The sequence below is a fragment of the Embiotoca jacksoni genome, unplaced genomic scaffold (genome assembly GCF_022577435.1).
Source record: "Embiotoca jacksoni isolate LCO1_2020_lvr unplaced genomic scaffold, fEmbJac1.0.p SCAF_32, whole genome shotgun sequence".
Classification (NCBI taxonomy): Eukaryota; Metazoa; Chordata; class Actinopteri; family Embiotocidae; genus Embiotoca; species Embiotoca jacksoni.
In genome coordinates this window covers 214649-276725 of record NW_027185384.1, presented here as the reverse complement: position 1 = coordinate 276725, position 62077 = coordinate 214649, and the positions used below count along the sequence as shown (strand labels likewise).

At 44.8% G+C, this 62077-nt stretch overlaps 1 protein-coding gene across 1 annotated transcript; it reads left to right on the top strand.

Annotated features, from left to right (window-relative positions):
- The first annotated feature begins 6362 nt into the window (after positions 1-6362).
- pawr (PRKC, apoptosis, WT1, regulator) lies at positions 6363-59942 on the top strand. Its single transcript, XM_069164832.1, is given in 8 exon segments — positions 6363-7299; positions 40403-40531; positions 47370-47404; positions 51931-52054; positions 55783-55863; positions 55866-55958; positions 59769-59810; positions 59812-59942. Coding segments are annotated over 8 exon segments (1113 nt in total). The 5' UTR covers positions 6363-6735; the 3' UTR covers positions 59857-59942.
- The last annotated feature ends 2135 nt before the right edge of the window (positions 59943-62077 follow it).

Below are 62077 nucleotides of genomic sequence, written 5' to 3'. Positions count from 1 at the left end.
ATCAGATACTGAATTGGCGAAACTGATCTTGAAGCTGCTGGTTGTTTAGATCTTCTGTAGCGTCGTCTGAATTTACACCCTTAATAACAGCAGACGGGAGATAAGAAAAATCTTAGTCACACGTTTTTTTTTTATTCATCATCATAATCATAATAATAACACCTGACTGCTGTCCATCCAATCTACTTTTAACACGTGTTGTTACAAATTGGGCTTTGTGTTTTTTTTTCTTTCTCCTGTTGGAGCTCCGAGCTGCTGCTGCTGCTCTCCTTCACACCACTAGATGGCGCACAGCTTTGCAAGACCGTCAGTCAGGTGCACTTCAGATCCCAGGAAGTCGGTTCACAGAACTCCGAAGCACTTCTGTTCAGAGCCGCCGCATATTTTGTTTCACGTTACGCTTCTTAAATGCAAATCTAATACTCGACGCTCCCAGACGGTAACTACCTCCACGTCAATAACAACACTGGAGTGCGCTCCGTTTCCTCCCTGAGCTTCAAATCCCTCCAGATGTATTCAGCCTCCCTTTAATCCCGCGCCGCTTCGCTGCTCGGGTTTTCTTCACGACTCCACATGACAATATGTTCCACAGTTCGACAACATGAACAGCTGCGAGTTGACGCGACTGCGATGGTGAAACCTCGTCGCTGCACGTCGCGGGTGTGTCCGTGCTGCGCGGGTGTGATGAAGACCTCCGAATCTTCGGCTAAATCTCGCACGGGGATCGGTAAGCCGGGATCTGCTGTAATTGCCCCGAGTAATGCGAAAGTGTTTCCACTGCCTCAGCAATGCGGTTCAGAGAGTCTGGTTCGGGTCTTGTGTCTGTGACATGCTTCATCAACCGTCTCGGCAAAAGAAAAATGTCCTCATCAGGACCGTGACAGAAGAGAATCATCGAGGGGGAAGAAGAAGAAGAAGAAGAGAAAAAAAAAAAGGCAGATTCTTGGCTTTAAAAATGACTCTATGTGATTGTAACAAATGGTTTGAATTAATGCTGCTTTTTCTTGATGTTTTAAGGCGAGAGTGGTGGGAGTGACATCAATCAGTAGGTAATCGGTTCATCCTGTGAGGACCACGAATGCGCATAGATAACTTCAAGATCATCCATCCGATGGTTTCAAAGATAGTTTCACCTCCGATGCAGAAATACGTCGGAGATGTTGGCTCAAGAGGATCATCAGGGTTCATCCTCTGGGGATCAGAAAGGTCACACTTAGAGTTAATGGCCTTTAATATCTTAAAATCTACAATATATTTGCCTTACAGTGTATTTATTCGGTCCGCCATCCTGGACCTTCTACCGCATCCGTCTTATGTACAATTTTTAACTCATCTTTTTCCTATTATTTGTATTTTACAGTTTTGTTGTTGTTGTTGTTGTTTTTACATCACAAATCCTGCACTTTAAATGCCCGCAGTCAGAAGCAGTTCTGTCGGTGCTAGTAAAAGTGTTATTAATAGTGTTATCTATCATCTCTGTTGTTTCTTATTTACCTGCTATCTTTCTGTAATTTTTTTTTTTGTGTTATTTCTTTTTTTTCCTGTTTTATTTCTTATCTTGTGTGGTAGCTCTTTGGCACTGTGAGGAAGGACATTTAGTTCTGCTGATTTCTTGTATGTGGGTGAGACAAACTTGAAACTGAAAAAAACACCGTAGCACCATATTATTCTGATAAAAGGCCTTCAGAGTGCGGGTTTATTCGTGCTTCTAAAAGTTCAGTTTCTATTTCTTTACCTGCTAATCATCCTGCAAAGAGTTCAAGCTTGTTATGAAAACCTGAGATGGATAATCTGTCACAGAGAGTGAGTCACATCCGTTTTTCATGGCTGCATGCTGTATAATTCTTTGCAGACTAAAGCGGCTTTCTGAAGCTCATCGGCGTCATTTTGGAGCGACATCTTTGTACTTTTATCCCGTTCGAACATCTGAAACGAGACGGCGTGCTCCGAGAAATCGCCGGTAAAAACGTGTAATTTGAAATAAAGGGAATAAAACATTGGCGTGTCACAGTCAGAATTTGTTTGAACTCCCGGAGGCCCGAAAAATAAATCTCAGCCGGAGCTTTTACAGACCTTAAAAAAAAAAAAAAAATGAGAAGAGTTTTTCCCTGATTGCTGGACGGTGTCTTTGATTCCTGACAGCAGCTCCGGTGTGAGATGACGTGCGGTACTTTTCTTGGTTAGAAATCATCCTTAACGATGGAATTAAATCTCGGCACGCACACACACACACACACACACACTGAATGAGCTAAATCCATCTCGGCTGCGAGCACGAACAGCAGCAGGGTTAACAAACGATGACGAATCGAGGCGTCCGGATGAAGTGACGGCTCGAGTCTGTCACTGAAACCAAGACGAGCACACTCGGTTAGAAAAATGCGATCCGAGGCATCGAGAAATGACAATATAGAGACGTCTCTCAGTCTCTGACACCGGCTGCGTCCGTGGGAACGCTGAGGGGGGAGATACGGGGGGAGAGTAGGCCGCTAAACGATACTTTGATTAATCCATTAGTCAAATGACGGAGATTTAATGAACTGATTGTTAAAGTCATTAATGAGAGCGAGGCTGTTTCCAGTTTAAAGATGTGGGATTTAATACAGTTTAATAAAAGACTTTTACGTGTAGTTTTTCCACTCCATATGGACCAAACAATTATTCCAGTAAACAACCGACCGGCTCCTACTTGTGATAAGTCGGGTCTCCGGGGAATCTTTTTCTAGTCTTGCTCTGAGTTTTTAGGATGATGTTTTTTGTTTTTTCCTTTCTTCTGTACAGGATCACATAGTCTCTGTACGGTCGCAGCTGAAAGGAGCAGCAGGCCCTCCTTGCTTTAGAAAGATGGATTCAAACGATTTCCCGTCTAAACCTTTGAAGAATTTTGGCCTACCGTGTTCAATGCCCTCCGTTCCTTCCTCCACTGACCATATAAGGAAGGAGAGGTGTCGGCTGTGCTGTGATTGGCTTTGATCTGCCAGGATTTTCCACTTTCTGGCCTCCTTCGACCTTAAATGGTCTTCTGAGCCTCCATCCAGTCACGATGTTGCGCATTTCGTCTGTGAAATGAAAGTTTGTTTCATTTTGTTCTTTTTTTTTTTTTTTTTGGTTTGTTTAGCTGTTTGTGTGGGGTTTTTTTTGTTTGTTTTTTTTGTGTGCAAATAAATAACAAATATTAAAAGAAGTCATCCTCAGCACTCTTCAGGAAACATTTCGCCGTAGTGAACTGGGAATTTTAGCACAAACATAGAAAAAAAAAAATCTGGCGTTGAAGAAGAGCAGCAGAGATGTGAAATGAATAAATACCTGACTGATTACCTCACAACGAAGCACATTGTTTGCTCTGTGTAACTCCAAAGAAAAAGCATGAATTGGGCCTTTTAATGTGAGGAAAGAAATCCTCTCGTAGTTGTGTTAATTTGGTGACATGAAACTCAGCAAAGGAATCTCATTAGTTAATAGACGTCGACTGAAATCATTTTTTTTTAACTGACTTTACTTTGATTCGTTTTTCCCAAAAGAAAACAATTCACATTAATTCAGCGTTTCGAGCAGACTGAAAGACTTTTTTGTTTTTCGCCGCGTGTGCGCCGACTCAGCAGCAGAGTGAAAAGCACGGCACGCTGACCCAGCCAGTTCACCCACCATCATCATCATCACCACCATCATCATCATCATCAACAGATGGCACGGGTGGCCGTTGGAGGCCACAGCCGGGACAGCGGACAAACCTGCGAGCCGGACCGAGGACGGGACCTGAGGAACCTCCGACAACCACGAGGAACAGGGGGACTGATATTCAAAGTGGACGACGGCGCGTTCACGTCGAGGATGATTCATTCAGTGATCTGCGGGAAGCGTGTCCCCCTGAAACTCTTCCGTTTGTCCCCCTGTTAAACCTCCTTCCTGCTGTTGAGCTCTGCTGCTGACTCAGTCCTGATCCCACGCGCAGGAGGGTTAAACCGCAGCGACAGGAAGCTCAACGGTTTCAAATCCAGGATCATCTGGGAGAAAACAAGGAGGGCGACGTGATAAGCGCGCCCCCTCCTCCCCCCCCCCACACACACACACTTAAGCCTATAATTTCTTGCATTTCCTGCCCTGATTACTTGGAGTGACACGCGGCTAATGGTTCAACAAAATCCCGCTGTGGTGTCTCCATCTCTTTGCCTCAGTGCTGCCGCCGTGTGGCCGGCGGCGGTATGCTTTCAAACCCCGTCGCGTTCTCGTCAACGCGATATCTCCGGGAGACGAAACGATTCGAATTCGTCGGTCAAAGGCCACGGCGACCGTAACTCGAGAAGCTCTCGTGCGAACGCTTGCGCTAACGTCACACACAAATGTCCGACGGGATCAAATTAGGACTTGAAAACATTTTATATCCAAAAGGTCAAAGGTCAACCTCGCTTTGACATCATAACCTTCTGCAAAAAAAAAAAAAAACGCTCTTCTGTCTGGGATGGGGAGGCCGCAGACCGCATTTCACATTCAGTCAGGTAATGAACACGTGAAAGCATCATCTCCTCGTCAATTTTTTTTTGGGGGGGGGAACTTGCTCCGGATTTTTCAATTCATCGCAATAATCCGGTTTTGGATTTCTGAGATTGGCTTTAGTTATCGTCGACGGTGCGTTATTAATTACGAGGCAATGCAGCGCTGACTTTTAGAATCCACATTTACTTCTGCTCAGCGGAGGCGATCCGCACAACCCTTAAACCCAGTTTAACATCTGTGTCACCCCAACATCTGGGAGAGGCATTTCTTGAGTACCTCTTTACTGGATAAACACTTTCACGGGAGAATGAGCTCGCGGCGGCTCCTCGCCCCCGAATTACCCTCCTAATAGCTTCTGACTGAAACATTACTGTCAAATAAATGAAAATGTGCAAACGCAAGAGCGGCGCTAATGTTACGTTTAATATAAATTTCAGGCTACTTGGTGATGCTCATTTTTTACAGCGATGCATTTTTTTTTTTTTTTTTTTCTCATTACCACAAACGTGTTGCGGGTTACAAAATGTGGCTATTCATTAGAAAAAAAGGAGCACTTTTAGTACTTTAAATAAAACAAAATGTTCAGAGTCTGAACATTACTTTTTTTTTTTTTTTTTTTTAATGGAGGTAAATGGGATTTCAATAAATGCGAGCACGGCAGCGTTTGTGTTGGCATAGAAAGAAACACTCCTCAGCAGCAGACTGAAATATGCTAAATATGCAGCAGTGTGACCTGAGTCCACAGATCAGGGTTTATTTTTAGGAAGGGCGCCTCACTCCCCCCTTGCTCCACCCAGGTTCCCCCCCCCCCCCCCCCCCCCCCACCTCTCCCTCATTATCTGTATATCTGCCACACGCAAAGATAACAGCTCCCACTCACCGGTGGGATGTGGATGGGTGTCGGGAAAACAAACATTGCGTGTTTGTCATTTTTTTTTGGGGGGGGGGGGGATTATCGTGGCGTGAAATGAGGTTTTCTGACAGTAAGCGCCTATGGCGGGTTTTAAATCACAGCTTGGGGAGAAAACCTGGGCCGGTGCAGTTTAGGTAATGGCAGAAAGGCACGAGGATTGAATATCCCTGGGAGGCCGTGCGGAGTTATTACAACGGGGCTTTGCGTCAAGCGCACAGCCGCGACGCGCACGACGGCGCATTCATTATATTTCCACTAAAGCTGGGATCATAATACGCAGGAGAGCTCCAGAAAGGGTTTAAAATGATAAACTTATGCAGACACGTTGTTGTTGTTGTTTTTAGAAACAGTTATACAGCTGGAAATGTCTAATTTACTATATCTTAATAAAGTGTTTTGCTTGATTTGGAGGTTTCCATCCTATCGGATGGACTTTTCCAAAAATTGTACAAAGTGCTTTACACAAAATAACAAATAATAAAAAAAAAAAACATCTATCTATCTATTGTGAAATTACAGAACTACTGTGATAAAAAAAACACAAGTCTTCAAATGTACGATGATACTATAACGTATTCATTAGTATCTTTATACGAATATCTCAAAAGCGCCGTCAAATATCGCAAACGTCTTTACCGTAAACCACCTGTTGCGAGCCCCTTGCGGGGAAAAACGAAAAGACTATTCCGGAGTCTCCCGGGGTCGGGGTCGGGGTGGGAGGGGGGGGGAAGCGCTCCGTCTCCGCTTCGGCTTCGCTCGGGACTGTTCGTACGTCGTCGGACCAGCCCGACTTGCCAGAGGGCAGCGCGAGCACAGCGGCACCCAAGCAGCTCCCGACGAGCGCCATTCATCCGAGCGCGGCGCGGGCACACCTGGTCCCACCGAGAGCAAGCAGGGTTGGTTTTTTTTGGGCGACCGAAGCGGCTCCACCACAGGTGAGTTTCTACCTGGATTCACCGCTGCGCTCTTCTCTCGTCAACTTTTACGCACTTTTGAGTGTTTTCTTTTTTTGGGGGGGGGGAGAAACAACAACAACCTCGTAGAGATAAAGAGGGATAAGTTGTTTTGGGTTTGAAAAGAAAGCCGTAAAAAGACGTTTGGAAGTTTTGTGTTTTGTCGCGAGGCTGACTTTATTCTCCTTCTACCTGCCAGCAGCTGCCGGTTTAAACCACTCGAGGAATAGCGGTGCCATTAGTGGAGAGCTGAGAATTCACATTAACTTCAACTTTAATTTCCACCAACTTTTGCGTGCGAGAAGGAACTTATCGAGAAAAAAGGAGGAGGGGGGTGGGTGGTGGGGGAGAGAGAGAGAGAGTGAGAGAGATATCATGGCCACCGGCGGATTTAAGCCCAATGCCACGACGGACTTTTTGGAGGAATGGAAGGCGAAGCGAGAGAAAATGAGAGCCAAAATGCTGGGGGACATTGCTGCGGCGACCGGTGCTCCCTTGACTGCCGGCAACGCAAACAGCACCAACCGCCACGCCGCTCCGCCGGGCGCCGAGTTCACCGGCAACCCGGACCGGAGCGCCCCCGCGGCGAGCTGCCACCCCTCCTCCTACTCGGTGGCTCGGTCCTCCTCCGCCTCGGCTCTTAAGAGACCAGAGGAAGAGGCGCAGCACCCGGTCCACCCCGCCGCACCCGCTGCCACCCCGGGGAGCAACCTGAAGAAGGCCCCGCCTCAGGCAGACGGCACCCAGTGCGCCTCTCCCGACTCCGGCTCCGGCCCCATGGCGTGCAACGACAGCGACAAGGAGAGCCCGTCGCCCAGCAAGGGGAAGGAGAAGAAGAGCGCCGGACCCAGCGCCAGAAAGGGCAAAGGACAGATAGAGAAGAGGAAGTTAAGGGAGAAGAGGAGGTCGACAGGTGTTGTCAGCATACCGTCCAACGAGGTGAGTCACTCCCTGCTTATGTTTTAAAGTGACGGCGTGACACCTTTTAGTGCAGGTAAAGCACATTTTTCCAGGGTTTTGGGAGTCGTGGCTCATCAAAGCTGCTGCCACAAACTGGGATAATACGGAGGCCCATGTTGGGAAGGGAGGTGGCTGTCAAAACCTAGTGACAATTTGATTTGTTTTCGCCTACTGTACTTTTGAAAAGGCCAAAAGTTTGTTACTATCCGTTATGAGGTAAATATAGTCCAAATATAAATCTTTGCAAAACATTATCACAACTTTTGACAAAATGCTGCATTTTAGACTTGTTCTCTTTTGTGTTTTTCCAACGCGGTGGGATCACGCTGGCAAAAAAGTGTTCTGGCTTGAAAATATTGTTTTCGGTGCTCGCTGGAGCGCCATAAATATTTCTAAATCAAAAGAACACAGAAGAGAACAGCACTTGTTTTCCAAAAGCCTCCAAATTCCTCCCGTACACGTGTCTGGTTTAATCGACCCTCTGCAGAGAGAGAAATGAAAGCAGCTCTCGGATGGTGTGTGTGTGTGTGTGTGTGTGTGTGTGTGTGTGTTTCATTGTTATTGAATTTAAATCACCTCACACTCCTGCTCGATTCCTGTGGTTCGGACTCATGCAGGAACTCTGCAGCCAACACCTGAGGGCAGCCACTGTAATTACTTACACTTAAAAAAAAAAAAAAAAAAGCACCCAAATTATTCAAACTCGGTGGGAATGCACGCTTTTGTTTTGTTCTTCGCGTGATTGGCGGTGCGGTGCCTTCAGGACCGGCCCGTGACGACCCCCCCCCCCCCGAATCCCCTTCGTTCTCTTGCTCTGACAGCCGCCCGGGTCTCGGTGCCCTCGGGGCAGCATAACTTGGGAGTTTGACCAGTCCGTCAGTGGGCGCTCCACATCCTGTTATTAGGCGTTTGAAAACTGGTCGCAAGCCAGGCGGTAATGTTGGGCTTCGGCTCCGTGGGCCGTGCCAGAGACGTTAGATCGAGCCCATGGGCAGCTGATTATGTGGCGAAGTCGGGTGAACGGGCTGTTGTTTGAGGGGGGGGTGGTGGTAATCTGATGAGTTGTGGTGGTTGAGCTGAGTTGTGTGAGTGGGGCAGGCAGGAAGAACTGGAAGTCTCTGATCTCAACTGGAGCCCAGTGGTCTGACCACAGTTTGCACAACCGTCTCTTATCTGTGTATTTCAAAGACTTGGATGAACTTATTACCTAGTTTTCACAAACCGAGGCCGAAGGTTTCGACCGCCGTACGTTTCTGATTGTTCTCTTGTCACGTTTAGTTTCCTTGAAGTTGTGTAATTGTAAGTAAAACTCCTGCTCTTGTCTTCTTTCACTGGTGGTCACATTGAAAATCTGGTAACTGCAGGCAGCCGGATATCAGCCCGATTTTTTTTTTTTTTGTCTTCAGCTACTGACGTGACCCGATCGGTAAAGAAACAACGAGCTGAATTCGGTGGCAAACTTGCACCCGAATAATATGAGATTCGCGTATTTATTTAACGTAATAGTGACGTCGAATATTACCCGTGAAACACCTCTCACCGCGTGGACTCGTCACCGACGCTTTTAATGGGGTTACTCCAGAGGTCAGCGAGGTCAAACGTTCACCAGTTAATATGATCTTCTGCGGTTTTGTTTGGCAGCTACGTCACAGTTATGCAAATCCCTAAATGGAAAAAAATGAACGTCTTTGTTCATGCCCATAATACTGAAAACCGTGTTGGAGGAATGTGTGGTATTCTGCGTCAAGCTCTCCACGTTAGAAAGGTTTTGTTTTTTTTGGGCATTTGTTGTGTGGTTTTGTAAGACGGTTCACATGCAGTACTTTTTTCCTCTTTTGTTCCCGTAGTTGAAATCTCAGAACAAAGACCTGCATCTTCCGCTGAATCCATGTAAGAGCCTTAGGTCCGCAGCTAATAAGTGCTTTTTTTTTTGGATTGATTAATCATTCATGAAATCATTATAATAATACCAGAAAAAGGTGGAAAATGTCTTTCTTGTTTTCACTGGCCAGCATTCCTGAAGCTCTAAATCACGTCTTAATGGCCTCGACTATAATCAACCCCCAGTTTCTTGAAGCTCTCTTGATAAAGTCTCTTTTTGTAACATCCACAAAGTGAATGTGTTTTTCAGAACAACTTTCGAACAAGACATTTTAGAAATCAAAGTGTCTGCTTAAAGCCCCCTTGTGTAATATAAATTTCATTAAACGGCCGAGAGCTGAAAGTATTTGACGTTTTTTTTTCCTCATAAGTGACGAATTGATTATCAAAGCTCTTAACTTCTGTTGATTGACGATTAACAATCCAAGCATTAATCTCGGCACCTTTCTACCCGTGGAAAAGAATTTAGCGCCACAAAAAAACAACAACGTTTTCACACTTTTTTGAATTAATTTGATGTTTATTAGTCCTCTTGTTCCCGACACATTTTTATCTCGAACCGAAGATGTGCCGAACTCCGAGATGCTTTATTGTTTTGGCGCCACGTGAAACCAGCCGACTGCAACGGTTTTCTGATCCCACTTAAATGATGAAGGCTTCATCGTGTCGGCCTGATATCCTGCAGGATCACACAGAAATATAAAAAAAACAAAAAAACGGTGGCGCAGCAGGTATATTCCTTTTGTTAGACGTTTCCCTTTCTCCTCCTGTTGCATGAAAAAAAAAAAAAAATAATCAAACTATGCAAATGAGGACTCCCTCACAAGATCCCTTTGTGATGTGAATATGAGTGGACAGGTGCGAATGGAGATGCCTGGGATTATCTCCCCGCTCGTTCTGTGCGGGAATAATAGCTGTTGAGCGGTGTTTCAGAGCATCCAGGGAACCCAATCTTCTGCCCGTCGAGGCTGTAATGGCCCGATAAAAGCTCCCCGCTTCGCCGGAGAAAAGACCCGTCTGCACAGCACCGATCGGCACCACCTCCTGCAATCCTGGAAAAGGTGTCGTCTTTCTCTCCAACCTGGGAGGCCATCGGTTTTTTTTTTTTTTTTTTTTTTTTTAATGCTGACCTTTGACCCGCTCACGACACGCTTTTTGCAACAGAGGAATGTGGAAATGAGAGAGTCTGCGCGCGTCTCGAGTTTCCTCTCATCTGAAAATGTTTTGGGTCGCGATGTCGGCGTGTCGTGTCGCTCGCCGCGCTGCCTTTTATGAACTCTTGAGTTACGAGGTTGCGGTCAGACACTCCGGTGTGAACTTTTGTTTTTTTTTCCCTCAATCCGCCCCCACGCGGAGGCTGCAGAGGTCAACAGGTTCAACATGCAATACTGTGGGGAGTGCTCGGGAAGTTAACACTAGGAGGGTGGAGGGGTGGGGGGGGTGGGGGCATGAGTCTTGTTAAGCGACTGAAATACCGGCATCATTTTAATGAGTGTCGCTTTCCTAGTTTTAAATAGACTTTTAGACTTTAAGGTGCACAAAAATGTTTTTTTTTTGTACCTTTTTTGATCAACAGTGCATTTCTGTAAATGTTCGGCATGAAAATGTTGGCGATCGAAGTGGGAGTGAACCGACAGAAGAAACGAAGTGGGCGGGAGGTTGTTTGTTAAAAGGCTTTTCAATTCACAGCCGTACAAAAGTATGCGAGCATGTAAATGTGCGTGGGGTGGAGTGCGTTTCGCTCGCTGTTAAATCCTTCTCCAAACAAGGCCACATCATCACGGTAAATACCACAGGGATTTTATCACGGCCTTAGGTAAGCAAGGAGCTATTTAGGCAGGGTGTTTTGTTTCCTTCTTTTCACTTGTTGGATGAACAACAGGAATGCTAAACACTTTAATTAAAACACGTGTTTCTCAAAGTGAAGTTTCCCATGCCAGAAGCACCGGTTCCCAAAGAGAACATTTTGCTAAGTCGACTTGCTGGAATGAATCCCGGATTGTTTACAAGGGACGCGGTCACTGGAAATCTTTCAAAGAATGGACTGATCAAAAAAACAAAAACAAAAAACCCAAAAAACCCCAGAAGGTCCCAGCAGAGAGAGATCCTGTGTGAAACTTAGGGGGAATTCAAGGAGGGAATAAAGGAAAGAGAGAGGAAGTGTTCGCTCGTCTGCTTCTGCGATTGAAGTCTTCACCAGCTCGGCCTCTTTCCTTACAGGCACCCGGGGGTCCCTCGGCACCTCGTAAAACACGCGGCGCCACTCGTAACGGGCCGCGGCGCGCGGTTCTGTTGCGTTGGTGGGACCGTTAGGAAAACGCTCACTCCCATTAAAGGGACCCCTGACCAGGTGAACGACTCTTTATGCTGTCACACGGCATCACATCACCGGATCAGAGAAAAGAGGGCTGCGAGAGGAATAAAACGGAGGCTGGCCTCTATTAACTTTGATGTTGCTTAAGTGCCTTTTGATGGGCAACCGTGCCCGCGCTACTGTAAATATCAGACATGACTCAGCAGATTCCTCTTTGAGCAGATAGTTTGGTTTCTTTTGTGTTCATTAACCAGAAGAGAAACATGCAGAGAAACGTGTTTACACTTGACAGAAGTAGGGTGAGGTGATGCGTCGTCTGATCATGTAAATTTGTGTGCCACCGAGACCACCGCAATATCGTTTTTGTTTTTTTTATAGTGTGGTGGCTACCACGTTTATCACGTCTCAACCGTTTTGTGTTGTTATTATTATAAACTTCTCCCGCCAAGGCGGATTCGCCAAACTCTCAACTGCATGAACACGTTGTGGATGTCTTGTTTTAACTGGACGAGCGCCACCTGTTCATGAGGAGGTGCAAATTTATGACATTTGGTGAAATAAACAAAATGAGAACATGCAGCCGGCCGTCCGACACGACGAGTGTCGCGGTGCCAGAAGTCAAATTAGGATTAAAAAAATCTGTATTTCCTAAAGACGAGAGAGAACTGCAGGTTGGTTGTTAACAGCTTCCGGCATCGGTCAGACTTAATCAAATAAATAAATAGTCCCACACCGTCTTGATCTGAATCTTAATAAACTCGAGCTAAAGCCATCGATCGCAGACATTAAAGACTTGTGGACAAGTGGGTTTTTTTGTGCGTCTTTGTATCATATCTGTGTTACGTTTCGACCTTCAAAGACCACTTGCCCTTTTCTGTTTGACATTTACCGTCGGGGTTTTTTTTTTTTTTTTTTCCGCTCCTATTTGCGCACTAGGTTCAAAGTATCTTTCATCCAGGTCGCCGCTCTTTAGTCATGTGCGTTCAGAAAGTTTGCGCAGCAGTCTGCGGATTATCGCTGAAGAACAACTTGTCACGCGGTCCACTTCAGCACGGACGACCGCGGGCCGTTCGCATCGGCGCCTCCCTGACGCAGAACCACCTGGACTTTGCTTAGGGACGTTACTCGCCTCTCCGCCGGCGCTTCGAGGGACACCATTGTTGTCTCTCTGGCTAATCTTTAACTCCTGAGCGTGCACGTATCCAGGATGCGGACGTTTGGCATCGGGGAACTATTGTTGCGTTGGTGTCGTTCCGCGAGTCTTTAAGATAAGCCCCCCCGAACGCAGCGGGAGCGTGATTGATGTCGTGAAGACTTTGTTGAATAAACTGGTCAAACCGAATGTTCAATTATAATCGGCCTCGTCCTCATCCGACCTTCGGCTCGGGCCATTGTTCTGTCCTCAAAGTTCAACCCGGTCTATCTCCACTCAGTAATTTTACGCCTCTTTATTCCCGCTCGTACAAACATTTTTCCGAGCCTCTCTCATAATTCCCTCTCTCTGTGTTTTCCCCTTTAATTACCAGCGTTTTACTCGGAGAACATAAACGCCGTGTTGTGTGTGTGTTGGTAATTGACGTGCAGATTATAGAAACGTACTGTTTGGGATTTTGATCCTAATAGTTTATGGAGGCATGCAGAGATAAGCGATAATCGCTTTCACCCACACCCACCCCCACCCCCACCCCCACCCACCTCCCATTGTGTAGTTGTTGGGGGTCGTTCTGTACTTTAGCTGCTGGGTATCTTGCAAGTTTGACAACACGCAGACAGATAGACTCGCGAGGAGGGTGAGGGGGGGAGGAGGGGGGAGGAGGAGGGGTGGCGGTGGTGGTGTTTAAGTAACATGGTGGTGGATTAGAGGAGTGGGCGGGCGCATGGTGCGATCGTGTGCATCTGCGTCGTGTAACCTATTTGTCGGACATTCCTGTGTGTTTGCTGACGACCGTTGGGAATTTGTGAGTCAGCCTTAATCAGGCCACTCTGCATGATGAGGTCTGTTTTTTATTCATGGGAGCAAGAATGACTTGGTCTCCCTTTTTCTAACCTTCCTCTGTTTTAGAGTCGGGTTCACACCGGCTATACCAGTTTGTTCACTCTTCTGAATGCGTTTGTCTGAGCTCCGCGCTGGTGGCACGTCACATAAAGTGACACGTTATAAGTTTTAGCGGAGGAGCCAACGTCATCATCCTCTCACGAGCCAGAAGAGTAAAATTCACAAGCCACGCATTTCAACCTCTCTGAATTCACCGTGTAAGTTTGAACGAGGTGCTAACTGACATTATTATCGACGCTACTTTTAAACATGTCTCCCGTAAGCATAAGGAGGTATTTAAGCAGCTGACTTTAGAATCAATCTACAATTATCCTGTAATTACCACCTCAGGAGTTCAAAGTTGTCCTGCCTAGTGGAAGAAGTAGCTCAACAACAATTTAAAGAGGCGCGTGCTAAACACAGGTGACATTTCTCGTGCTCGTCCCATCGGGAATTCATTCAGGAGATCCGCGGTCCCTTTTAGGTTTTTTTTTTCTAAGCGACACCTGCCGATGTCGGTGTTCCTGTCAATTTAGGTACGTAGGTCGGTATGCAAAAACAAAAACAAAACATGAACCACAGGAACATAATGAACACAAAAATAGACATTTGTATATGACACCAAATGTTCAAACTGGTGGAGCAAGTTTGAGAAAAGTTTATGAAGATTATCTTTTTACAATGAAATCAAATCAATCGTCAGCTTCCAAATAACAGTTATTGAACATTAAAACTTCACAGCTCGTATCAACGGAGTCAAAAGAGTCGGGGATAAAAAAAATAAAAATGATAGAAATTTCCCAAAGATTCTCAACTTCTCTGGATTTATTTGAGCACAAGTTGGATTTATGACCTTTTTAAAATTAGAAATATATACTAGCACCTCCTCAAGAATGTCTTCGAATGACAGAAACCAAAACCGTGAGGCGTCCTCCCCTCAAGTCAACATCTGACTAATTAGGTCCCAAATACCACTTTACATTTGAAACATTTTCACCATTAAATGCAGTTTGATCAAAATAAGACCGGTTCTGTTTGGAGATGCGACCCGAGAGTCCACGTTTTGATGAAACTGCGGTCTGACGGAGCCGAGGCACAATAAGTAATGTTTGTATGAGTGAATGATCACCAACAGACCGGATTCTGTCTGCAGTCTAACCGGTTTCACGCACCGCCTCTCGTTGACGTCACCGTGGAACTCGCTGTGAACTCTCGTGATAAACAACGCCGTCCTCCGACGAGCCGGCTTCACGTAGCCGCCGCCGGGAACGACGAGCACGCGTAACGTTCTCCTGTTTCGGTGAAGAGGGAAAGCAAAAGAGTCGAGACGGGAGGAATGTTTGGCTGAGTTGGATGATGTTCTTTTTGAGTCTCGCCGATGTTTTGTTTGGCCCTTTATTTGAGTTTTTTTTTGTTTTTTTTGTTGAAACTTCTCATTTCTTACCGCCGAGAAGACTAACTTCATTCTCACAAACATAAACAGAACTGTTAAAGAAAAAAAAACACCAAAAAAAACATTTTTCTGTTCAACTTCAGCGCTGCTCTTGGCACATGCGTTGCCCCTCGAATGAAAACAAATAGGATTTATTAGAACAAGACAGATGAGGATTTATGTGGTAATTTAGGCTGAAGTGAAAATATTTTGCAACACCGGCGGATTGATTTAATTTCCTACTTTAGACGGACTCTCCTCAATATTATAAACATGAAGGATGCCCCACCTCCACCACCTCCACCACCTCCTTCCCTCGGCTGTTGAAAATGTGCACATAGGCCGCAGAAAGTCGCACTTCAAAAGGACACTATTGAAAACGCAGCTCGGTGAAAGGGCTCAGGAATGCACGTTGAACCCTTGAAATTGAATAAATGTGTGTTTCTGAGCTGCCAAACGCTGGGAGCCTTTGATCTTCGAGCCTCCCCTTCCCAACAAAGAAGCCTGGAAGCGGCTTCGGTCGGGAGGAGAGCCCACCAACGGGCCCGCCAAGCTGGAGCGCCTCTGTGTTTGCGCATGTCGTCTCGCGGACAGGTGTGTGCTCGGTCGTGTTTACCGAGACAGCGCGGCTCGGTGATCCTTTTACTTTACCGCCCGCGAACATCCGCCTCGTCGTCTCGATCCAACTCTCCTGCCGCACTTGGAAAGTTTACTTCTGGCATTTTGTGACATTCATTTACCTCCATTTTTCCAATGTAAGCAAATACACAAATTAAAGAGGAATTTTCTGGTGCAGCTTTGCTCTTTTAGCTGCTTTTGAATTTTCGTGAATTTATTCTCGAATGCGGCGAGCCTCCTCCAATTCATCAGGCCTCTCCAATGGAGAAAGAGAAAAGATTTGCGTCACTTCTTGGCCTCCTTATCCTTTAAATAAACATTACCAGCATGGCTCATCAGAGGTGTTTTGAACCGGTCTTGTCTGACTCATATTAACCTTTTGCTGCCATTTCTTTTTATATTGCATAAGTTGTTGTTGTTGTTGTTGTTGTAATGACATCTCTGAGCTGAGGGTGTTAACCTCACCGTCAGAACCGGGTCATCAGCGGCTATCGACCAAGACTGTCCTTGGTGTTGTTGCCGACCTGTTTTGAAGCAAACCGGACCCGACTTTGACAATCGAGACGGACAAATAATAAATAATACGTGTTTGTTTTTCCTCTTTCAACCGTGTTATAAAGGCACGCCGTCAGATCGCTCCAACGAAATTCATTTACGACGCCTGTCACGATCAGAGAGGAAGGTCACGGCGCGCAGCAGTCATCCGACACTTTAACTTGTGTTTAGTCTGACCTCTGACCTTCGCACGTTGACCCAATCAGCGCCCTGTGTTGCTCCTCTCGCGCTGGTTATTGGTCGCGATCAATTGAAGACTCGTAAATATTTAAATGTTTGAAAAATGAGGGAGGGTGGGGGAGGGGGGGGGGACAAAAACAAACACCGGCCTTTCCCCTTTAAGGCGCTGTATCCAAACGACTTTGGAAAGCATCAAAAATCTGCTTTGGAAAAAAAAAAAAAAAGAGGTGACGCAAACATGACTTGAAACGCACTGGACGAGAAGAACTTGTTACAAGACATCAAGTGAAGTGCAGGCGGAGCGTGTCATTCCCTCCGTGTTTGTTTCCTCGGGGGTCTGTTCGCTCAGCCCTTCGACTTTGCACCGTCCACGCTGTAAGCTGTCTGCTGAGCTTGATCCCAGCGACGGAATATTCCATTTCCCTCTTTCTGGATAGAAATAATTGATGCTGCAGCTACGTGGCTTCTACCTGTCGCTGCCCGCCCGAATAAACCCTTGCAGAGGCATCTCGGCAACGCCTTCGTGTGCGGAGAAAGCGAAGCGGTCATTTGTTCTTATCGCGGCGGCGTCTTGGAGCCCGCTCTCCTCTCTCTGCGGGTGTTAACCTTCGCCTGCGGCGCTGACGGCCTTCTGAAATATTCATAGCCAATGAAACGTCTCCGTTCAGCGCGACGGATTGGATTTTCATTTGTATGCTTTGCTTTCCGCTGTACGTCAAGATCCCTCTTTTCCGCCGCTAGTTTTCTTGTTTGTGTTTTTGTCTGGTCCGTCTCTGTCCGCATGTCATCTCCCTTTCTGGTATTTGGCCTGCGGTCTCGCGCTTTATTTTCCCATTTTCTGTTTTGTTTTCTCCCGTCTCCATTTCTTAATACCCTGCTGTCCGCGGCCATCTCCAGAAAAACAGCTCATTAGTAAATCGGTCCTTGAGCAGCCGCAGTCATTTGTTTACGTCTTAGGGCTTCAGGCTCATAAGTAAACATGAAGTGTGTGTGTGTGTGTGTGTGTGTGTGTGTGTGTCTCTCTCTCTCCTCGGTGCCCTCTCCTTCTCCTCATCTCTATTTTGTCCCCCTCTGTCCCTCCCTTTTTAATTTTTTTTTTTCTCACCACTGGTCCAGCAGCCAAACGCGGAGCCGTCCAGGCCACGATGAATGGCCCGGTGCCACCAGCTCTATCTGTCCACGGCGCTGGATTTATCTTCCCCGTGTCAGCCTGAAAGGTCACACAATCAAGTGCAAACAGATGTGCACTTGATGTGCGCCCCCCCCCACCGACCCCTCACCCCCGGGAATTCTTTTGAGACGTTACTGAATGTGAACAGTGTTTTTTTTCAGAGCGCAGCAACCTCATGATTGTACAAAATTTTAATCCGCACCAGGCATGATGTTTACATCCAAGCAGACGTGGCTTTATCACAAAATGGAGCCACTGCAGGGAGCATCACCCCGCGGGAGCTCTGTGGATCGGGCCCAAAAAAAGGGCTCCTGGGACTACTGTAGCTCAAAAGCACAGAATTTGAAGCAGCTCTTTCAAAACACTGCACTTCAAACTGTGAACGTTGTGTGTGTGTGACAGAAAAAGTTTCTGGTCATTTTTTTTTGTTGGTCGCTGCGAACCTCTAAGTCGACAACAGCTCTGTAGACTCTTTTTTTAATTTTTTTTTTACCTGAATTCAGGCAACATCAGTATGATAAGATGACACAGCATGCTTATAACAAGCTCCATTACATTAAACTACCATTTAGTTTGAGGTATTCAAATAAAAATGGTTCCATTGTGGTAGTGAGAGCGGCCTGGCCAGAGGGATAAACCCTGCAGGCAATTTTGCGGGGCAATTTTGTCAAGCTGAAATTTTGGGAAAATTGCATCATCTAAAATTGCGACTAGCGGTTTAACGAGCATCTATTCTGGCAGTTGGAAACCAAGTAAAGCTCAGGTGTGTGCATGGAGCGGATGCTCCTTTGGTATAAAAAAAAAATGAGAGTACTTGGAGCTTCTCCTTTCTGCCACTTCTGTTTAAAGTTTCCAGTGTCCTATTTTCACGGCTCTGAAAAACAGCGGCTGGTTGTACTTTAAGAAACAACAAACCTCGAAATTCAATCGACCGGAAGAGAGCGCCTACGTGATGCGGCCAGTGTCACGCGTGAAATTGAATTTCTTATTTGCAGAGCTCGCCACAAATGTTATTTACACGCGGCGACTTTTTGTTCTGTTAACCAGTTTTGAATCTCGCATACTTCGCTAAGTCATGACTGCCAGATGTAAAAGGTGAATTTGGATTCCTAAGTCTGCGTGGGGAACAGACCGCAGCCTTTTCCCAGCCTACGCTGTTAGCTGCCCACGGTGGGAAGTTCAGACTGTGCTTCGCATGACTCACGGTCTGGTTCGGTGTCTGCCAGCAACACAATGGCCTCTGTACACAATAGTCCTGCCTCTCTCCTGCTGGAATGCAAAACATGCTTTAACGGTTTCCGATATTGTATATCTGAGTATTGTGTTACTCGGCGGGCAAGGAAGGTGCACCCGACAACGTACCCTCGGCCTAGAAACACTCTTAATCACCACGGCGATTCAGCGGGTCACTTTATTTGTGTTTTAAAGTCTTTCGTTTATCCGGTTGGACGGCCTGACCTCTGACCTTCTGACCTAGAAACACGGCACCTGGGGAACTATTCCTTTATTCGCAAACTTTTAACAATTTGTGGTTGAAAAAGAAAAATAATAAAAATGAGCTCACTCTTTCTATCAGGCTCGTTGCAAAGTGAGAAACCCTTTGCCCTGATTATTGATGACTTACAGTAACATGGGATTCCTGTCACAAATATTTATATAATTGCTCTCTCTGGAAATGAATCACATTAAATAGGGATTAGTGTGATTGATTATTGTGACGTTAAAGCCTCAAAAAGGCACATGCTGACTTAAAAAAAAAAAAAAAAAACATTTTTTTTACTTCTTTATATAACTACAGAAATGCTGCTGCAGAAGATAACAAGAATCACTGAAATGAACGAAGAGGTAACGGTTCTCCTGTCGCTTGTCTTTATTGGCGGTTCTCTCTACTTCCAGTCCCTCGGGGTTAATTGGAGGCCTTGTCGTTCTCCAGAGTTGTCCACCCTCCACTTTGACGCTTCTCCTCCCTCCCCGAAAAAAGTCCTGCAAGTTGGGACACAGCATGCCCTCGCATGCAGGAGGGCGGAGGAAACCGCCGGGGATGTTACGCAGCACTGCGTGCCTCTGAACGCCTACCATTTTAAAAACCTGGTAAACCTCTCCCGTCTTAGCGGAGGGTGATTTATAACGGAGATCGATTCTCCCTGGAGCTCGGTTGCATAATGTTGCGTGTGCTGTCGTGCAACTTAATCCTTGCACAGAAGCCGTTGTTGTACACGTCTGGCAGTCTTTCATCAGAGATGATTTTTTTTGTTTTTGGGGAGGAGGGATTTCATATCCGTCCAGCAGGAAACGTCGACGGCCGAGCGTTTGTCCGGGACCTGCGGTGTGATGTCTGGACGGAGGCGGTGCTTTCCATTAATCTGGCCCCTGTTGTCCCGCCGCCTTCCTCATTTGCATGCAAAGCTCTGCCGCTCTCTTCCTCTTTAAACGTCGGAGCTGCCCTTCTCTCCTCGAGTGACGCTTCAAAGAGCAGATGAAGAGCTTAAGTGTTGAAAAATTAAGAGCTTCCAATCAGCTGTCTTGTCTGTCAGACACCGCATTATGTGGCCGGCGCTGTAACCGAACACCTCTGCTGTGTCGCTGAGGAGGCAGTAAAAAGGAGGCTTTCGTTTTTTTCAACCAGAGTGTGAAAGTTTTGTGGCGTTACAACACTGCAACTCAACATAAAACGATCAAATAACTGGAAATATATTTATTTAAACTGCGAGTTAAGGCTCATTGAGCTTCGGTCAGGCTTCAGGACATGCCCGAAAGCACATTCATTTGCTTTGTACTCTTTGTCTTCATCCCTTTTTCTTCTTCCCCGCATATTCCCCCCCCCCCCCCCCCCCCCCCCCATGCTCTGATGAGCAGTTGGGCTTCTTCCAAGGATATCCATTATCGAAATACTGAACTAATTCCCCCACTCCGTCTCTTGCTTTGCCTCTTCTCTCCTCCTCCTCCTCCTCCTCCTCCTCTTCCTCTCACACACTCACCAAATCCCCCCCCCTCCCCCCATCTCTGCTCTGCTGAGCAAGATAAGCCTCAGCGGGGCGCGGGGTCGTGGAAGAAGTCTGGTCCGATGGCAGCCATCACTGCCGAGCGCTGGAGAGAAGCAGTTCATTTGTCCGGGGTGTAATTTTCCCAGAGTCTCACGAGGAGAGCCGGCGTTCTCATGAATAACAAACAGAGCTGCGCTCAGGGGAGGGAGTTCATGCTGGCTCTCTCCCTCTCTGCTTTCTTCACCTTTAGACCTTCGGGCTGCTTCTGAAAGCCCCACAGAGTTTATTGCAAAATTTCTGGGGTGATCCACTCTCTGGGCTAGAATTAAAGCAAAGGGGAGAAGCACCATGAGCCACGCAGTACATCTACCTGCTGCAAGAAACGCAACAAAGAAGGGGGTGTGGGGAAGGGAGGGGGGTGTGTGTGTTTTTGCCTGAGGGGGCCGTGTAGATAAGTTGTGATTTATGCTTCTCACCTATTTAACCCTCCTGTTGTCCTCGGGTCAAAATGACCCGCAGCTGTGTTCAACCGAGTTCTATTTTATTTCTATATTTTTATATTTTTTTGGGGATCGTTGGTGATCATTCTTTAAAGAAACCCTCACAGCCTCCTCGTCACCAATGATCCCCAAAAAAATATGAAAATAAAATAGAACTTGGTTGAACACAGCTGCGGGTCATTTTGACCCGAGGACAACACGAGGGTTAAAAGACGAGTATCCCCCTCTGTCGTGACGCACACCTGTCCGCTCCGGAGGCGGTGTTCGCCGACCGATATCCGAAGTCCTCGGGTCATATTTGTCATTCATATCCTCTTTTGTGGCGCCTCGTCCAGGTTAAGGGAAGCTCCAGAGCTCTGATAGCTCCTCGGCAAATTGAGTGGCTTCTCTAATCTGACTTCCCCTTCAGCTTTTTGAGGGGAAGAGAGGAGGGGGGGGGGGGAAACCCTGGCAAATAACCACAAACATGCAGGCGCATAGAGGAGGATAGGGAAGGATAACTATCCACATCCTCTCTCTTATTTGTATGTAAATAGGGGGATGCAGCGATGCGTGTTGAATCTGCTCTTCGGGGAGAACGAGGAGGGAACAGAGAAGGGACATTTTTTATTGTTGGCCGGTCCACTCTGTGTGCGTCTGTGCTGGTGTACCGGGTGGGGTGGAGTGGTGAGGAATGCAGTAATCATGCAACTGTGCTGCGCTGCCCTGCCCTTGCCAGCCGGCCCGGCCTTTTGTCTGTAGTTGGAAACCAAAACAAAAAAAACAAAAAACTACCGAGGTTTCCACCATTTTTTTTTTTTTTTTTTTTTTTTTTCCTATTCAACACACAGTGGCATAAAGATAAAGTAGTCGGCCGAGTGGGAAATGTGGATTGTTCTAGTCTTTCTCTTTCTCTGGTCTGAAAGAGCTGAAGCGCGCCCCCCCCCCCCCCACCCTCTCTCCCCTTCCCCTCCCCCTCCCCCGCTAACTTCATAATCCTGTCCTCTGCTCTCGCTATGACGGGAATGTTGTGACACAATCAGTAATCCTGGCCGAACTGTACTGCAGAGAATAATAGGTCGTATTCACAGTGTCTTCAAAAGCTTTCAGAGCTCATCACCGCTCCTAAATTTGGTAAAACCTCTTCGGATATCAACACAATTTGTCATATTTTGCCTTTTGGATACTTTCTATTAATGTTGCCTTCCTCTTGTCGTAGCAGCAACAGAAGCGGCGTGTTTTGTAAGTCCTTGGAGTTTACTTAAATAAGTATTTATGAGGCAATAAAATTCACAGTAAAACGCAGCCAAACTGTGTGTGCAGAGGAGCTGCGTGCTTTACATAGCCAAGAGATTTATTCTGAGTATGAAACTTATTGTTTCCTAGAACATGCTGTGCTCTTCTTTCCTGCAGTAAAACTATACTTTCAACCAGTCAAAGAAATAAATGTCGGACTCCACACGGTTGGATCGTTTTGGCCTGAAGCACGGTACATTTTTCATTAGGCTCACTTTATGTCCCCGTATTTTTCAGATTACTTTCCATTTTAAAATGATCGTCTGACAGCAACAAACAGCCAACAGAGTTTTGAAGCGCATTGAAATTTCAGAATTTCTTGCTTAGGGCTCAGTCATCAAATTGAATTATTGCTTTTTTTTTTTTTAAGTTAATCGTTTTGCATATTTTTTTCAACGAAGAAGTTCGTGAAGCGCTGATGAATTTTACTTCGTTCTTATCACTTGAAACGATAATGTGTTTGTCTTCCTTTTTGGTTTTCCAGCATGTTGTGAGAGTCTCTGGGTGTTTTGTTGCTTTGACAGACTTCATTTAGATATTAAAGGCACAATTTGTCCATCGGCAAACCAAAGCGCTGCCCAAAGCTCAAGATTTGGGAACTTCTGTAGGTCCCAGATTGACTCCCTGCTGATAGCGCTGCAATTAATACACTGACTAACAAAAGGTGACAACTAAATTGCAAATACATTCACGTGTTTTTTTTTTTTAAAAGCTGTTCAAGGCTTGTTGGCGTTATAATTAGTATTGTGTGTGTATGTGAGTGTGAGAGAACATTATTAAATATTATTATTATTATAAAAACAAGAATATAATTGGACATTGTTTCCAATTTAGAAGCTGACAGTTGTTTTCTCCCTCATCAGGACCTGATTATGACTGATTGGACTGTCTGTCTCGACTTTTCTCCTGAAAACACCCGGACTTTAGTTTTTTTTTGCCCCTGACATCGTGACATGCTGCTCTCATTAGTTCCTCTCACCGAGGCCGGCGAACAGTGTTCAAAAGCGAGCCAGCAACTCTCGTCGATTCCTCCCTGCGATCAAAGATCGCTCCTACCGCTCTCTTCCTCTTCGTTCATCATGGTTCAGATGTTCAGGACCAGAAACGTGTCGAACACATACGGAGATGTCGGGGTTGGAGACACCAGTGGTCAAAAACCCCGGGATTGTTTTAAATGTCAAAGCAAACGGACGACCTCGTGCCACATGCTGCAGCAGGTCCGGCTCCTGAGGACACAGTCAATATAACCACAACGATAATAGTTCAAAACAGGTTCAGCAAACGAGGTTTTAGCATCGTGACCTAATTTTTAGCATCGTGATTAATTCATGATGCTAAATCTAAATCAAGCTTCAGAGTGATGATATTAACAAAACCATTACTCAACAATTTGGATAAAATAATCACTTTGAGAGTTTATTATCTGCATACAAGCTGCAACTGCTCTGGTGTGTGATCAGCAGTTCTATTATTTATTTTCTATTACTTTCTTTTCTCCCTTTCTGCCAGTGAAATATTTTGTGTCTTAAACACAAAATATCTTGTTTATTGTAGTTTTCTAACAGCTGGCAGAACAATAACCTCTTGATTGTGCAGTGAAAAACAAAACAAGTTTAAGCCAAGCGTCTCAGTTTAAAAAAAACATCTTTATCAAAGATGGTAAGTTTTACAAACATCTAAACCAGAAGTCCGCTGGCACCGAGTCTCAGACTAATGCTGCAGCTGTTAATGATTGCACTACTGCTGATAATTCTTTTGTACCATTGCCAATACCATCTTTTGTGGTCTGTTTTGTCTGAAACAAAGGCTTCCAGTAACTCAAGGCAAATGGAGAGAAAAGAAAAAAGTTATCAACTAACTTCTGCTGCTCACGTCGAGATTAATTTAATCACTCTTTTCTTTTACAGTTCACAGGTTTGAGCCGCCTGCAGCTCAATATGACTTTCAGATCGCTTACCACTGGGTTTAATCAGCGCCCTCGGTTTAGGCTTCGAATCAAAGCGCTCGTTTTATTTTGGTGTGAGGTGAATAAAGTGGCTGGTGCTGCTGTTGCAAAAAGGTAATAATCAGCGCGTCAAGTTGAGAAGAATTTCTGCCTGAAAAACTTTAGCGGTAGATTGAATTTGTCTTGTTATTGACGGCGGTTTACAGCGGTGTGGACGAGGGAGGGTTAACAGGACGAATAACTCGTGTTAAATACGACTGTTTAACTTTCCTCTTCCGCGCTTGTCGCGAGGCCAATTTAATCTGTTTTTACAGCCTCTACAAACACGTGAAGCCAATTTACAGTGTATGATTATGTAATACAGAACGCAACCACATAAGACACGGGCAAGCCAAAGTACAATATACCAAATGGCATTTCGGTGAAACAAAAGTCGATATAAGCGATCAAACGTTCTAGCGCCACATGTTTTTAGACCCATAATGTGTACAAGACTCAAAAGACAACCAATAAACAAGAACTGGTAAAAACACGCGGCAGGTCGAGGTCTAAGAGTGATCTCTCTGCTGGCTTTGATGATTCATCTATTTATACCGACAATAATCGATAATTATATGATACGAGTCGGTGGTTTTATGCTTGACTGGGCCTGTAAAAGAATATTAACTACTAAAACCTCATAAATACACAGACCAGTTCTGTATTTCTGAGTACAGTCCATGACGTCAATGCGATTCTGGGTAAGTCCTGTCAGTGTTTACTTTGATTACACGCTGTAATCCACGTGAACACTCGTCGCGTCCCTTTTGTTTGGACCTCGTGTAACCAGCCCTCGTTAGAAAGTCATTCACGGGAAATTATTGTAATTTGTGCAACTGTAGCGAGTCACTCTTTCCACGTGTACGGACACATTCGCTTGTTTTTTTGTTTTTTTTTTGCACCGAGCATTTTGGGATATCTAGTCAGCTTAATGCTTGTTTCAGTTCAGTCTAAATCCCAGTTTGTCCGCGAGGCAGGAAATCCACTTAACTACTGTTTTATGGTTGAAATTGCACTGTGGATTGCCTCAGAGAGGGTTGCCTTGAGGAGAACAGATGGTAACTTGTTTGCCTCTGTGTGTTCTTGCAATTGAGGGATGAGGAAGGAGGTCATATGCAAAGTCACACCTTCATGGAAAAGTAGACCCCTTGCCCCCAAAAAAGATAAGAGCCCATTTTGACCCCATTAAAGGACGTAATCGATGTGGAGAGAGAGAGAGAGAGAGAGAGAGAGAGAAGGAGCCGCTGACATGCAACAGTAAGAGGCAAACCGTTGTTATCTCCAGTGGAAGTTACATAACATAATCACAGGCTGTTGAAGACTCTCGCGTACAAACTTCTTCTTTTTCTGCCTTTATCAAATCCCCCCACTCCCTGTTGCAGAGCTTCCAGTAAAGCTCTGCCACGTGTTTATTTTGGGCAGGAAGCTGTTGCTGTGTCCCAGTTCCAGACTACACAGAAACCCTGAGCAGGTTCGGAGCAGACAAAATTAGATTTACTCAAAGTCGTAAGCGTGTCTGCCGAAGTCACCATGTGGTTAATTGAAAAGATGTGGTGTGAAGCCACAGCCTGTCCTTAACATCATAGAAAATGTGATTATTGAATCAAAATCCTTTTCTTATATTCTCAGCAGATTTGATTTAGTTTCAATGGTTTTAAGTTAGAAAGTTAATAAAATGAGTAAAATTCAACTTCACTGAATCCCCATCTTTACTCTGATCAGTTTTCTAATTTGCTTTTTCTTTATAATAACAAGGAGGAGATCAAAAGATGAGCTTGAGAGCTTAATGAATAAACATATTTTACAAATAAATTTAGAGTAATGTCAAGTTTATTGTTCTGTACAGCTCCTCGTTGCAAACAGTAAATTGGGTTATAAAGTATTTTCAAGGCACCACACCTCTAAACACAAACAACAAACTTTTGACAGAAAACAGAGAGAAGTAGGAAACCTCTGGAAGATGGACAGATGTGTAAGAGATGTCCAAAAGAGGAGACAGAAATAACGATCTGATCTGACCCTCTGGAAAACAAGGTGACGCACCTCAAAGGATTTATCCTCTAAATACATTTGAAATTAATAATTGTGAAATTGCACTATTGAGAAACACAATGACATTATTAGCTGAAGAAAAATGTAAACCACCAAACCTCAGATGCTTGGAAAGAAAGCAGGCTGCGTTTATCCATGCGAGGCCCGGAGAAAGAGACAAGAGATACTAAGAGAGTATGAAGTAGATGTTATGAAACCAATGCCTTAATACTATAAAAAAAGAGAGAGAAAAAAAAAAGGGTGTACAAAAACGATTAACATGAAGTATACATTTTATAATATGTGGTTTGGGACCGAGACACTTTTTTTAAATTTTTTTTATTGAAAGTTCCCTCTTCTTTTTTTTTTTTTCCTTCAAACGAGTCTGCAGCACCTCGGGGGGGAACTTTCTTGGCCCTTTCATCATCCCTAAATAACAGAAACCATCAAAACACAGCGAGAGAAGAAGAAGAAGGGGAGTCTGGGAGTTTTGTGCTTAGAGTACATCTGAAGTTGGTCAAACGTCCAACTTGGCCAGACATCTTTTGTTTGTCGTTGCAGCACGCAGAGCGAGCCCACCAACTCGATTTCACCCGCTCCGCTGTATCTTTGCCGTCTCGTCTTTTTGATAGGTGCCTGTCGGAGTCAGATAAGCCCGTACCTGCCAATGAAGTAAGACTGGTGTTGAAGCCTGTTTTGTCGCGAGGCCTCAGATAACATCGCCTCGCTTATTGAACGCTGGTTTTTCGTTCGGGGAGCGGCCGCCTGTATCGTCGCGTTCCTCTGGAAGTCAACGCCATCTCCTCGGTTTTGGATTTATGCTCCCGGGCGCACTTTACATCTCACTCCGCTTGCACGGACATCTGCGACGGGATAGCGAGACTGGTTTTGGGGCCGCGGTGGTCAGCGGCCACACAGGTTCGAATCTTTCCACCAGATGTCTTTTTTTTTTTCGTGTTCGGCAGCTGCACGGCAGGAGGAAGAAAAGAAAAGGGAAAGAAAAAAAAAAAAAAGGTTATTTTCCTAAGTGTCTGCTACTCATCCCTGCCGGCGAGAAGAAACGAATGTGGCGTAACCTGCCAAAGCAAACCCACAGAAACTCCACGAGTGTCCCGCTGCCGTGGCTCCGGGGATCAACTCGCAGTTCATTGACATTCCTCTGATATTGGAACCTGGCTCGCCGGCGCTCGCTGTTTTTCAGACCCATTACCCCTTTTTCCTCCAAAACGAGAGGCTCCCGCTCGCGTCGAGCATTGCCACCGCGCCGCTCGATTCTCATATCGATGCATATTGGGAAAAACAAACTTCTGCCGTTCTCGTCGCTTCTTGTTTCTCTTTTCATTTTGCAGCTTTTCCTCTGAAACCTGACATAAATAATGTCACAGTCCTGTGGTTCTTGGCGTTTTTTTGTTATGGAGCTATCCAGGCTCATTCAACCGCTTTCACTAAGACATGGACTGAAGTAACCTTTCAGACAGATTTCTGCGCTAAGCTTTTCTGATGTAAATGAGAGTGTTTTTCTTTATCAGGTTAGAAGAAGAAGAAGAAAAAAGCAGTTGACATAATGTGATGGTTGTTGGCAAAACCTTATTATTTTGGCCCTGTAGAGGCAAAACTGGGTTTGTAACGGGGTTATTATAAGAGCTCATAAGCATGACACGAAACAAGTACTGCCTTTAAATGTTAAATCAAGTAAAGTCAGGAGTATCTACAGCTAAGTGTGTTTCAGTACCTAAACTAAAATGGCCCATAATGAGAAATCTGTTGAACTACATCTGGTTATTGTTCCATTTTCCCAATCCACATGGCCGCTGCCTCCAGCTCGTGTACACGAGCTTTACAAGCAGCCTAAATTAGTCACGTCTTTGTGAGAAGTCTGTAATTGTCCTGGTTTACAAAGAGAAGACGGACACGCACGAGTGTAAACAATGCAAACTTCTGGCCTTAAATGGTACCAAAATGGTTTGGGAATTTGTTGTTGCAGCGTGGTTGTTTCCCCCCTCGTGGGCTCGCAACATATGTACGGCTGTCAAACATGGATGCCGACGTGGATGCATCCGTGTAAAAGTTCTTCTTCACTCATGAACGAGGCCCTCTGAGGATTTCACCCCCCTTGATAATTTGATTTCAAATGATTTTTTTTTTTATTTTTTATTTTTTTTTTGGTGGCGTATCCGCCATCCAGCTTCCTTCTCTTCCGTCTGGAACGGTCCCGCTCTCAACAGGGAGTCATCATGAATAGAAATGTCGCGGACGGTATTGCACGGAGAACAGGTTGTCAGACGTGGGCTTTAAATAGAAGTGTTCCCTGTGTGTGTTCTGCACATTGTTTTTCTTCCTGAGCCGTGTCAATTATAGCTACAGTGGTCCCGGAGGCCGCTCCCCTGCTGCGCTGTGCGGTAGGTAGCTGGTACCGAGGCCGCTGTTTGTTTGGAGGAGCTGCTCCTACAGGCTGCATCCGGGGCTCAACCGTCAAGTCCACACATGGCTTCATGTCTTGCAACGCGACGCACAAATGGGAGCCGAGGACCTTGTATTAAGAACCACTTAAAATGTGGCATCGTTCTCCGCTGAACATTATTCGGGCTATTTTAATATCAAGCAGATTTTGGGGGTTTGGCACGGCTTTGACGCACTTCTGTTATTTATTACTTGTGCAGGTCTGACCTGTTATGCAACTGCTACGGATGAACGAAGGCTGCAAAAAAAAAAAAAAAAAAAAAAGAGAAAGAAAGAAAGAAACCTTGCTCAGCAGCAGCCTGAATGTAATTTCATCTAGAAACACACATATCTCTGACCAACCAAATTATGTGTAAGCACGCAGTGTTCCCACAGAAAGTATGATTTCTATCCTTACAACTGTCACGACAAAAGGTTGAATTGTTGTTGTGCTTAATTTGGTGTCTAATAAACCCTCAAGGTCTCAATCTGAAGTTTCTGGTTGGGATTTCTTCTAGTTACCCGTAGCAACACACCGAAAGCAATCTAAAAGCTGTGGCTAAAAATTCCCACCGCTGATGAATTAAATTACTCTTTGAAACGGATTTAAGCATAAACAAATCATCTGTACCTTTGGCTCTCCAGTGCAATTAAATAAATATCATGATAGATTTTGGGTGTGCAAACATCAACACACATGAAAGAAGTTGAAATTGTGAAATATGGATTATGTTCTGAGTCCTTTTATAGTGGCAAATACCTCTAATAACCCATAGAAATGCCATATTCTGCATTACTAGGTTTTGTCCCCTAATATTCCCCCCCCCCCCACACACAATTTGTCTATTGACAAAAAAACAAAGTGAGCTGGAACAGATGGATTCAGTTGTACGGTAGAAGGGACCTCACAATGGGTTGTTTACCAGCTGGTATTAATTATAAAGAGACATTTTTACAGTGCGTCTCTAGTGTAGACTGTGAAATCTGAACAAACTGATGAAAGACACTTTCTGTCTGTGTAATTTTTCAAAGATTTCCCTCAAATGTGAGCTTTTCTTCTTTCTTTCTTTCTTTTTTTTTTTCTCTTTTGTTTTTATTAAAGAGGGAAACATGTGGTGGAAAACACAGAATGATCCTGAGCTAACAAGACAAAGAAGGCTATTTATTTTCTGTAAAGCGGCCTAATCCCACTTGCTGAATTAGATTTTGAAGAGACAGCCATTGCCTCACTCGGTCTAAAATAATTGAATTGCGACCTGCTCTGAAATTGCCGGGTATATGCCGGCTGCCAGAGGTACTTGTTTTGTTTCTACAAGACATTATCTTCTTAATTAGGCTGTGATTTGGACTCAGAAATGCCTCTTCAACAGGCCAGGACGCTTTAAAAAGACAAAAAGGAAACAATCTCGGGAGGAAATCTTTGCTTTCCAAGCCATTCTTCACTAATGACTAGATCAGGGCTCGGAGCAAATAACAATACCCAAACACTCTGGCATCTCCAGCGGACCACAGTGTTTTCATGTGCTATTTGATTGAATGCAAAATGTATTCGTACTCTGTTTTGAACAGAATTCCCTTCTGGCTCGAGTATGCACTTCGATGGGAACGTGTTTTGAAAAAAAGAAAAAAAAAATGTCTGCTTTGATACGAAAGTTGGATGTGAGAAATAACTCGAAAAGGTTAATGCCGCACGATTAGAGAAGAACTGCACACAAATGGTTGAATTCCTTTTTATTTCTGCTTTTTCACTCGAAACGGGTCATTCACGACCGATCGGCGAAATCTCCTGTCGCCGAATGAGGCTGTTTGATAGTTAAAAGAAAACTGAGCGGAGTCGTCTGAAACTCTGCAAACAAAGAGAGAACTGAAGGCAGTCTGCTTCCTGTCAACGTAAGAAAAAGTCATTTTACAGGATTTTTATCATTTTGGGAGGTACAACTGAAAATGGACTGAAAAAAAAAAAAAAAAAGAAATCCCAGAGACCATCTGAGAACACCTGAACCTGTTTGTCAGGAGAGTTTTTGATCTTTCCCCCGTGAGACTCCGCAGCAGCTGACACAAACCTCAAAAACCTTTTACTGCCAGGTGTTGTTCAGGTGTTGGTCGGGAAACAGGACGGTTAAGCACTGCCATCAGGTGCCCTCAGGCTGCTACTGCTCTCCACCTGGCCAGCAATCACTCAACAAGCGCACACACACACACACACACACACCACACACACACACACACACACACCACACACACACACGCACACGCACACACGCGCACGCACGCACACACAAACTGAGGGAGAGGCTGACTCACTTCTTGTTCTCGTGCAGAAGACTTCATTATTATTTCAGGAGGTCACGTATCGAGGGTTGTGTGATCAATTCTTATTACGGTTCTTATCAAACTCGTCATCAGTGATACAGTATATGTTTTTGATTCAAATCACCGCCGTGTCAAAAGTGAGCAAGAGTGATGTGAAAATCAGATCAAAACTCATCAGACCGGGGCTGAAAAAGAAAAACAATCTGCAGCAGGATACATCTCTTTGTTTTGGAATGCAACGGCAGTAAATCAAGAGGCAATTATTCTTCCTGTTGTAAATTACTCGATTAAAACATTAACATGCAAAAGTGCTGAGCTAAATGTAATCATCTGGAATTGGTCTGACATAGTTCATTTTGTTTTGCTGTATTTGAGTGAGTCACTCGTTTAGAACGAAATCCTTTTTAGACCTAACGTGTCTCAGACAGGAAGAGAGCGAACCTTTTAACATTCGTGAACTTGTACACAAAAGTCTTGTGTTTTGACCCGTTTTTACACGTGCTGTTGAACTCCGAACATCATCGTGGATCGCTCTCCTGGACGTCCTGCAGTCGTACCGTCGAGCGACCCGACGATGCGCGAGAGCCATTAGCGCCGCGGTCGCCGCCGCCGCCGCCGCCGCTTGTGTGGCTTCCTGAATGCCGTGGTCCTGGCTTCGCTCCCCGCCCGGGGCGTCTGTGGTTGTCTCGATAGGTCCGTGAAACATGAATAGTCCCGGAGTTGTTAGAGGTCTGAATGAGCGCGAGCCCCGGGCCAAGAAAAACCGAGCGCCGGTCGCCAAAGAAACGCGACGGCCTGTGGCAGGGGGTTCGTGCGAAGACCGAATGGCATTTGGCTCTCTGACCGCTTCGCTCTCGTTAGACAAACCCGGTCGACGGAGAGCCGGCACAGATTTCTGCTCCTGGAGTGTCAGGGCAGCTGTTCTTTGTGCGAGGTATCTTGTCCGCCGGTACAATACTTCCCTGTCTGAAAGCGCCGTTTGTTTCTCTTCTGCCAAATGGACGAGCTTCGGTCCGTGCCCGGCTGCAAGGTAGACCCGGGGGCGGGGGGGTGGGGTGGGGGGGGGGCTTTGTTGGTAAAATAGAAGAATGGCCTCGGTATGCCAGATGTTCAACAACCCATTTGGCATCTTGCGGTGATCAGCTGTACGTGCGAGGAGATAGCAGACGTTCCAAGGTGGGAGTTTTTGCGGAGGGTCAGGGGGTCGCATTGTAGTCGTCTGACGGAAATGCACACGAGATAAGCCCTCATTAAGTCTCAGCTGAGTACACGATATCCTTCCTGTCTATCCTCACCACAAGCCAAACATGAGCACCGTTGGATGTACGGTACCGTCTCCTTCTCTGAGTTTAAATAGACGAGTATGCAAGTCGGAGAGCAGCGGGATGTCGGCTGCTGCCTCGGTGCCCTCGTGTCCTCTGGCTCCTCTGTTCTTCCTTTCTTTTTTTTTTTAATGATTTTTAGCAGCTTGTGTGTGTGTGTGTTTTTTCTTTTTTTTTCCTAAAATCCCGCTTGCATTTGAACATTTGGTTGTAAGATAGAAAACAACAGTAGGTCAGCGGTTTTGTTCCGCTAAAAAACAACAACAACAAAAAAACATGCACAGTGAAAGTGTTAGAACAGCACGGTCGCGCCGCAGCTCGGTGGCCGGTTTCTGCTTTGCGCAAAAACAAAACGGAAAAAAAAAAACCCCATCAGGGCAGGAAGGAAGAAGCGTGCTCGCCAGCGGCGGGGCGAAAACAAGATTAGGGTTTAGACAAAACAGAGGACCACTTCCCCTCCTCCCCCTCCCCGCGACACAGAAGGCACCCCCGTTATTACTGCTGGCTTGCGGGAGTCATTACTGGGAAGCCGGACTCCGGAGAGGCCGCTGGGATAAATGCTGCAGCAGCCATCACCACCAGAAGCCTGCCTCAGTCATCTCTCTCTGGCTCGAGTTACAGCCGTCTTGGTCTGCGGTCGGACGTGCAGATGTTAGAGACATCTTCGCATGAGAAAGTCAAAGCAGGTAGTCCTCGGATGGGTCATGTTTTAAGAACATTTGTTACCCCGTGGATAACTACCCTCGTCGACATTTTTTTTTTTTTCTCCTTCATTAAGGTGCTGTTTTCTATTCACTAACAAGTCTATATATTTAAAACCTCTTCAGAGTATAACAACATAAATATGTTTACCTCCTTGCTGGTCACCGACTTCGACCAATCGATGTCGGTTTGAGCACGGTTCAAACGCCAACAGCGGATCTGCTGATGCTGCTGTAACATCGAGACGCATTTATTTTTTCCATTCAGATGCAGGCCAGCGCGGTTAATGAGGCACAGGCTTCAGCAAACACACCGAAAAGATGAAGACCTCCTGCACAGTAAGCCCCGGGATGAACATGTTTATAACTGGAGGAAACGCAAAGACCAGGAGTTGGTCGGGTTTCATGAGGGAGGAGATATCTGGCTTGAACGCACTCTAACGCCAGTAAATCGATCTTATTTATATACATATCACGTTTTTAAATCCCTGACTGTGGCAGCAGTGCAGGTGATGACTTGACTTTTACTCGGTAGTTATGTAAAACTAATCAGTTCTGCAAAATTTCCACCACTTGTTAAATATTTATCAGGGATCCCAGGAAGAAGCATTTAATTACGCAATTTTCCATTATCTTGAATAATTTCATGGCACTAATCACCGTCAGTTAATGTCATCCATTAGCAGTGTTTTGTGCTTTTTTTTTTTAAACTTGCTGTCATGAAACTTTTTATAAACCATTGTTTTTCTGCTGGAGCGTCACTTCGGCGTAATTACACCTGCCTCTTCATTGTTTTTTTAATGCATTTAAAAGCACTTTGGATCTCATCCACAGCTGGATTCTGGTTTGAATTGATAATGATTGTTTTGCACCGGAGGCTGACAGGCTGTTTTCCCCCCCAGATTGATGCAGTGAGTCATTGGATAGAAATTCAGCTCACACGGTGCCAGCGGTGGCGAGGAAAGCTTTGGTATACCACCGTTACTCTTAAAGCCTGTCAGTCCGCGCATGCAGAGCGGCTCACAGCTGTAAGACTGCTCCGGTCTGCTGAGGGTCAGAGTTACAGCGTGGTGCTGCAGTAAGCCTGTTCAAACCAGGGCAGAGGGTTATTTGAGGTCTTTCGCTCACCTCAAGCGCACTGTTTCTTGGTTGGAGTAAGAGTTGTGTTATCAAGAATAACTGATGCCACGGCGGCTAGAAACCACCGCGTGGAGATCTTCGGCGGTTTTAAGTCAAGCGATTTGCAGAGGAGCTCGGTCGGTTTCGCACTTCCAGTGGAACAAAACCATTTGCATTGCAATCCTTTTGTTTTCCTGCAGCCGCCACTCTCCCTCACTCGGTCACAACAACCGTGGCAAACACGGCAACTGGCGTAACACCAGCGTCCTATTCACACAGGGGAAACGTTAAAGTGTTGGGTGAAACTGCAGTTTTATACTGTAGTCACGGAGTTGTTGTAAGTACAATCGATAATGTGTGATGCATCCGTCTAGTGGATACTACATGTATACAGCGGGCATCTGTGATGAAGTACATCTTTAGTTTGAGACTCCTTGCGGAGTCCCACATCACAAAGTGGAGTGATTCTTCTCCACCCCCCCCCCTGCCCCCCCCCCCCCCCCCCCCCCGAAGCTGTAAATCCTCCCCTGTCCTCTCAAACACGCACATAAACACACCCACAGAAAGACTCTTTACAAGCCCAGTTGAAACCGCTGCTCCCTTCCAACCGACTGTGGAGGTTATAAACCGGAGAACAAGTTTGACAAACCCTGGAGCCATTTCCCACAGATGTATTCAAGATCTGTGCCCGGCCCTGCTGCGCCTGAGTGACTGGCCCCTCGGGCCTTTAGCTCAGTCTGACTTGTCCAGAGGAATGCTGACGCTGCTGTTTGGGTCAACAGTAACACAGCTCAGCTATTTGTTGGCTGAAGGCTTCTTTTTTTTTTCTCTCTCTCTCTCTCATTGTTACCCACCCCTCCCCCCTCCGACCCCCCATGTAAAGGGAACCCATTTTGCGGTCTGGCTAAGTGATGATTAGAATATTATTGGCTCACATGGAGTGAAAATGAGGGTCAAACAGAATTCAAGTTCAAAACTCAAACTTGATAAACATACCATTGATTAAAAAAATAAAATAAAAATAAAAAGCAGGACCTTGTGGCCAATACAAGCTTTGATTCTTGGGAATGTCTTAGTTCCCTGTTTGACTCGACTCTGTCCCCAAACAACCCTAAAAAAAAAAAAGGTGCAATTTCAGGACTCGAATGAAACAAAAAGGGCGTAAAATATTGGAAAGCATAACGACAACCAGACTCAGTTTGCCATTTAAGATACATCTTAAAGGAAATGTGGGTAAATCTTTAAAAAGTGTTTTGAAACACACTTTTATATTTGTTTTTTGTTACTCTTCTCCCATCTGTGAATATCTGTTCTGTGTTGGTCTGTGTAACATATTTATGCTGCCACTGTGGCCTGACCCTGAAAAGGAGATTTTGATCTCGAGACTTTTTTTTTTTTGTTAAATAAAGATCGAGCACAACAAGTTTGTTGAGAAAAACGAGGCACGCGCAAAAGGGGCACCGAGTACTTTCCGCTTCTAAACCGTTTTCCCTGAAACACCAGTAGTTCTTACGATACTTGGATTCAAGAATATTTTATTTGTTTGGTCGGAGGGCGCAGCAGGTGACAGAAAATGTCTTACTTACAGGATTGAGATGTGACGTTTTCCTGATCCGCTCACATCTTTCTGAGGCCGTCAAATGATGTCTCACTCTCGCTCAGAGTTGGCATCCCTCTGCCGGACCGAACGCTGACCTTGGCAGTCGGCGGTGTCACATTAATCAGCCGGCAGCTCCGGGGTGAACGTCCTCACTTTGATCTCTGCCATATCCGAGCGCAGCGCTGCGCCTCTCCGAACCGTTACCCGAGCTAACTGGCAGTCTTGATTTAAAAGACGGTGGGCACCGGTGTGCCAGCGTCCCTCTTTTCTATTAGATCACCTTAATGAAGTCACTGTGCTGTGACGAGTGGCAGGTGATTAATACGCACAAGTCATTAAGTCTGTTGTGTAAGAGCGCGCCTCCGGTGGAGGTGCCCTTCGCTTGTTTAGAGATAAATCTGAGGACTAAGTGGACGGGGTCACTGGCAGGGTGACAAAACAGCATGTATGTTCGTGTTGGGTTTTCACGGGGTGTCCTGAGGACAGGAGGACCGTCTTTGGATGAAATACATATTCAGCCACTTGTGCAACCAAAAAACAGTCAATGCAGCGGTCCAGTATTACTGCGTCTAGTCTTACAGTGATTTCAGTGATCATTTTTGGGGAATCAGCAATTGTTTTGAATTAGCAATTTCAAACTTTAATCAAACTTAAGACATTCGTTTTGTTTTTTTTATATCCACGTGACAAGTTTTATCATTCACAATGCGTAGCGGTAGAATACAGTTAGTCGTATCAAACATGAATTTGATTATTTTATGTTATTATTCTTCTTATTTTGCTCACAAACTGTATGTTAGGATATCAATTTCAACCACATTTTGTTCCCCCATCTATGAGCGTGAACCGCTATTAATAGAGAACCTCACATTGTGCAGTTTGTTTTAGTCAGAATGAGTCTCTGCTTTTTCCTCCTGATATCGTGACAGCAGAGTAAAGAAGTGCATATTGTCAAAATGAATATTCACTGATGAATACGGGCTGCCTTTTCTGTATTTTTCCAGTTATTACTGTCTGTGTTACTGTTGTAAAATTGTTAAATACTGTTTTATAAAAGCTCATTGATAATTGCGCCGTGTAAGTTTGCATTGCTGCAGCAGTGGTTTCCATGGATGTCACTGTAGCTCATAGCTGCGTCTATTGTGTCGGTGCTGCTGAACAGCTTTTTGTGCAGAACTGAAATTCTTTTGAAACCTTATCTTTTGTTACACCGCGCGCTCCATAATCAGGAGAACGCACAGAACGCTCCACACTGAGCTTTTCATTTATTTGTACGTGTGGAAATCAGACAAAGGATCTAAAAATAACATGCAGGGCGACCAAACTTCAAGCAGAGCAATCATGATGTCTCCCGAAATAATATTTGCCGAGATGAATTTGTATATTGTGCGAGAAATCCCCGCATCTTATTGAAAATTGACCTCTGCTACTAAGACGTTAAGATGAATTATTGCCCCCTCTATTAATATTATCTTTTTTTATATATTACTACCACTTATACTCTTATACTTTATAATGATCTAGTTTTAAAATATGTATATATTTGTTTTGAATTGTTTCTTCATCTATCTGTAGTCGACTCTCGCTCTTACCTGTTCTTCCATCACACAGCATCCCTTTGACAGTCTTTTAAAATGGCCGAGCACCGAAGTAAAGCCCACGACTCGGCTTTGTGCTGCAGACAAAGACTCGGATGCGTTCGCGTTCTTGCAGCCAGAGATGGAGCTTTAGAAAAAGGACGACTGATCATTTTCCTCCCCAGAGAGAGTTTCCAACCACAACACAGATTCCAATAGACCGTGAAGCTCCGCTCCAGATGTGGAGTCTTTAAATCTTTCTGTGCAGAGCGACGGACGCGGACACTGAGGCCGGAGCAGAGCAGGATACATGTTTTACTTAAAGTAAACACTCTTGTGAGGCCCTGACACTTGGTCCTGCTGTAAACAGGAAGCGGAGAGGATTCGGGAGATTTGGCCTCTTGGGTTCAACTCTCTTTCAAGTCTCTAGTCTCTTTAACTTCATCATCATCATCACAGAAATGAATCATATTAAAAAATACAGTAAAATGCATCCAAAACTCAGAGGTTTGGATGCATTTTACTGTTTTTTTTTCTCCAGGGTTCATAATCACATAATTCAACAATGTTGAAATGTTTACTGTGTTTTCAGCCGAAAGTTTTAGTGTGTTAAAAATGGTGCGTAATCAACCGCATGAACTGCACTTTCCAAAACTCCTTCAGAAGTAGAGCAGGAGACTTTAAAATGACCATTTTGGGAAATAAAAACCTCCACACGTGTCAGCACTCTTCTTCTGGATCGTGTCTTGGCTTAAAACATCCAAGTAAGACAACTTCAGCCCCGTCAAATTAGTACGAAATCATCTCCAAAATATTGAATATACACATGGAAAACGGCATTGGTTGAAATAAGACACTATGAAGTGTTCATTCATAATATACAAACTATACTTGGCCAACATTAGCACCTGCAGTTGCATTTGCAAACTGTAGGAAAATGCTCTGGGTTCACATCCTAAAATACTAAAGAATGTCTCTTTGACGCTATTTGTGCTTAAAAAAAATTATCCAATGGGGAAAAAAAAGTCTCAGTTTTGGCCCCTTTTGTATTGTTGAAATGTGAACACGTCACTCAAAGCATTGAAAGTCAAAGCACGACACGGGTTTCCTTCAGCACCTTCACGGCTTGTTTCAGCTGTCCGAGGTGAGGAGCCGGGCATAAACATACACCCATTTTGATGATATCAGGAGCAAAAACATCCCTTATATGGGTACACAGAGTTTACCCCGTTTTCCCTTTTTTATTTGGAACAGAAGAAAATACAGTCATTTTGAATACTGGAGCTAAACTGGCTGCATCTCGCTCCAAAATAAACTCTTGAGATTCCCAATTCCATATTTCAGGCAAGTTTGTGCATAGCAGAGTTGTTAGTCACTGCATAATTCACTCTGTGTTGACACAGACTGACTTCTGTTTAATGTCTTTTTTTCTTTCTTCTAAAACCCCAAAAATGTCTTATTTTCCCCCCATGTTGTTCGATCTCAATCCTGAAATGAGGCCCTAACAAGTTGGGAACTGCGAATTGCTGCAGAAAACTTTTTTTGTTTGTTTTCTTTACGTGCGGGTGTATGAGTAGATCAAATTAGAGTACAAAATGCAAGAACACCACGACAGTGAAAACCCGTGACGTGAATCAGAGAGTATTTACAGCAGGGTTTGTCCTCCTCTGAACACGCACGGGAGCGATGAAGACAGGACTGCTGAGCACCGAGTCGCATCAGAGCCGGCGTTAAGATCTGAGTGCGAGCCGAAGAGAAAGAGGAAGCCGAAATTTTCCCCGAGGACCACCAATAACCCGTTGGACAGGAAAGGCCTCGCAAATGATTGCATTCCTTGTTGACCTTATAAGGCTACTTTTACCACGACGGGCTCCGTGTTGAGCGGCCATCCTTTGTTCGCCCTGCGGCGTGAAACAGGAAAGGCCGGTTTTGCGTCGCGCCCCCTCTGCGATCTTGGCGTGAAGCCGTGCGAATCGGGAAACTGCGGCTGCGCGCATATTTCGAGATAGAGCGAAGACTCCAGATTACGAGTCGTCGAAGTTGGAGGTTTTCCCGGGACATGTGCGAGATTTCTGCCTAAATAATGAAAGCTGACTCGCCTTCTCTGTCAAAGGGATGTTGGCTCTCTGCGTGTTTATACGTGTCTCTTATTGTGTTTTCAAAGGGACATTCCACTGGTACAAAAAAAGATAATAAGATAATAGTCCCCTCTGCCTGTCCCCGGGAGGTGAAAGGCCCCAGTGCAGACAGTTTTCCTGGTGCCTTACCAGAGTCCATCTGGTGTCGGGGTTAGCGTCGGAGCAGCAGCTCCTCAGGGATTCCTGGAAGTGAATGTGATCGTGTCCTAAGAGGATTAAGAGGAGACCCTGGTTGTGTTGAGCCAGGGGGTCAATACAGATGTTATTGTGGGAATGACCTCGCCTGTCGCCACGTATCTGTCAGTGCACCGAAGCCGCCGAGTTCCTGTCGGCTTCCTGCAGGAACCGCATTTTATTTGAACGCTATTTATTTATTTATCTATTGTTAAGAACCGAGTATAAATACATTCGCAAGACTTGTGTTGGAGAAGGATTTCTATCAGACAAAACCCGACACTGAAGCTGAAATAGATATATTTGCACAGCAAGGGGGAATATCCGATGCTCTGATGAAAAATGAGAATAAATATAATTAATATACGCTGAAAATTAACCAGCCAGAGTTCAAATACAACCTGATTAGTAGAAGAAGGAGGATTACAGACAAGCTCCATAAAACCCGTGGAGGACCCTGGGGCTGTGGTTTTTTTGTGCTCCGCAAATCAATAAATTTGAAAATTCGACAGGCTTCTTCTCACTTGCTTCTGCACGGGGGGCAAATGCAGCATCTGTTAGGAGGAGTAAAATATTTCAAGTATATCTGTAGTTGGAAACCACCGCTTGCATGTTGCAAAATTTGATGAGCAAGTCTCCTCTAATTTCCTCCCTTAACCTGATTTTTCTTATAACCTGGTGCCTTTTGCTGACCTCGTGATTTTCTTTTCTCTTCTCCATATGTATGATCTTCCCTCAGAGCCTGGATGAGCTGGATGATGACGACACAGGGGAGAAGAACAGGAGGGAGGAGGAGGAGCTGGTTCAGGCCAACACTTTCCAGAACGAGGCCATAAACGCTGACCCCGCCGCCGCGGCCTTCTTCATGGTAAGAAGTGACGTTACACGCGAAGGATCTTTTACTTTTATGAATCGGCGTCGGCACGCGACATCCTCGGTGTGTTTTCCCAGCTCGTCCTGCCTGTCAGACGAGGATATTGTTTCGATGCTGCCAAACAGAGGCACTGTTGCTCAGGGAGACACCGGGAGAGCTCAGGAGCCGAGTTTGTGTGAAAAGCCGCGACGGTGCAAAACCTTAAAGTCGTCTCTGCGTTTCATCATCGCTCAGAAGTCGAGTTAAAAGCAAGAAGAAACGCTGTTGAAGCTGCTCGGAGCGATGGATTCTCACACGTCTGGAGCTTTTAGTTTTTGGCGATGTATTAAGCTTTTTTTTTTTTTTTTTTTTTTTTTTTGCCATAGCCGGTCCAACATAGACAGTCTGACATACAAATGAGATATATCCAAAACAGTGGTGGTGCTTAACAGATTAAATATCTATCGGACACAAGGAGCGGTTTAGAGACGTCACCTTGAGCTCCGTGAACTTGTAAAGGGTATTTTCGCTATTTTATTGACCGAACAATTAATCCATGATCAAAAACTAATCAAAAGATAACTAATAAAGATTATAATGATTGGCTGTTGACCTGAACACGAGCAGAATCAGGCTACAGCTTCGCGTGTGGAGCTCAGGCCAAAAAAAAAAAGAAAAAAGAAAAAGAGAAGAGCCACATTCATCAAACTTTATTTGGAAGCCAGTGTTTGGTTCTGCTTTGTGTATAAGGCGTCAGGTTCAGAGGAGTGTGAATCAGACACTGCTTATGTCTACAGAACGAACCTTTTAATCTTGCCAAGTAATATCACGTTTATTTAATAGAACTGAACCCATGCGGAGACAGTCTGCTCCTCCAGCGAAGAAAAAAAACCCCAAAATACAGGAGGTGTTCTGTGAAACGAGGACCTAAATGAATTAGCAGAAATTAAACCAAAGCAGACGCGGCGGCGCGCTGGTAATCTGAGTCTTTTATTTTTGGACAAGAACAGTCGATCGTGTTCTTTAGGGCAGCGTAAGTAATTTCAAACTCTTTTCAAAAGCACGCGTGGTGACTGATTTTCAATGAAAGTGAGCACGGAGAAGACATGAAAGTCATCCAGCTGTGCAACAATAACTGAAACATCCACTCTGTTTTTGTATTTCTGGAAGGAAAAAGAAAGGCAAAAAAAAAAAAAAAAATCCCCCGACTGACGTGAAGATTGCCACTCGGAAGACATAAAAAAAAAAAAGAATATGAAAATGTGAAATGGCTCTGCCGCTGTGTGACGACGCCGGCGGATGTAGCTCGGAGTTGCGTTCCAGATGGATTTGCTGTTCTGCATCAGCAGGCTTATTTTGTTTTGGGCTGGAACTGTCTGGGGCTGTTTACGGGACGCGAAGGCTTGTGTATGAAATATGTACACAGACGCCGCACTAACAGGAAGATGGTGACGGCACCTGCTGAGATGTGGCCTCAATAAAAAAAAAAGCAAAAAAAAAAAGCAAAGGATTTGACTATTTACACAAAGTTGACGACAAGTAAACAAACAGCAAACAATCCGTCAGAATCGGGCTTTCCGTAGCTTTTCCACCTCTGGTCCGTGATTTGAAACAGAATATGTCCTGCTGAGTTTAATCTTGCCACCTCGCTCTAACACGGACCCGATGTGGCTGTATAACCGTTAGATGTCTCACTGTCACTCATATGAAATTATATATCTGCTCTGCTGGGGCTTCCTGAGTCGGCTCGCTCGTAAAGGAGTCCGGCTGGGAGGAAATAAAGAGCCGGAGAGATGCGGTGTCAGTCCGACATCGCTTCAGGACGGGGCATCTCAGGAATGCGCCGCTCCTCTCGGACCCCTGTTTGTCAAAAAGGGGGGGGGGGGGGACGAGCTCTCGCCAGGTCGGGCCCGTCGTGATATACAGCAAAAACGAGCCCGGGCGTCTCGGTTGGTATCGAGATGTCTGGATGAAAAAGTACCCAAAAAAATAAAGAAAGAAAGAAAAGAAGGTCGGTTCGACTTCTGCCGCTAACCGTCTCTCCAGGTCTCGGAGCAGTTTCCAACCCAAACAAGCAGTAACTCTTCTGCGTTAGCTGCCGAACACATAATGGAAACTCCAAGAAGCGTCGCCGAGTATAACATATTTTATCAGATGTTTTAAATGCCGCGCCGATGTCTTTTTTTTCCATCTGTTTTTGGGCACACTTTTGTTTTTACGAGTTTTGTGTGTGTGTGTGTGTGTGTGTGTGTGTGTGTGTGTGTGTCCACGGACGATTCTTCTCCGTGTGGCAGCACACACACGTGTGTGTGTGTGTGTGTGTGTGTGTGTGTGTGTGTGTGTGTGTGTGTGTGTGTGTGATATGTGTGGGCTCAGAGAGGCTCTCTGCAGGCATGTGCACCTGGTTCTCAGGCCTTTTCACCTCCTTCAGTTATGCAACTCCTCGAAGGAAACCTGCCTCGGAGATCCAGCGGCCAGAACCGAACGGAACATTCCTGGGGATCATCTGCTTTTAATGCGGCGCCAGGTCCACAGACCGGTTCAGCTCTCTCTCTCTCTCTCTCTCTCTCTCACCTGGAGACGGCGAACTGCTGACAATTTCCGCCTGGCACTTTTTAACAAGCCTCATTTGCATTTTTAATTTGCACCTTTCAAGTCCAATAATGGTGCTGACGCAGAGCATCTCGTCTGAACCGCGGGGAAGCGTTCACCGCCCCGTCACACGGCCGATCTAACCGGAGCAGCACCGATTTCATGTTCTTGCCTGCAACAGTATTTGATCATATTCACACCTCTGTCGGTTTAAGCTCTTAAGGATTGCAAGACACACGAGCAAACTGAACCACACTAATATTTATCTTCGACAGGAGTGCTTCCTCCCACAAAAAAATATACACACTTAAAACACAAACTGTAAACGGATAAGAAGTAAGATCCTAGAGGGGAAAAACTATCTTGGGACTAACAAACATGCAAAAGCTGCACCAGTCACAGAAAGGGCAACGAGGTCAACCCGACTGCCTGCTGCTGTTTACAACACCGTTTGCAGGTTCGTCTTGTTTTCATCCTTCAGCCTTCGATTTATGTTCCCGGTTGGCATTTTGACATCTATTTTCCGTCCGGCATCAAAGACTCGGACAGCTGGTTGTGGTTTCGCATCTTAATGTAACGCGTGACACCGCTGCAAAAGCATCTGGTCTGTAACGAGAGAGCAGTCAGGTACAATAGGTGAAATGATAAATCTATAATTACCACGACGTCGACGTCATGAATACATTTCAGCCAAAACATTTGCTAATGTGCAAATGAGTTTTAGCACATACAGGTTCTTCTGGTTCCTGTTAAAGGCTTCTTTAAAAAGCCAATCATGCGTCTTCTTTGAGTCACTCTCTCTCTCTCCGTCCCGCTCCTTCTCTCGTGGATTTATTCAACGCCTCCAGGAAAATTGTGATCTTTATCAGCTTTGTACAGAGAAACAGTCTGAGCGCTGCGCCGTTCGGAAAGAGATCAACTTTTCACGGGCAATCCGTCAAGAGATTTTTTTAAATTTAATGAGCCGCCGAGACATAAATGGCAGAGTGCGTTCCAATCGCACTCAAAGTGGTTCGGGAGCGTTTGAAGAAAGTACACGAAAGACAGAAATGTGCTGGAGTTTAGTGATAAAGTACTTGTTTTAGTGCCGATATTTGTCGGTGTGTTTTCTTGGTGACTCTGAGCTCTGCAGTGGGTGGGTGGGGGGGGGGGGGGTGTCAGTGCAGCTGGAGCACGATGAATAAAGTTACAAGGGCTTGTATTGTTTGCAGCGTGGCGGTAAATGCATTACACCGACCTCGTCTTACAGATTCGTATCCCAGGCAGGTGGTGGGGAAAAAGGTGCAGCGGTCACGCGGCTAACGACATCTGGGACGTTTCTCTAGAAAACATGAGCCCCCTCCGCCACGGAGGGGATGAGGCTGATCGGTTTATACTCCCTTTCCCTTTATACTCCTTTTCCCTTTCCTCTCACCGAAAATAGACTCGGCAAGCTGCCGTATATCATTAAAAAGCCGTTTGACTCTGCACAGACTCCCGTTCACAGTTTAGAAATCATGTTGACGAGGGATCAAACAGAAGCTACTGCAGTGTTGAAAGTCCTTCATGTCATCCTGTGTTATGTTATTATAGTTGAGTGTTTCTCACTGCTACAGTACGTTGTTCTACTTAATACTGGTGTTGTTTTCTAAACAAATTGGTTTCTGAAGGGTTTTGGATGCTGAAGTCGTGCCGGCCAGTTTTTTTTTTTTTTTTGGGGGGGGGGAATAAAACCTCTGCATCTTCATTACGATATTTATTTAAAAAAAATGCTCTGTCTGATGTCACAATTTAAATATCAATCACCAAACAAAGCTTTTTAGTGAACCTGTAGTGGCTCAGGTACTGTGAAAAGAGGTGGGTTCTGCACCTAAGTGGTTATAAAGGTGCGGCAAAGCCTGTAATTGTGACATTAAGATAGGAAATTAGTAGTAAATGTGTTTGTTCAACTTGTTGTTCGCCAACCAGAAAAGAAGGAAGCAGAAGAGATTTGGCTGTTTTTTGTTCTCGGCGTGGGTGGCAGACTTTAAAGGAAAGTATTAGTGAAAATGAATTTGGGCAGAACCATGTTTGACACAGAGGAAGCATTTTCTGTCCGTTTATCTGCATTAGTGTGGGCACAGACTGAAACTGGACCAATGCTGCAAGATTATTAATCAGCACAAGATTCTGGCAAACTGAAAGTAATTAAAACATATTAATATTTTTTTTTTTGCATAGATGCTGTACTTGGTTCATTACAAAAAAAAGATTTAAATCAATCTTTGGGCAAAAACTGAAGTGAACATCAACAGTAATAGTAACATTGATAACAATGAAGTAGGTGAAATGTTCGCAAGCAACATCATATTAATAGAAATAACAACAACAAAAACGCAGTTGAGAAGTTTAAAGTCAACACAACTTAACATTAACAAGGGGCCAAAGGCTAGTTAGCGTTATTAATGTACAACATATAAATCTAAGTATTAGAAGAAGACTTATACTACCTTCTTTTATTGTCTGCAGTAAGGACTCTTTGATTTGTGATGCTGTGCAGCCGAGCCAGCGGCTCCACATCCCACATCGAGTTTTAAACAGACACTAGAGGTTTTATTGTAGTCGGTCAAAAGGTTTACAAACTCTCACTTTGGCATTTATATTTAAGGATGGACCTATTCAGCCGTAGCTCTACAGGCACATATAGCTATATTCATAATGTGCAAATGAGGATCAGCAGAGTGTCACCTGTCTTCTGACCGCCGCGACCTCCCTTCATATTGTTGTTTTGACTCATCATTCAACCTCAGGAAATAATCAGTCCAGTTCAACGACCCTGTCAGCGGGTGGACTTTGGTATATGAAAGCGGGGCTCACGTACGGATACAACCAAAGAAACCTGTTGAATTTTCAAGGGAAATGTGAAAGCGGAAGTTTATTTTCTTCCCTTGTTGGACGCCAGCCCACCGAGCTTCCAGGTCAGTTGTATAGTCAAAGAATCCTGTTGATTTAGTCAGGTTATACAGTAAGAGATTGCGGAAGCAAGAGGGTAAACGCATATTTACATTTAGACAGTTTTTATTTTTTAGCATCTGTGCGGCTGACAGAAAAATCAACTGTTTTTATAGCTGTTTTTATCAGGTGAAGAGCAGTTGTGATTGCAGCTTCTCAAATCTGACAAAAACAAGCGACGAGAAGAAAGAGTGAACGACATTTGTCGGTATTGTCTGACATTTCAGAGGCGAAACAATGAGAAAATAATTAACATATTACGCCGTAATCAAAGTAGGCAGTAGTTGCAGCCCGAAATGTGAGATGCCGATGCTTCATATTTGTCTGAGCTTCCCATCTAGAACCACAAAGTTCTGCCTGGTTCTAATTTTGTAAAAAAAAAAATCAAACAAACTTCAAAATAAAAGTCGGCTCCAACCAGATTGCTCTTAATTCCAGGTGTCGCATGAAGCAGGCCTGATGTTCAGGTGCGGTATTATTTGACCTGCTGCTGCTACGCTCTGCCCTCTTACCGTCCTCCATCTTTGTAAATCTGTCCAGGCCCGAGCCGGGGAAGAGATGAGGGTCGGGGTTTCATCCACAGGTAATGGATGATGTGTCAGCGAGGCCGAGAGGAGCGCTGTGTGCTGAGAGTCGGGCCAAAGCCCAGCTCTGACTGATAGATTGTGGCAGAGCCGGAGCTCCTCAATCAAACTCGCTGCACAAGACCTGCAGAGAAAGCAGATACGTATTCATCTCGCAGCATCTGGGACACGCTCTTCATTTTTTTTAAACATTTTTTTCTCCCAAGGAAGCGCCATCTTACCGAAGGCGATTTTACTGGAGCCGCACAGATCTAAGCAAACCTTTAGATCATACAATATAATGGGAAAAATAAGATAAACACGCACCCCCGTGCTGCAAAACTAAATTGCCTTCCACAACTCAGGGAGGACCACAGGGCTCCTGTTGAGCTATTAAATGCAACAAAGCTCATCTATATATCAGCTCAGCAGCTGCGATACACAAAGGCTCATACACGACCCAAAGGCTCTCTAGAAATGTTCGCCCTGATGAAGTTCTCTGATCCTGTAGATGGATTTTTGTTTTTGTTTTTATTTTTATTTTTTTCCCTGTGGTGAACCAACACAACCAACGTCGTAGGAGCACAATATGTTGGTGATACCTCACTTGGATATCTGCTGTTTTTCTGAAATGACTGTTTGAAATTAGAAACTTAACAGCATTTTAAATTTCGTAAAGCATTTTCTGGACTAAAGGTTTATTTTTTTTATTTTTTTTGTCTTTCCAGGACACCCCAAGATCTGGAGGTGGCCGCCACAAGAGGTGAGTCTCTTTTTCAAGAGTGGAGGTTATCTGCTTCAGCATCACCACCAATGTGTCAAGAGAAGGAACAGAGGCCGACATGAGAAACAGCGGTTTGAGTCATTAATATCGAGAGCAGACTTTCCCCAAAACTGTCTGAGGGCTTTTTATTCTCCCCCCCCTGATGTCTCACTATTGTTGTTGTTGTTATTTTTCTTCTTCTTCTACTCCTCTGCTGTCTTATTTCTTGCTATTACGGTCGAACAAAGATGATAGCTGATGGCTGTTTTGAACAGTAGTTGACAGGACACCATCTGGACCTCGGATGCTTTGCTCAGGCGGTCTCTTCCCTGCTGTGGCCGGCAGGAAGGAGTGAAAGTAAATGATTGGCTCTGAAAGGTTTTGAGGCTAAAATCTGATTCAGTTTGTTCGGGTCTGTTCTGGCACATAAGGGGCTTTCAATTTGATTTTATTTGTCTTACCCCAAACAACCCAAAAAAATAGCCAAGGCTCTAGAACAGAAAACATTTTTCCTTTTTTTTTTTTTTTTTTTTAATTTTAATCGAGGGTTGAGGTCCCTCTGAGAATCTCTCCACCAGTCCAGCGTGTGTTTATTTTTGCATTATTTGCAACCAAAAGTGAGAAGTTGCAGCCAACTCCAACAGCCAGGTTCACCAGCTGACATTCAATCTGGCCATGTAATTATGGCGGCTGCTTTCATCAGCTGGCCCGGCAACACTTGGACGCTCTGCGGTTCTGCAACGGGGAACCCGCCAGGTGGGCTGGCCCGCGCAAGATGGCCGAAAGAGCAACTTCACACGAACACGTCTCTCCCTATTTCACTTCCGTTTCATACCGTTTTGTCCCTGCTCGTCACAAAAACAATATGTATTGTCAACACCGACCCTCAATGCACCAAATCCCATTCAAATATTTTGGTTTTCTTTCACACCTTTTGAACAATGCAAGTTTCCCGGCAGATCTAAATTACTGTCAATCACTCAAGTACTTTTATTTCCGCCTTGTGTGTCCTCCCCCACAATCTTTAGTGTGTTTTTATTTAGCAAATTGTTCTTAATCTCTTTTTTTTTTTACCCCCGCAGTAATGAGACCTCGGGGCTGCATGTTGAAACAATGTTCAGTTTATTTACCAGCTAACTAATCCATTAACTGGGAATTATTTACACCTCCACAGAGTTCAGGATGGGTCAGGTGAGTCGGCACGGAACTGAACACGCCTCATGTTGAAACCGTGTGTTATCCATAAACTGACAAACATCCTGCCTGGCGAACTACGGCTGCTCTCAGTGCTCGAAGTTGTGAACACTTTCGGTGTCTGAAGCTTCCTTTTACCTTTCAAAAGAAAGAGAAAATAAAAACCCCGCGCGTGCGGCTCCTCTCGGGGAGTTCAGAGGGCCCTCAAAGATTGGAGCATTCGAAACCAAAGCACACACCCGAGCCGCCTCTGCCTGTTCAGAAAAGCCTGGAGTCCCGGAAAGCCTTTCAGGCAACGGAGGCCAACTCTGATTGGGAACGGGGCTCGATGTGACGTCTTCTTCTTTGATGTAATGTGCCTGAGCCGGGCAGGGTGTTAATCAGACACGTTGTGTTGTGTTCCCCGGTGGCAGTTGTGACTTATTCCACATTGACACTTGAGTTTGTGGAAACGTTGTTACAGTGCTGCTGTTATTGGCTCTCCTGTCTGTGCTGCTCCCTCCCCCTCCCCTCCTCCTCCCCCCTTCCTCCACCACCTCCCCGCTGAGGCTCCCGGGAGTGTGTGATTGGCTCAGCCTCTCTCTCCCTCAGACCTCGCCCCGCAGGGTGCTAATGGGCCACAGTGTGATATTTAGTATCGGGGCCATGGATGTTTAGGCTTGGCTTCAGCACCCGCTGTGCATCCTTCAAGTACCCGTGGATGTGTGTCGTTTGCGTGTGTGTGTGTGTGTGTGTGTGTGTGCGTGTCTGGAAACAGGATGTTATGCATGGACGTAGACACATTGTTTTGCTTGGGCATCGTGTCGAGGGGATGCGTTCGCTGTCACACTTTGTTACGTACAGTATACGTGTGAGGGCATGCGTAAGCACTCTGCATGTGTGTGTGTGTGTGTGTGTGTGCGCGCGCGCGCTCTCATGCTGACAAAGTAAGAGCAGCCTTGGAAAGCAACAATAAAAGAGACAAATGAAACGCACTTCATCTCGGTGTGGGCGAATGTAGGGGAGAGCGTTTCAAGGACTTCCTCTTGATCAAAAGCGATGTCCGCTGCGGTGGTCGGCTCTCGGTGAGGATGAACGACAAATAAGCTGCTGGCCCTGTAAATGTCAAGGTAGAGAAGGGGAAAAAAACAAAACACCGCCTCTGCAGAAATGGCACCTCAACAGAGAAAAGAAGAACGGCTGATTTAACTGTAGTAGGTTTGAAACTCGGAGAGCGTGCGTCTTGTTTCTACAGTTGTCATGATACCAACTGTTTGGTAGTCAGTACCAACACCGCCTCAAATCGGTCAAATCCACATTTCTCCATGCCAATTTTGGTACAAAGGCAAAAAAACAACAACTCTTCACGAACAAAATGAGAGTTTGAAAATAACATTTCAGGCAGAAGAGCCTTCAAAAAAACACAAAAAAACCCCCGAATCAACTTGTTTTCAAGTTGGCAGAGTATTTCTACAGTATTGCAAAGCCCAGCTGCCTGAGATATGAAAAAAATAATACAAATAGTAAACAGACCAGGTGTAACATACAACAACAAAACAACATCACAAAAACAGTAAAACTCCTTCAGCGTGTTGTTGTCAGAATCAGACGCAAAACAATACACGCAAGTGCGAAGAGCTGAACGGTAATGTCGGTTATGGTTGTGAGCTATCGCTACGTCAGCCTAAACAAGCATCGCTACAACTCAAGTTCAGGATATGAACATTGGGACTGACAACATTTGGTTCGTATATATAGTGAACAACTCAATTTCCTCCTTTCTTCTGAGATTTTCTGCTGTTTTCAGTTTGCAATCTGGCTTTTGGTTATTTCCATACAATACTTTTAAAAAAATTTTTTTTAACTTTTTGCTTTTTCTTTCTTTAACTTATTTTTTTTTATTTACACAAGTGGCAGCGGTCAACTCCCGTATCGGTTCTCGTGACATCCCTACTTATGTTTGTTTGTTTCACTGTCATCACCGTAAATTCAAAGTCAAATTAGTTCGAATACAATTAATAATTACACAAATGAGTTTTCTGGGCCTTCAAGAAAATTAGAAATGAAACTACAACTGTAAGCAGTACATGTCAAGGTGTGCTGTGGAAATGTGAAATTTAAAAGTATTTGATTTACAGATATTAAGTGTATTAAATTAGCAAGAAACAAAGACAAAGACATTCCTTATTAATGGTTTAACAACTGAATTCCCCGAATGAGTGCGTCCTGGCCGTGACCCCGTTTTTCCTCCCACGTTTCCTGCTCGTCTCTACTCCGTCAGCTGAGGCAAAAAAAACAAAAGCACCAAAAAACAAAACCCAAAGAAAAGAAAGAGCCAAAAAAACAAATCAACTCTCCGTTGTGACAGTTTATATCCACAGTTCCCACTGCTGCCCCCACAATCTCAGACTTAAAAGTGCTTTGTAAACTCATCTGGTAAAGGGGACATCATATCTGGCAGGTCTTGAAAAGAGTGCAGATGGTACAAAGGAGTCGTATTTGTCCTTTATCTTGCCAGCAGCTTTCCTGTAGAAAAATGCCAGCGAGCCGGTGAAGCCCACAGACTCCCCGGTAATTTGATTCCCAGGTAGATTTTTATAAACCTGTCACATTGTCTGTTCCGACCGGGGGTGAGTGGGAGTTGTTGCAGTCGCCGGGTGTAGAGCCAGCAATTCATTCCTAGTTTCCACGTCAATAATTGTTGGAAAAAAAGGTCAGCGAGAAAATAAACTGCACCTGAATATTCCCCTGCCGGTTGCCCCGAGCTACCGCGTCTCTAAGCAGCGAGCAAGCGAAAAGGAGATAAGGTTAATGTTCTGCTCGAGCTGCAGACAAAAACCTTTTTCAAACCAATTTTATTTTATTTTTTTCATTTTTTTTTATCACCAGCTTAGGAACAGTGACGCACAAGTCGCCACCGTCATTCCTGAGCCTATTTGAAGTTGTGATATGTAAATTGTTTCTTAATCAGAATCCTTTTTGCACCAAAGTTGTAAATCCTAGACGGCCTTTTTCTCCATTAAAGGAATAAAAGGCAGAGGGGCTGTTAATAATGCATGCCTAATTGAAAGGGCAAAATACGCAGAAGATATTCCCACCTGTTCTTTTGATGATGGATGTGTCATCCTATTGAAGTTTAATAATGTGGGCATGATTCATACCTTCAAACGGCCTCGGTGTGAATACCACGCAGAAACTCATTTGAAGAGTGAAATATCCGACACAAATCTCTCACTTTGTTCGACTTTCATTTTTGTCGCGAATAACTTTGAAGGTAAAATATTGAACACTGGAGGTTGTTTTTTTTTTTTTGAAGCTGTACTAGAAGTGGCGTTTGTTTTTGTTTGTAACAGCTCTGCAGGACAAGCGTCTGAGGAGGAGGAGGCGGGCGGGAACAGCAGGCAACGACACACCCGTCCCGGGAGAGACGGAGGAGCCCCCGGAGGTCTGGAGAAAAGGATGGAGGAGCTGGAGAAGGTAAATACGCCGACCCTCTGTCTTAAAACTTCTTACTCGTAAATTCTTTATATTCGTTTCAGTTTTTTTTATTTCTACGGCGCCAAATCACAACACTGGTTATTTCATGGCACTTAACACATTAAAGTCCTTACAGCAGAACTTTAGAACATTATACAGGGAAACCAAACAATTCAACAATTAAAAAAACCCAAAAAAAACTCCCCTTCAAGGGAGAAAAACCTCCAACCGAGGGAAGGAAAAAAACTCCCTTTAAACAGCGAGGAACCTCCGACAGAACCGGATGTGGGCGGCCGTCTGCCTCGACCGGTTTGTCTACCGAGTTCACTTCAGAAAGGTTAATACCAGTCTGAGAGTAGATGGTTTTTTTTGTGTTTTTTTTTACAAAGAGGTGAGTAAATGCAGGCATCTGCTGTGAGACTGCGATGGTTCATGGTCGCGATGAGTCAGAAAACACACATGTTGGCAGCTTTTATTTGCATCCCTGCTGTGAGAAGGTCAGCGGCTGTTCTTTCTTTTCTTTTTTTTGCCTCAGTGATTTATATCACCCTCCTGAGTGTCGCACAGACTTTTATCTGCTGCTTTTATATATCCAACCCTTATGGAATAAGGGCGAAGTAATGTTAAACGTTTTGATTTTAAAGTTGTTTTTCTACTCTGCTATCGCTGCGTCTTTTAGTCCCGTTTGAACTCTAGTTTCCACCAGATAGCAAATATTGCAGTCATTCTTTTTTTCGGTCAAGTACGGAAAGCAATTATTATTCCGATAATAGACGGAGAGATCACAAGGCAGGAGTTTTAAAGATTATTCCTTCACTTTGACCACCTAAAAAGTCTGTTTAAGTTTCTTGACTGTTATTTTTTCAGATCTTATAGTTCAGTAATATGTTCTGTAACCTATATGTAGATTTGTAAACGGCACACAATGTAAATGGTGTTTCAAAGTCTTTTCTAAATAACTGGCATATTTCTGTATTGGAGAAATGCAACTTTAGAACGGTCTAATTTTGAAATTAGGTGCAACTACAGAACATAATATCATCCTCAGGTGTGTAGAGATATTCAGAAACAATACTGAGACCCTGACCTCAGCTCATTTTTTATTCTGAACTAAAACGTCATTAATTCCCTCTTCTGGTATGCAGTCCTGTAACTCGTCTTTCTTTCAGCTCAATGTTCGACCATCGAGGTGTCGATTACCCTGTAAAAAGTCACCAAATCTGAACTAACCTCCTCAGATTTTCATAGAAATCTAAAACCACAGAGGCAACATCATCTTTATGACTGACTTCTGCTCTCGCCAACAAATCCGATCAACGTTTCAATGCACAGAAGACTCTTCCAGAAAACCGAAAGCCTCCATAAGCAGAACTTTGTTCAGATGAGTTTCCACTTCGACTCCTCCGCTCGGCTCCGCCGGTTCTGATTTTCTGTCCGGAAACGTCGTCTCTTCTGCGGCGTTGTTTGAAGAGGTGACCTTTTACAGTGCAGATACGTCTTTTCCTTCCCCACCGCCGTATCAGACACTCAACCCCTCCCCGCTCGCACTGCAGCAGCTCAACACCGAATCAAATGTCACACGGGTGCCTTTCGGAAGAAGGAAAAAAAAAAAAAAAAAAAAAAAAGCTCTTTTGAAGTAAGTACTTGCTGCGACCTCGCTGACTTCTCCGGAAGGTGTTTTCGCCGGGTCAAACAGCTGGAAAAACTTTTCAAACCCTATTTCACGCGCTTTTCTTACATTTTTCTGTGCACTTTGTTGTTTTGCACTTTCACACAGGGTCAGTTGTGATGACTGCTTTTAGTTTAATCTCTCAGACTCCAGGCTGCAACTTCAGGACATCGTCTGAAACACCTCGCAGGTGTCGGGAGATGTAGGTCGGGATTATTATCCCCTCTGGGAGACGTCTGATCTCTAAAGGCGACCGGAATCTAACCTCCGCTCGGAGAGTCACGGCGACGGGTCAGATGACACGTTCAGGATGAAACCCGCTAATGGAGGATTCGGCCGGCTTCACCGTGTTGGTCTGAGAGGGAGTACAAGAGATGTTTTATTCAGCCGTCTGTGAGAGTAGGAATTCAAAGCTGCAGTTATCTATAGCGCCTTTTAAAAAGACAGGATGAACAGAGCTTCTGGGGTGAGCATATTTATGTCATTATATTTTTGCTTTCAGCTGTACCTGCTGAATTGGTTTCTATGGAAACAATTTCATGCTTATCTGCAACCGCAAGAAAGTGAAACTAGAAAGTCGAAATCTTCATTTTCATCATAAAAAAATAAATAAGAAATACCAATTAGAAAGCGTTTTCGTGTTAACCTTGTGTTCAGAGCATGCATCCGGTCTCTCTCCGTCTCAGTAAGGAACAATAACCATTTGTTTCTCCGGAGCTGTCGGAGGAGGCGGACGGGAACCCACTGGCTTTTAAGTACAATTTGAAGGAAACACAAAAGTACAATATAAAATGAACTATTCAGACATTGTTCACTCACTGGAAATCTGTGTGGATTTATTATTGGATTTATTTTAAGAGGCTTTGCTATCGGGAAATAGACAATTACAAACTTTATTAAAAATGGCAAAAAACAAATTGATGCAATCGACCGAGCTCGACGCTCTTTTGAAGTGTTTTGTTGTTGTTGTTGTTGTTGTTTTTTTTAAGGCAAATGTGTTTTCAATAAAGCAGTCCTTTTGGAACAGACAAATACACAGAGACCCAACTGTTTAATACAGCTGTTTGCAGCCGTGGCTTTGTCACATCCAAAGCCGCGTGAAGCTGGACAGTAGTTCAGATAAATTCACAAAGAATTCACCTGAGAGGGGAGCAGCTACATTTAAGGTATTTCAAGTTTTTCTATTCAATTCCTATCTCTGTGGCAGAAGACCAACATTCAACCGTTTCCCACGCTTCCATCTACTGTCCATTTCTGGCATTTCTCTGATAGCAGGCCGAGCAAAGTAGCCCAGACTTCTTTGACGCTACTTCCTGACGCTCCTCCTCCTCCTCCTCCTCCTCCTCCTCTTCCTCCTCCTCCTCCCAAGACGCTCCCCTGCCGGATTGGGATAAACTGCACAATCCTTCTCGCACAGTGTATCCCATCCAGTCGCATTTGAAATGCGATGCAAATATGTGGCGCTCTTTGCGTAGTAGCATCAAGGACGCGTGCGATCGGTCCAAGTTCATGACATCAAACTGAAAGTTATAAAGAGGTATTTTTAGCCACAAGAAGAGCAGTAAGTCGTGGCGGCTCCACAGAGCCCTGAGCGCAGCGTCCTAAAATCAGTGCGGACTCCACGAAGAGAAAACTGGCAGGTTTCCCACGACGCCGAAACGACCTACCTGCCGAGTATCATTAAAAAGTGTCCTCGGAGAACTGCGGGTGTTTTATCAGCGAAGGACGATCGCACCAAATATTGATTTGTTTCTTGCACTTCAGTTTTTTTTTTTGTGTATCTGCTAACTTTATATATTCATGGCTTTATTTTTTGAAGGCATCCTCGCTGTTAGATCCTGAACATAAGCACAGCACTGCACCTCTGTAGTCAATGCCCATATTACTGCAGTTCAAGAGAGAAATTAACATTTTTCTTTAAAACTAAAACTAATTACAGCTCAGTGTTTTTTTTGTTTTTTTTTTAACTTCTCTAGCTTCATATACGTGAACCCGAATGCAAGTTTCATGCCCAGTTTCTGTTTTTCATGTTTTGTTATTTGTCCGGGTGTGTTTTCAGGAGCTGTTCAGAGAGCGTCAGGAGAACGGCCGGTTGCTGAAGGCCCACCAGGACAAAGACGATCTCATCGGGAAGCTGAAAGAGAGCGTCAGGAGAACGGCCGGTTGCTGAAGGCCCACCAGGACAAAGACGATCTCATCGGGAAGCTGAAGGAGGAAATCGACTTGCTGAACGGAGTGAGTCCAGCCTACATCATTTTTTCTTTATTTTTTTTTTCTGCTCTGATGTCTGATCGAGTTTGAGCGGTCCTTTGTGTTCGCGACGTGTGGGCGGCTCGTGGGGGTTGTAAATCATCATCTGGCATTTTCACTGGAGTTGTGTATAATAGCTACAACGATTTTCTGGCAGTCCATCAGGATTCGGTCACCAACAAATCTTTATTTATTTTTTTTATTTTTTTGCATTTACATGCTTGATACAAGATCACAAATTGTGCTTTAAACGCTATAACAAACGCACGAAGGACTTTGAAATGTGTGGCAGGTGACATTTATGTTTTATTGATTCATCAAACCTGATTGCAGGTGTCAAGAAAATGGAGAGAGGCTATTTTGGACTTTGCCAGCTTAAATTTGAGGGTATTTTCAGCCACGTTGGAGGAGCACTTACAGATAGGCAAGTCTTTCTTTCACGGGGTTTAGACAGATTGTTCTTTGTCGAATGAAGCAAAAAAAAAAAAGAAACAGATCAATGAGACAGAAATTGTCCACTGGCAGCTAAAAAAACAACAAAAAACATCACATTGTTCAACTTTAAGCACTTATTTTCATTAATTTCTGTATCGATCTCTCACTTGTTGCTTCGATGGATCTCAGGCAGCACGCAGCCTGAAAACAAGTCATCAGTGGTCTGAGTTCAAATCCAAACTTTCACAGTGAATTTTAATCTCATCCTTTCTGTGTCATTTCACATTCAGGCTGGCCGACCCGGTCGACCTCTTGTGTAAGGAAACGATTACAACTGACTTTATTTCCAAAAAACAATTTTTAAACGTTTGTTGATCACATCTTGATCTTTCTTACTGAATTAATCCACATATCCAGCACATTTTCCCTTCAATAGGGAACTGAAATGCTTCACCACTCCGGTTTCCTTCCTTTTCATGAGCTAGTTGTTATACGATCCGTTATTATGACAGATATCTTTCGGAAATATGACTTGTTAGGGTGCAACGGCATTAAACTCTTGATGCCGTGTTGATTACAACCGTAGTGCTGCTGGTCAAGGTCATGTCGGTTTCCACCTGAACAGATTTCTTCGTGCGAGTCGGTCTGATTTCAAACAATGCAGCGGATTTCGGCACTATTTTAAGATGTCGATCTGTATTTCTGAATATGTGATTCAGGCACAAATACTTATCGACATTTTACTGTCGCATACAAGTTTTGTTCGGGTCTGAAATCGGTTTGAAAACAGATGTTTCTTCAAACAATGACTCCTGACTCTTACCGTTATGTAGCCTGTTGCAGGAGCTGGACTCTGACTGTCACCGGGTGAAGACCTTCATTTGGCCTGTCACCCCCCACCCACCCAAAAAAAAAAAAATCTAGTTGAATGACACACTCTGCAGAGGTCTACTGAAGTACAGGGTGTGATGATATTGAGTGTTTTGTGAATACAAAAAAAAAATGACCTCTTCTCTCCGAAAGAGAACGCGCCGTCTTCGCTCAGGAAACCCAGTTCAGACGCGAGAGTGCTTCGACAGGTGATGATAAGTGCTGCCACGGCAATTATCGTCAGAAGAGCGTCCGATAGATCGTTTCACACCGATGTGAACCCTCGCGCGTGTGCGTGTTTCAGTTTGCCTTCACGGGTTGCGGTGTTACGAGCGCTTTACGTGAAGGAGCCATCAGAAATGTCCCCCAGAGTGTCTCCCGCGGGACCCGATGTTCAAGCGGGAGATAACGGCCGACCCGCTCGGTATCTCCGCACACGGAGATTGAACCCTCGCTCGCTGCAGAAGTTCCCTCCTCCGTGTGCTTTGAAGAGAGAAATCCTGTCTCGCGGAGAGTTCAGTTCCCCGAGAGTCGAGCCGCAGACGCTGACAAGATCGCACATCTAATGATAAAGAAGGAGGTTTAAGGTTTTCAGAGGATCCAGAACAACTTTATTATTTATCAGTATTCATAAACCTTCCTCACCATCTCCTGAGGGACAAATCAGACTCTTTAGATGGTGTGAAGTCTACGACACTCAGCTAGAAGAAGCAGCCTGATTAGATCAATAAATTCTTTCTTTCTTTCTTTCTTTCTTTCTTTCTTTCTGTCTCTTCTTTCTTTCTTTCTTTCTTTCTTTCTTTCTTTCTGTCTCTTCTTTCTTTCTTTCTGTCTCTTCTTTCTTTCTTTCTGTCTCTTCTTTCTTTCTTTCTTTCTCTCTTTCTTTCTCTCTTTCTTTCTGTCTCTTCTTTCTTTCTTTCTTTCTTTCTTTCTCTCTCTCTTTCTTTCTCTCTTTCTTTCTTTCTCTCTTTCTTTCTTTCTTTCTTTCTTTCTCTCTTTCTTTCTTTCTTTCTTCTTTCTTTCTTTCTTTCTTCTTTCTTTCTTTCGCTCTCTCTCTTTCTTTCTTTCTTTCTTTTCTATCTCTTCTTTCTTTCTTTCTTTCTTTCTTTCTTTCTGTCTTTCTGTCTTTCTTTCTTTCTGTCTTTCTTTCTTTCTTTCTTTCTTTCTTTCTCTTTCTTTCTTTCTTTCTTTCTTTCTTTCTTTCTGTCTCTTCTTTCTTTCTTTCTGTCTCTTCCTTTCTTTCTTTCTGTCTCTTCTTTCTTTCTTTCTTTCTTTCTCTCTTTCTTTCTCTCTTTCTTTCTGTCTCTTCTTTCTTTCTTTCTTTCTTTCTTTCTCTCTCCTCTTTCTTTCTCTCTTTCTTTCTTTCTTTCTTTCTTTCCTCTCTTTCTTTCTTTCTTTCTTTCTTTCTTTCTTTCTTTCTTTCTTTCTTTCGCTCTCTCTCTTTCTTTCTTTCTTTCTTTCTATCTCTCTTCTTTTCTTCTTTCTTTCTTTCTTTCTTTCTTTTCTTTCTTTCTTTCTTTCTGGGTCTTTCTGTCTTTCTTTCTTTCTGTCTTTCTTTCTTTCTTTCTTTCTTTCTTTCTTTCTTCTGTCTGTCCTCTTCTTCCTTCCTCCCCCCCCCCCCCCCCCCCCCCCCCCCCCCCCCCCCCCCACCCCCCCTGAAGAGGGAAATGTCCAGCAGCTCTCGCACTGAAATCTGGATCAAAAGGCAGAAAAATATAATAAACAACCAATAAAAAGTCAACTCGGGGGGCCAAAACCGGGCCCTAAACGACAAAAAGGATTACCAAAGAAAAATCCACCCATCATTAAATAAATACATTCATGAAATATAAAAGTGCACTATGTGGAGACACAGTTTATTGATGTCCACACAGGCCCGCGGTTCTGTATCGTTTCCGTCGTGGCCAGAACCGATGACTGGCAGTGACAGTTGTAGGTCAGACAGCTCGACAATTGGCTGAAACTACCAAGCCAAAAAGGAGCCGCAGGTTCTGGTGGTGATTCTCCGTACGAGTGACCTCTGTCACTTCCTCTTCCCGTTATTGTTCTAGAAATATTGCCTAAAGCCAGTTAAGAGCAGCACATTGAAAGTCCAGTGTTTGATTTACAGCCAGTCTCCGCTGCAGATATAAACTGACGACCTCTGCACTTTGACTCTTCTAAACTCCTTCTGAGTGTTGTTCAGCTCGTTTCCCGGCAGCCACCGCAAATCAGAGCCGGTGATGGAAGAAACCCAAAACCAGGAAGTGTCACTTTGGACGAGCCGGCGCCCGTGGCAACTCGGAGCCGCTCTCATTTACAACTGATTGCAGCCGTTAATGTCTAATTTGTTGCTATCAAGGCAGGGAAGGGAAGAAAAAACAACAACAACAACAACAACCCGGCAGCGAGTTGAAGCTGGTTTTAACGCTCGGGTTGCGAGACGGGGCCTCTCGAATACTCGTAGCGGTCGAAGGAGCTAACCGTCCGACATGTCCCCCTCTTCCACAGGACCTGGACGACATCGAGGACGAGAACGAGCAGCTCAAACAGGGAGAACAAGACTCTGCTGAAAGTGGTGGGTCAGCTGACGAGGTAGAACAACCCGGCGTCCACCCCCCCCACCACCCCACCCGCCCGCCCCCCCACCGAACGGAGCACCTCCCGACCTCCAGCCCTCGGGGGTTCAAGGTCAAGTCCAGCAGCGCGACCTTTCACCCGTCTGGTTCTGTGTTTGTCCGTCGGAGGGTGAGAGCGCGAGGTGGTCGTCCGCGGAGGATTTCCTCCGTCCGTCGGGATGAGCGTCGGGGATCGTCCGTCACCTTATGCATATTTAATGTAAATGATTTTGTACATAGGCCACTTAGATTGTTCTTTTCTTTTTTTTTTTTTTGATTTTTGATTTCTGATAAGGTCTTAAAAAAGAAAGATTAAAAAGCAATGAATGTATGTGCTGCGGAAACGAGCGCGCACAAAAGTCTTTTCAAACTCGTTTAGAGGCAAAAAAAAAACAAACAAAAAAAAAAAACACAAAAAAAGGTTGTCTTTTTTTTTCTTCTTTTTTTCTTTTCTGATATTTCTACATAACAGACGTGGAGACGAACTTTTTAAAAAGATCTCCAGTGAGGCCGGGCGCGACAGTCGAGGGAACACTCGGACCAAAGTTCAGCTCCGTTACCGCGACGGTATCGGCGGCGGCCTCACTGGAGATTTTGGTTCCCCGCCCGGCGCTTCGTTAACAAACACCGGTGCCGGATTTACTTCTTAGGACGTTTTAATCCCACTGAGGCGTCTCGCTGCACAAATCCGAATAAAGGAAGTTCAAAAGTTTAATTTACAATTTAACCAATTTCAACAGTAACGTAACAGCGAGGCGGGATTATGAGCGTAACGTACGCGTTTCAATTTGCTCGGCGGTATTCGCCAGATGTTTACCTGCTCTGTTTATAGCGTCTGAAATGCGTGGGGTGAGCTACAGTGCTTCTTTTCTCTCTTTTTTTTTTTTTGTATGATAACCAAATGAAACGATGGAACATACTATTTGGAAGTGCATCTCTTTTGTTTACTCCGGGGGGGGGGGGGGGGGGGGGAAACGGGCTTCGCTGCCAGCAGCGCTTTACTTTGCGTATTTAGACGGGTTTTCACTCGGTGCGGCTCCCGCTGCCCGCCGCAAATAATCTTTAGCTTTTAGTCCGTCGATCTGCTTACGCACACACGCACGCACACACACACACACACACACACACACACACACACACACACTCACGCATATATTTTTTGGGGTGGATTAAAAAATAAATAAATCAAAATCCCCCCCACCCCTCCACTCACAGACAGACATCACACAGTTCCATCACATTATGCATGTACAGAAGATGAAGTCATTTAATAAAAGTTTGATTATCTCTCCCCTCAGTCGACTCGCTTATGTTCATTAAGACTAATTTGATGTGATGATACCGCGCCACTGAGTCGGTAATGCAATGTGACGGTGGCGGGGGGTGAGGGGGCTCGGTTCCTCCTCCTCCTCCTCCTCCTCCTCTTCCTCCTCGGCTCCTCGCACAGCTGATGATGATTCAACGTGCCAATCACCAACCTGCCCGGGACGCGAAAGCCTCCACCGACCCCCCCCAGCGATCAGCCGGCGTGAGAACCGAGTGCCGTTTCATTTTACGGTCCTCTTCCGTTTACTCTCCAACGAAAAAAAAAAAACATTCTTCGGCCGCGACGACGATCAACGCGGTCGGTCCGGTGCTCGTACGCCCGCCTCTCCCACCGAGCGCGTCAGATCCCGAGAGGCCGACAGTCGGGACGGAGATGAGAACGCGGGGGCCTCATCTTGTTCTCGGAAGAAAACCCGGCCATATTTCATTATCAGTCGGTTTCGTTGCTTTCGGTTTCTCCGGACAATCTCCTCGATCTCCCCGGGTCCCCCGGTGCGAGGGAAACGTTCATGCCGCACGGGAGGACGGACGGCGGTCAGGATGCCCGAAACAGCAGGAACGAATGGATCAAAGGCTTCTGCACATTCTTTTTTTTCTTTTTTTTTCGCAATTTCCTGCCTTTTTTTTTTTTTTTTTTCCCCCTTCTGGTCTACTTTTATCACCGCGGCCCATTTTCTCAACCAGCCGTCTGAAAATGGCGCCTTTTATACATCATTATCTCCAAACTACGTCAAATCTCAGGTGACATTTTAATGCCTGCTTTCTAATGGAGGCGGCGAAATTATGGCGTTCAGACCTTCTCTCCTAATCTCATGTCACCGTGTACTTCCAGCAGAAGCCGCAATCTCTCTCTGGCCCTTTCAAGTCGGTTGAGAT